Source organism: Artemia sp. Qi Xiang Cuo, chromosome 15, assembly GCF_049724085.1.
Source record: "Artemia sp. Qi Xiang Cuo chromosome 15, ASM4972408v1, whole genome shotgun sequence".
NCBI lineage: Eukaryota > Metazoa > Arthropoda > Branchiopoda > Anostraca > Artemiidae > Artemia > Artemia sp. Qi Xiang Cuo.
Genome location: NC_142808.1, coordinates 36,731,811 through 36,803,899, shown reverse-complemented (window position 1 = coordinate 36,803,899; position 72,089 = coordinate 36,731,811). Strand labels below are relative to the sequence as shown.

Genomic DNA, 72,089 nt, shown 5'->3' with positions numbered 1-72,089 from the left:
AAAAAAAAATCAAATGTCTTTGAAAAGACAGCAGTATGGAAAGACATCAAAAATACAGTTTTTAGTGGAAAAATTTATCCTGTTTTAATTTGTTTTAGTTACAAAAGGTTTTTAACCCAATTAATTTCATTTAAAATGAGCCATTGAACAACTTTCTACGATGTTCCAGTGCAAAGCTATCTCTGGATAACAAGTAAGAAAAAAATATCCCGTTTAGGCAGAATGTTTTAGTAGCTGCCACTTTTTTTTATTTTCAAGCCAATATATTTCCCTTGCTGTTCAAGCCAAGGAACAGAAAGTTTACTATACAGGGGTTTCGGACAAGGCGGTTCTACTGGTGTACTTATTGTTTTGATCTGACTCCTTTGTTAGGAACTATGGGTTTTTATATTCTTAACATTGGACGTGATCATCTCTTACTAGGTTGCTAGCTACCACTGCAACTCGGATATATCGAGATACTGTGAAATTACAAACAGAAAAAGCCTATGGCTTTTTTAATTGGAATAGTAAGAGACAATCTGGGTAATACCTATGATAATGACGTCATTAATCAATCTTGATCATGAAATTATATCTGATGAAACTTACATATTCTGCATTTACGATGAACCATATCGATCCTTTTATGTACTTGTAGCTACCCCTGGAGCCACCGTATATCAGTTACTATTGGCGAGAGATCGTTCTTTACTGTATAAAAAAAAATGCAGTTTCATAGGCAGCGCAATAGCGCTGCCTATGGGCTATGGGCTACTTTACTACTTACTAGTTATGGCTAGTATAGGCTACTTACTAGTTATGGGCTACTTTAGTTTTTACAATTGGGCGTGATCGTCTCTTACTAGGTTGCTAGCTACCGCTGCAACCCGGATTTAAAATAGTTTTATTTTTTGATTAGGTTTTTGTTTAATAACAAGCCGACATATTTTCTTTGTTGTTTAAGCAAAGAGACTCCGGGTTACAGCTGCCGCTGCAACTCGGATACCGCTGCAATCTAGATAGCTCGCAGCTACCCCTGGAACCACCATATATCCGTCACTATGGGCGAAAGATCGTTCTTTACTGTAAATTAGTAAAGGCAAGAGGTCGTTCTTTATTATAAATTACAAACAGGAAAACCCCTATGGCTTTTTCTTAATTGGAATAGTAAGAGACGACATGGCTACAAACTATGATTATGGCATCATTGATCAATCTTTAACATGAAATATTTTTTACTGTACTGGTTTGTTCTTTACTAGGTTTCAGCCATCTCTACAGCCATGATACTGATGGAAATTACATAATCCCTATTTATGTTTCAGTTAACATGAGCTAGGTGTCGTTCTTTATTGTAACTCAAACAATCAAGTAGCAAACTAAATCAAATGCATTTAATGGGTTTTTATTCCAATGATCGTCTTTTAATGGAAAATTTTAATATATTGACCTTAAATATAACTGTACTAGCCTATATTCTATAGTCAAGTGGCCTATACTATTTAGCATAGGCAAGATGTTCTTTATTATAACCTATAAAATTTAGTATAGGCAAGAGTTCGTTCCTTATTATAATGTGGAAAAGAAAAAAAAAGAAAAAAAGAAAAAAATATCCCGTTTGGGGAGAATAACGTGGTTAAAGTCAATTTTCTTGATTTTCAAGCCAATATATTTCCCTTGCTGTTCAAGCCAACGGACAGAAAGTTCCTATACAGGGGTTTCAGACAAGGCGGTTCTAATGGTGTACTTTTTGTTTTGATCTGACTCCTTTTTTAGGAACTATGGTTTTTTATATTTCTTAACATTGGACGTGATCGTCTCTTACTAGGTTGCTAGCTACCGCTGCAACCCGGATTTTATATTTCTTAACATTGGACGTGATCGTCTCTTACTAGGTTGCTAGCTACCGCTGCAACCCGGAAAACAGGAAAAAGCCTGCGGCTTTTTCTTCTTTTAAATAGTAAGAGACGAAACTCAAACAATCAAGTAGCTAACTAGCTACTAGGAGTTTTGGGGTTTTATATTTCTTAGCATGGGACTGATCGTCTCTTACTAGGTTGCTAGCTACTGCTGCAACCCAAATTATGAGAGGCAGCCTGGCCGAGTGGTCCAAGACACTGGTGTTAGCCACCAGTCTCTTCGGAGGTGTGGGTTCAAATCTTACCGCTGGTATACGATTATGTTTGAAAGACTGCAGTGTGAAAAGACATCAAAAATGCAGTTTTTGGTGGAAAAATTTATTCTCTTTTAGAAAAAATTTATTTTAGTTACTATAGATTTTTAACCCAATTAAATTCCTTTAAAATGAGCTATTGAACAACCCTCTACGATGTTCCAGTGCCAAGCTATCTGTGGAAAAGAAAAAAAGAAAAAAAGAAAAAAATATCCCGTTTAGGCAGAATGTTGTAGTAGCTGCCACCTTTCTTGATTTTCAAGCCAATATATTTCCCTTGCTGTTCAAGCCAAGGGACAGAAAGTTTCCTATACAGGGGTTTTGGACAAGGCGGTTCTAATGGTGTTCTTTTTGTTTCGATCTGACTCCTCTGTTAGGAACTATGGGTTTTTATATTTCTTAAGATTGGACGTGATCGTCTCTTACTAGGTTGCTAGCTACCGCTGCAACCCTTATTGTAAATCAAACTAAGTCTAATATGTCCCATGGCTTGTTCTTTATTAGGTTTATGATACCGATGAAAATTACATAATCCCCATTTATTTTCCAGTTAACATTGGCTAGATGTCGTTCTTTACTATAAATTTTAATTACTATTGAGACGGATCGCTCTTACTATACGGTTCGTTATTAGTATAGGCTAGAGCTCGTTCTTTATTACAACAGCCTGGCCGAGTGGTCCAAGACACTGGTGTTAGCCACCAGTCTCTTCGGAGGCGTGGGTTCAAATCTTACCGCTGGTATACGATTATGTTTGAAAGACTGCAGTGTGAAAAGACATCAAAAATGCAGTTTTTGGTGGAAAAATTTATTCTCTTTTAGAAATAATTTATTTTAGTTACTATAGATTTTTAACCAAATTAATTTCCTTTAAAATGAGCTATTGAACAACCTTCTACGATGTTCCAGTGCCAAGCTATCTGTGGAAAAGAAAAAAAAAGAAAAGAGAAAAAAATATCCCGTTTGGGGAGTATAACGTGGTTAAAGTCAATTTTCTTGATTTTCAAGCCAATATATTTCCCTTGCTGTTCAAGCCAAGGGACAGAAAGTTTCCTATACAGGGGTTTCGGACAAGGCGGTTCTAATGGTGTACTTTTTGTTTTGATCTGACTCCTTTGTTAGGAACTAAGGGTTTCTATATTTCTTAACATTGGACGTGATCGTCTCTTACTAGGTTGCTAGCTACCGCTGCAACCCGGATTCTTAAGTAGTAATTATGACGTCACGGTATAATGATTTTATTGACGTCATGGCGCAATGATATTATTTCATGACGTCTTCGGAAACAACAATATATTTTCGTGTTTTTCTATTCACGTCATAGCTCTAATATAAAACTATGATGACATTCATTATTTATATAGTAGGGTTTCAGACAAGGTAGTTCTAATGATATACTTTTGTTTTGATCTGACTCTATTTTTAGGAGTTTTGGGTTTTTATATTTCTTAGCATTGGACTGATCGTCTCTTACTAGGTTGCTAGCTACTGCTGCAACCAAAATTCACATATATATTTATTTATGAGAGGCAGCCTGGCCGAGTGGTCCAAGGCACTGGTGTTAGCCACCAGTCTTTTCGGAGGCGTGGGTTCAAATCTTATCGCTGGTATACGATTATGTTTGAAAGACTGCAGTGTGAAAAGACATCGAAAATGCAGTTTTTGGTGGAAAAATTTATTCTCTTTTAGAAATAATTCATTTTAGTTACTATAGATTTTTAACCCAATTAGTTTCCTTTGAAATGAGCTATTGAACAACCCTCTACGATGTTCCAGTGCCAAGCTATCTCTGGATACAAAAGAAAAGAGAAAAAAAATATCCCGTTTAGGCAGAATGTTGTAATAGCTGCCACTTTTCTTGATTTTCAAGCCAATATTTTCTCTTGCTGTTCAAGCCAAGGGACAGAAACTTTCCTATACAGGGGTTTCGGACAAGGCGGTTCTAATGGTGAACTTTTTGTTTTGATCTGACTCCTTTTTTAGGAACTATGGGTTTTTATATTTCTTACAGGAATATAACTGGAATATATATCTTACAGGAATATATTCTTACTTTTATATTTCAACAGGATCGAAATTCCTTATTTCACTCCAAGCTGTGATTTAAGGTAATTTAACATTGGACGTGATCGTCTCTTACTAGGTTGCTAGCTACCACTGCAACCCCGATAAAAAAAGATGCCATTTAGGCATAATACTGTGGTAGCTGCCAGTTTTCTTTATTTTCAAGACAATATATTTCCCTTACCGTTCAAGCCAAGAGAATTTTTCTTAACATTGTAGGTTTCTACCTACCGCTGTATCCCGGATTTGTTTGATATTCAGCCTTCAATAAATCCTATTTATAGTAACGATCCTTTATGTAACTAGCTACCGCTGCAACCCGGATGATGAAGATTTAACTGATGTGTCAAAAGTAAGGTTGCAAGTCGACGATTTTGTTTTGGCCTTATTATAATTGGTATGATAAAATAATAATATGCATATGGTTCTTAAATCATACTGTTTTATTTTACTATAATAACAATAGTTCGTCCTTTAATGTAATCTAATAAAAATTAATATAGGCAAGATGTTGTTCTTTATTATAATTTTTTTTCTGGGTTTAATTAAAAAATGAAAATTTCTGATGAGACACCATAATTATTTTTGCATTTTGCAGTTAGATAAAATTATTTAGTTTAAATTTTTCAGGAATTAATCTAGTTTTATTTGACAAAAAGATCTTTTACAAGGAATCAGGCAGCTAACAAAGTCCAACATATGCGATGGTAAGTTCTTTGAATGATCGTCTTTTCATGTAATTTTAAAAATAATTTATTTTATAATTAGAAAAGGTGTTTAACCCCATTAATTTTCTTTAAAATGAGCCATTAAACAACTCTCTACGATGTTCCATTGCCAAGCTATCTGTGGAATTACTAACCTATACTATAATTAAGTGGCGCATAAAATTTAGTATAGGCAAAAGGTGGTTCTTTATTATAGATCCTTTATGTAAGTTTCTAGCTACCGCTGCAACCCGGATAATAAACTGATTACAAACAGGAAAAAGCCTAAGGCTTTTTCTTCTTTGAAATAGTAAGAGACGAACCTCAAACAATCAAGTAGCTAACTAATTCCAATGTATGCAATTGTTTGTTATTCCAATGATCGTCTTTTAATGTAATTAGCCACCAGTCTCTTCGGAGGCGTGGGTTCAAATCTTACCGCTGGTATACGATTATGTTTGAAAGACTGCAGCGTGAAAAGACATCAAAAATGCAGTTTTTGGTGGAAAAATTTATTCTCTTTTAGAAATATTTTATTTTAGTTACTATAGATTTTTAACCCAATTAATTTCCTTTAAAATGAGCCATTGAACAACCCTCTACGATGTTCCAGTGCCAAGCTATCTGTGGAAAAGAAAAAGAAAAAGAAAAAAATATCCCGTTTGTGGAGAATAACGTGGTAAAAGTCTATTTTCTTGATTTTTAAGCCAATATATTTTCTTTGTTATTCAAGCCAAAGGGCGGTAAGTTTTCTTTATAGAGGATTCGGACAAGGTGGTTCTAATGGTGCACTTTTTGTTTTGATCTGACTCTTTTTTAGGAGTTGGGGGGTTTTATATTTCTTAACATTGGAGGTGATCGTCTCTTACTAGGTTGCTAGCTACCGCTGCAACCCGGATTCTTAAGTAGTAATTATGACGTCACGGCGTAATGGTTTTATTGACGTCATGGCGCAATGATATTATTTCATGACGTCTTCAGAAAAAACAATATATTTTCGTGTTTTTCTATTCACGTCATAGCTCTAATATAAAACAATGATGACATTCATTATTTATCTAGTAGGATTTCAGACAAGGTAATTCTAATGATATAGTTTTGTTTTGATCTGACTCTATTTTTAGGAGTTTTGGGTTTTTATATTTCTTAGCATTGGACTGATCGTCTCTTACTAGGTTGCTACCTACTGCTGCAACCCAAATTCACATATATATTTATTTATGAGAGGCAGCCTGGCCGAGTGGTCCAAGGCACTGGTGTTAGCCATCAGTCTCTTCGGAGGCGTGGGTTCAAATCTTACCGCTGGTATACGATTATGTTTGAAAGACTGCAGTGTGAAAAGACATCGAAAATGCAGTTTTTGGTGGAAAAATTTATTCTCTTTTAGAAATAAATTATTTTAGTTACTTTAGATTTTTAACCCAATTAATTTCCTTTAAAATGAGCTATTGAACAACCCTCTAAGATGTTCCAGTGCCAAGCTATCTCTGGATACAAAAGAAAAGAGAAAAAAATATCCCGTTTAGGCAGAATGTTGTAATAGCCGCCACTTTTCTTGATTTTCAAGCCAATATTTTTCCCTTGCTGTTCAAGCCAAGGGACAGAAAGTTTCCTATACAGGGGTTTCGGACAAGGCGGTTATAATGGTGTACTTTTTGTTTTGATCTGACTCCTTTTTTAGGAACTAGGGGTTTTTATATTTCTTAACATTGGACGTGATCGTCTCTTACTAGGTTGCTAGCTACCGCTGCAACCCAGATGATTTTATAATAATTAAGAAATCATCATAAGTAAAAATTTCCCATACAGAAATTGAACTCAAGACTACTGGGTGAGAGCTGTCCCAACCTCTACACCATATAAGATATATTAAAATATCCGATTTATAAAGTTTATGTTAAATCCAGGTTGCAGCGGTAGCTAGCAACCTAGTAAGAGACGATCACGTCCAATATTAAGAAATAAAAAAACCATAGCTCCTAAAAAAGGAGTCAGATCAAAACAAAAAGTACACCATTAGAACCGCCTTGTCCAAAACCCCTGTATAGGAAACTTTCTGTCATTTTTTGATAAAAAACGACTTCTTTCCTATGCTAAATTTTATACGCCACTTAATTATTACATTAAAAGACGATTATTGGAATAACGGACAATTGTATACATTGGAATTAGTTAGCTACTTGATTGTCTCAGGTTCGTCTCTTACTATTTCAAAGAAGAAAAAACCGTAGGCTTTTTACTGTTTGTAATCAGTTTTTATTCGGGTTGCAGCGGTAGCTAGCAACAACAACCGATATAGTTCGTCATGAATAGTTTTTGTCAATTAGGTTTTTCTATATATTCCCGGTTGCAGTGCTAGCTAGTAAATTAGTAAGAGACGATAACGCTCCGTAGTAATTTACATAAGGTACCGATATGTAAACTCCGGGTTGCAGCGATAGCTAGCAACCTAGTAAGAGACGCCCACGTCCAATGTTAAGAAATATAAAAACCCATAACTCCTAAAAAAAGATTCAGATCAAAACAAAAAGTACACCCTTAGAACCGCCATGTCTGAAACCCCTGTAAAGGATTTATTCCTTATGAGCTCTCCTGAAAAAAATTGGATGATGATGGATTCCAACCCATGCTTCAAAAAAAGTGGCAGCTATTACAGCATTCTGCCTAAACGGCATCTTTTTTTCTTTCTTTTCCACAGATAGCTTGGCGCTGGAATTTACAATAAAGAACGAACTCTTGCCTGTACTAACTTGTATAGGCAACCGGGTTGCTGAGGTAGCTACCAACCTAAAGTTAATCTTAATAATAGCTTTAATTAAGTAAATTATCCGGGTTGCAGCGGTAGCTAGCCACCTAGTAAGAGACGATCACGTCCAATGTTCAGAAATATATAGCTCCTAAATCCGGTTTGCAGCGGTAGTTTACAGTGAAAAACGACGATCTCTCGCCCGTAGTAACTGATATACGGTGGTTCCAGGGGTAATCCGGGTTGCAGCGGTAGCTATAAACCAAGTAAGAGACGATCACGTATAATGTTAAGAAATATTGTTTGACCATACGTATGAGTTGACCATACAATCCCTAGATAATGATTCACAACTATTTGAAAATGGAATAACCGATTCAATGTTTTCAAAAAATCATGGTGTAATTGTTTTGGACTTGTCTGACACCCAGGATATGATCATACCACGAACGGGGAAAATACGTTTAGAATGCATATTTGCCACTGACTGAGAGTGCCTTGACTGAGTGTATCACGCTAATATCGCTGAGTCAATTTGAAACTTATTGGGAAATCACACTCGACGGCAGGGTTCTACTAGACCTTGCACCATGAACGGAAACCAAATAATCAGCGTATTGAATATAGATCTATACATGTCTCATTACAAGTCCTGTCGCATACTATCGGACTTCATTGAAAAAATTCCAAGTGTTAGCAATACCCTTATCACTGTTAATAGCAGACCATCGACTTTGAAGACAGGCCATTGGCTCTGCATCTTTCAAACAGCAAAGAACAGCTGAATAAAAATAATTTTGCTTATAATTATAGTAGCCTTTGTCTTCACAACGATGACGTAGAAACCAAATTCTTTTGTTGTTCCAAGACTTGAATCATAGACCTTGCTCCTCCTCCCAAAACAATACGAAGCCACGATGATACCAATCTCTTAGCAATAAACTAAACTCACTTTTAGGATTCTTTCCAATGATGCCAGGATATGTATTCTCCCACTGATTATATTTATCATAGTGGCAATTAGAGCATAGGTGTCCTCCAGGATGAGAGTCACACACCCCTTCAAGACTGGATTACAACCTTTAATTTGTACGGCATATCCTCTATGTAATTTACACGGGTTCTATAATCTGCACTTTTCATCATACTCATCAATCATTGTACATATCTCACATGATGACCAGCTGCTCAGTGTATACATGCATAGTGGACATGTATGGAGCATTTTTTCATGTGTTGACACTCTCACCGCCAAAATGAAACTTTTCTGCGATCAAAAAATTGAGTGGGATAGAGAGAGAGGGGTAAATCCTCCTTGAACACTATCTTTCTTGTTAAACAATCCTAGTCTTAAATTTCTAAGCTAGTGTGTGTGTTTGAAAGAAAATCCACAATATCATTTTGCTCTATCGTGATAATATGAAATTGAGTAAATGCCGTTGGACCACGGCGTAAAAACTTCATACAATAGTCTAATGACGGAGAATCAGTTTTCATTATATCGACAAGCATTCCCTGAGAAAATATCTTCCTTTTAAGAGACAAATCCAGAAAATCATCATCTAGAATCAAACGTTTTCCCATAAACACAAGATTCCCTATGATTCTCTCCTTCTAAAATCTATCCATTTTTAGAGCCCTACCACTCTCACAACCAACTTCAGACTAGCCAGGATTCTGTTTTCTACTTTAAAAATATACGCTAACCTACTATAGAAAAAATATTTTCGATTTAGAGACAATTTTATTGAATATAATTACAGCAATAATAATCACTGATTCAATTTATTTTCCACGATATATTCCACTAGTGTATATAATGCAGCTTGAAGTCTATTCATATGCTCAATGTTCAGTTTCACTGCAAAGCATAATTGCTCCTCCAATTTATTGTCCCATTCAAGGCTTAGTCTACATTCTCTTGAAATTTCCAATGCCACATTTGGTACTCTCACCCTTGTATCATTGATGCTACCTGCTCCACCATCAAGCTCCAATAGTGTAAACGTACCACTCATTTTCTTTGCTAATATCGTCTCAAATAATAATAAATTGCTCTCTCTCTGAATTCAATTCTCTTACTAATATAAACTATAATGAAAATAACTCCTTTTATTTGGATCCATTTACTAATCAAGTTACCGTATATGGAGTACCCTGTGTATCTGCTCTCTCTGATTGGTCCAGAAAATAGGTGTTGACATAGAAACCTGTCTGGTCGCTTTATATGATCTCGTCCCTGAATATCTAGTTTCAAATATAACGTGTTTGGTCGCTTTATGGATCCATAATATAGAGGGATTGGATGCTTTATACGACCTGTCCTGAAACTGTATAATGCTTACTACTATGTCTCTCACTAGGTTGCTAGCTACCGCTGTAACCCACAGATAAAGAAAGGTTGTAAGTTACTCTGAGTCTAAGATCTTACCAAAGTCTTCCAAATTTTTGTACGCTACCAATAATCCTAACTTGAACAAAAAAGAATTTAGAATATTTTGGTCTGAACACAGAAAGGACCAAACTTTACACATTCGAACAAGACAATTAGAGCAGCGGTAAATTATTATTGTTAGTATTGATGCTCTGCTCAAACAGGAAGCAAAAAATTGAAAAATTAACGCTTGCAATAAATGAAATGTAAAAGAAAATAATAAGACGACCATCATTTCTTGGTGTTTCATTAAACTTTTGTTGATGTAGTGTGTATTCATGTATTGATTCAATTGCTTTTTCATATTTAGACTCCAAGTTTTGCTTCTCGAAGCGTTGGTCTCTACCAGAGATTTGGAATTCTTGAAGGAATTTCAAAGCGTTTTGTATGTCTTGTCGAACTCTTCGTACTTTGGAAAACATTTCAGGGTAATATGTGGTTAAAATATCTTTATCAAGTGAATCTCGAATTATTTCTAATTCTTTTATTTTCTTGTATATATTCAAGAATTCCTTGTTTTCTGTGGGTTTAACTTTCATACCTTTCGAAAGTGTAGGGGTAGCTGTAGTACCAGGTGTAGCAGTTGGTGCAGCAGTAGGTATGGGTGAAGTAGTGTTAGCTGAAGTGGTGGTAGCTGTAGTAGTAGGTGCACCAGTAATTGTTGTAGAAAGTGTAGTGGTAGCTTTAGTACCAGGTGTAGTAGTTGGTTTAGCAATGGGTGTGGGTGACGTAGTGTTAGCTGAAGTGGTGGTAGTGGTAGTATCATACAATAACGAGGCTGGAATATAGGTGTTGTTTTCTGTAGGGTCAATTTTCTTGTCTTTTGGATCCTGTGAGTGCACAAGAGCACGAACAGTAATGCTACATGGAGCAGTATCAGGAATAGGAGTAGCCGAAGCAGTAGCATTAAGAGTTTGGTTAGAAGTAGGAATAGGAGTAATAGGTATTGTTTTATTAGAAGTAGTAGTAGCAGTAGTAGTAGCAATTGTAAGAACAAAATTTGAAATGGGAATTTTAGTAGAAGGACTATAAGCAAAAGTGGAAGTTGTAGGGACAAGAGGAGGAAAAGCTATAGTTGCAGAACTACGGTTAGGGGTAGTTGTAAAAATAGAAGGAGTAGTTGTAAGACCAGCAGCCGCAGCAGTAGTGGTGGGAGTAGTAGTAATAGAAGTAGTAGGAAGAGGAGTAGTAGCACTATCAGTAGTAGAATGAAGAGTAGTAGTAGTACTTGGACTAGCAGCAGCAGCAGTAATAGTGGGAGTTGCAGTAGAATCAGTAGTAGTAGTAGTGGGAGTAGCAGTAGAAGCAGTAGTAGGAGCAGTTGTAATAATATGAGCAGTTGGAGCAGGAGGAGTAGGGACAGCTATAGAAATGGGAATAGTAGTAGGTGGACTATTAGTAAAAGAGGAGGTTATAGGAATAATAGAAGGAGAAGCTTTAGTCGGAGAAGTAAGTTTAAGGGTAGTTGTAGTTGCTGCTTCTCTCTTTCTTTCTATCTCTTTCTGTTTTTTTTTCTGCATCTCTCTGTCTCTGCTTCTCTATTAGTTTTTCTTTTGCATCTCTCTGTCTCTGCATCTCTTTCTGTTTTTCTTTGTAGTTATTTTCTTCATTAGACCAAGTGTTGCTACTAATTCCCATTTTGATTTCACAAACAAAATTATACTTTCTTTCATCATCATAGAATTTGTAAGTTTGTATACCGTCACACTGCCCAGTGAACCACTTAAATTGTCCTAAATCAAGTTTCTCAATTGTTGAACAATCTTGATGTTTCGTTAATTTGTTAGGATGAGCGCTGCTCCAGCGTGTATCTTTCTCGTAGACTTCGCTTCCGTCGAGCCATTTTAATGGTGCTTGTTTATAACAACACCCCAGACAGGAGAAGGTACATTCTGTGTGATGTCCTGCTTTTCCTCTTCTCATACCTATCCATGTTTTCTCTAAATTATTTTCTTTCAAAACGTTTACTAGGTTATTGTGACGTTCAACATCATGAATTATAGGGAGTGTAGAGGTGGAGAAAATTTTTTTACATTTTTCTTGTGCATGATCAAAAATTTGTTTATCATCTTTATATAGTTTGTAGCAGACACATTCCTCTTTTTTTGAATTACAGCTTACTTTGAGTTTATTTTCAAGACAAAAAGTAATCGCTCTTTGGTCCCAAGCAAACGCTATTTTGAAAAATAAAAGTATGTAGATCATAAAGATATAGTTCATTTTAAAGCTATTCATTCTTTTACTTTGTCTCATGAGACTATAATATCTCTTCAATTTAAAAGGTTCCACCCAAAATTTACACGTCAAGTACTTTAAATCCAACAAAAAAGAAACTAATTTTAAAATTTTTTAGGTATTTTCTAGCTAAAATTAAAAATTCCAAATTTTGCTAGAGCACCATAAATATTTTTGCAATTTACATAATAACTAGTGATTCTGAACTGAAAATGGAAATAAAATAAAATTCATTTCGTATTTTATTTATCGAAATATATCTACATGTTAAAGAATAGCTCACTTTAGAATGTCTTGAAAAGACATGCTCATAAGAAAAGAAATTCGGTAATGATGTTTTTCTAACAGCGAATTCTATTAAAGTCCTAACTTTTATTTTTGTTAAAGGTTTTCGATTCGTTGTAATCCCTTGTTAAAATATATACAGATATTTTTGCAATTACCAGTTTTCAACTTTTTCCACAACTTAATTTCTTTTCATACTGTGTCTTTTCAAATATATTTGATTATTGAGTCGTGTCCGATTTCAAACAACGATTTCTACTAAGCTTCAAACTTTTGGTTTTACTTTTTAAGGTTTTTAATTGTTGTAATCTCATGTCAAAATAGAGAATCATCATTTGTAATAATTACAAATTTTGTTTTTTGGGTCTCCCGACTGACATCATATAACAGGTTATGTTCCAAAAGTTTTTCTATTTTAATGTTTTTGAATCGTCGTAATCCCTTGTTAAAATATATACAAATGTTTTTGCGATTACCAGTTTTTTACTCTTTGCGTAATTTAATGTCTTTTCATACTTCTGTTTTTTTTAAAGATATTTGATTATTGAAGATAATCCAATTTCTAACAACGATATGTACTAAACTAGAAAATTTTTATTTTCTTTTGTGAGGTTTTTGAATTGTAGTAATCTCTTGTCAAACTAGAGAATCATCATATGTAATAATTGCAAATTTTCATTTTTTGGACCTTGCTATTGACATTATATAGCTGGTTGCGTTCAAACCTGTAAGTTTAATAACGTAGCAAGTTGATTTTATCTAACAAAAAACAAACTAATCTTAAAATTTTCAGGTATTTTTTTAGTTTATTGTAAAACATCAAACTAACTGCTCAGGCACCGTAAATATTTTGCAGTTTATGTTACAACTTCAGCGATTCTAAACTGAACTTAAAAAATGAACTTTTTTATGTCCTAAAAAGGCTTTGCTTATTTTAAAAGAAAAGAAATTCGGTAAAGATGTCTTTTCTAACAACAATTCCTACTAAGCTTCAAATTTTTGGTTTTCTTTTTAAAGGTTTTTGAAAAGTTATAATGTAGTTAAAATATATATAAATATTTTTGCGATTGCAAGTTTTTTGCTCTTTACGCAATTTAATGTCTTTTCAAAGTTTAAAGAAATTTGATTATTAAATCATATCCGATTTCAAACAACCATTTCTACTAAATTTCAGAAATTGGTTTTCTTTTTTAATGTTTTTAATTTGTTGTAATCCCTTCTCAAAATAAATACAAATATTTTTACAATTGTCAGTTTTTTGCTCTTTAAGCAATTTAATGTAAACTTTTCCATGCATGAAAATTTTCAATTTTTCAATATAAGTTTGACATGAGTAGTATAGCATCAGTAGACGCGAAAGATACATCGAAAGATGCATCGTATAAAGCAATCAGAACAAGTTATATTCGTACCAAATTGGTATACAATACAAAAGATACAACGCATAAAGCAATCACAGCCGGTTATATTTGGACCTAATTGGTATACAATACGAAAGATACATCGTATATAGCAATCAGAACCAGTTATATTCGGGCTAATAGTTGTAGGCAATACGGATGGCACTTCGTATAACGAAATCGCGACACGGTCCAGTTTTTATTCTAAATTTTAAACCTGTAATTGCTAAGCATTAAAGGCTCTTAACTCATGAGTTGAATATTCAGATAAAACCAGATGAATATAATAAGAATATTTTTTTATTTGGATTGAATGAAACAGGTACTGGGTTTAAATAGCTTACCAACTAAAGGTAAGCCTGAGGGAATGATGAATCCCACATCACATCATATAAATGTCAGAATAGGATTAGCTTATATTCATCCTTCGCCACAAGTCGATTGATTTGATTGACCTAGCTTCACTTCTTGGCTGTGATCGGTATAATACACAAGTACCAAGTGAAGAGTGCAGCCAATATAAAATATTACTGCGGTTGCTATAATACACAAGTACCAAGTAAGGAATGTAGCTAATATAAAATAGGGTTTAGTATTTTTCAGATATGATAATTCAATTAAAGTTTCCATTCAATTTTTATTTTCTAAATCCATTTTTTTTTTTCAATGCACGAGATAATTTTAACGGCCAATAATTAGGTTAGCCCATTGGTGGACTGTCTTAATGCATATAGTGTTCAACAAAATGGAATTTTTAACACCTATCAGTTAGACGCTCGTAAAATAGGGGTTACGAAAACATAAAGTAAAATTGAGGAGTATTTATGCCAATAACCTGTTTTTATCTAATTCAACAAACTAAAATTATCCTATGGTAGAGTTGCAATCCTCCCAACTTTCTAAATTCTTAGAGCCAGTCTAAAATATAGCCAGGCGATATTTGCAAGTGCATTATTTACCCATAAAATACACATAACCAGTTTTTCTTTTTTAACTGATTGCAAAGAGCAGCACTGAAACTTAAAACAAACAAAAAATATTCCGTATCTGAGGGAGATACTCTACCCTCTTTTTGGGTAAGAGAATCTCCCCTGGGGGAAGAGAATTATACATCGAATGCTACTGTGGAAAAATGAGCGTGGGAGGGGGCTCTGTTGCCTTCTATTTCATTGGTCATTTAAATAGGTTACTAGAACTTTTAACTTCCATTTGAATGAGCCCTCCCACGATATTCTAGGACCCCTGGGTCCGTACGATTAACCCTGAAAAAAAAAAACAAATAAACACGCATCCGTGATCTTTCTTCTGCCAAAAAGAAAATTCCACATTTTTGCAAACTGGAGCTTGAAACCTCTACAGTAGGGTTCCCTGATACGCTTAATATTAAGGTGTGATTTTCATTAAGGTTTTTATAACTTTTAGGGGGTGTTTCCCCCTTTTTTCGAAAATCAGGCAAATTTTCTCAGGCGCGTAACTTTTGATGGGTAAGACTAAACTTGATTAAACTCATACATTTGAAATCAGCTTTAAAATTTAATTCTTTTGATGTATCTATTGGTATTAAAATTCCGTTGTTTCAGTTTTGGTTACTATTGAGCCGGGTTAATCCTTGTTTACAGTTTGTTACCACAAAATGTTTGATAAAAACTAAAAAAAAATATTTTTTTCTTTTTTTACGGCAAGTCACTCATTTCGTCATATATGGTTATTCTTGTCGAAAGATAAACGTGTAATAGTAATCCATTCACTTATTACGTCATATATGGATATAATTAATACCTTTGTATCTTTTCAACACTTTGTAAACAGTAACCTTATCAATGCGATTATAATTACTTTATATTCGTTCTTTATTATAATCATCTTACTGTTTCATCTTACTATACACTTTGTTACCATAAACTGTTTGACTATCAATAGAACCATGATATCGATGTTACTTACAAAATTCCCATTCACAGTATCGATCCTTTATGTAATGTCTAGCTTGCTAAATTGTTGCTTCTCTATAAAGTTCGTCATGGTGATCTCTATCCGATGGATATTGAACTATGTCAAATTCTTTTTGAAATCCTTGAAAATAATATAGCATTAAAATTTGCAACTGACAAAGTGGCTAATTTCTACCTTGGTGGCTTGGATTATTGTAAAATCAATTACAGGGACACAAGAATGCATGTGCATTTGTTATACTGTAGCCCAAATGAGAGATGTCAGAGCTATTTGCGTTCTCTAAGGGCACTAGCTCCATATTTTCCTGTCTTGACCTGTTTCATTAATAGCGTATATAAGGCAGTATCAAAATCTAAGATTATACAACATATTAATCTACTAAAAGTCGAGGGTTCGTACAAGGAACTAAGTCATTATTTAGAAGAAGTGTCAAGTAGACTCTTTCGTAATAGTCAAGATGTCATCTACGGTGATAGCAATATTAGAGTTTCTGTAGATGAAAATACAATAATAAAATTATTTGGTGAGAGCCTTGATAAGAATGCTAACTTCAGGGAAGTATACCTCACAACGCATTGTGACAGTTGCGAGCAGATAAAGACAAAATACCATTTGAAGAGTCTAAGATCCCTTTCAAATAAGAAAGATTTTGATGTAATATTGGTCAGGATTTTAGAACACCTCCAACAGGACATACCCAAAGATGATAGAGGACAGCTGATTCATTGTAAAGGTTGGAAAGACGATATCATAGATTCATTCTCTGTCTGTGATTGCTGTCCTGGGAAAAAGTTGAAAAGTCAGGAGAATGTCCGATTAGTATTAAATAGCCTTCATATCGACTGTACATCGGAATGTATAAAGTGTCTAAATAAATTTGACACTAAATAATTTTGAAAATGGTAATGATTCGATTTGTAATGCCTTGTCTTACAATCGTCAGATTAGGGCAAGTAACTGCGTTGAAGAGACCTAGAACAGAACTTTTTGACGCTCTTAAGGGTAGAATACTATATCTACCTGTTGATGTGCAAGCAAATGCAGATATTCAGCCTGAAAAACTTCTTAACACTGATAGTTTTGTAGTCATTGTCAATGGTCAGCCTACTTATAACAAGAATGCTTGGACTGCACTAATAGATTTGAGAAAAGTCCATGAAGCACTGTTGTGGTTAAGAGAGAAAAAAAGTCTCTATAAAACAATGCATACACCCTAGATTTAAAAAAAAATAGTTAAGACGTGTCTTGCTGAAAAAGCGGTTGGTGTTGATAATTTACCTAAAATACCGGAAGTCGCAATCCTTCAGAAACTGACAGAAAGCGCAAAGCCTACATTGGTTTAACATTTTTCTGTCCAGCCGCTCAATTCAGCGGTTCCAAAAGACTTCATTGAAGATTTTAAGCAAATGAAAGATCTTGGTACTGACCAATTTCAAATTAAGAAACTAAAAGTTGAAAGCGAAGACTCATTTCAGGAAGAACTTGATCTAAAAGTGTTTCCAAATCTTTTCCCGAAAGGCAAATATGGCTTGCGTGACAAGGCAAGACCTTTTCGGATTAGGCATGCAGAATATTTTAAATCAAGGCTTCTTAGCAGACCTACTAATTTTTGTCTTGACAAACAATTTCCTTTTCACAGCTTCCAATTGCAAGAATTCTCTTACATGTGTAATAGCGTCGGTCATATGTTGCAAACTATGAAACCAAATCAAAATGCTCGTCAATTTATAGACAGGTTTCATTCCCGTGATTGAGAGATGGAAGCGACTTTGTTTTCTGTTCAGTCAAAAATCAGAGGATCTCACCAGTATTTTCAATCTCTTTCCTATAAAGTAAAGTCAATGATTGAGCTATTGGGTCCACCAACTTTGTTTCTGACAGTTTCATGTGCTGAGTGGTACTCTCCTTAATTTATTGACTATTTATGGACTGTCCAAAAAAACGTACCTCGTGTGCCAAAAATGACCCCAGCAGAGTTGACGTGTCTAAATCCAGCTGCAGTTTCCATGCATTTTGACAAAAAATGGACATCTACATTTAATGAGCTAACTTTTTCAAAGACATATCCTTTGTTTGGTAAAATTAAGGATCATTTCTGGCACAACGAGTATCAGAAACGAAGTGCGCCTAATGTACACTGTTTACTGAGGATTGAAAATGCTCCTATTATTGGGAAATCAATAGCATCTAAAGTAATTCAGTATATTGATAGTATTATAACTTGTGAAATACCAAACAGATTGACGGACAAATAGAAGTCCAACTGTTCACAAACTAGTCAAAGACCATCAAGTATACCACTGTTGTAAATACTGTCAAAGAAAATATAAGAGAAAAAGAGGAAGATGGGTTACGTATTGTAAGTTTGGCTTTCCTCATCCTACAAAGGAACGAACAGAATTATATGACATCTTTGACTGCTTGGCTCATGGTACAGACCGTAAAATGGAAAGAAAAAGAATATATCATCTGCTTCGAAGAGATGACGATCGTTATATAAATGACAATGCTCCTGCGTTACTAATTGACAATCAAGCAAACATTGATGTTCAATATATTGACCATTTGGGCTCTAAATTGCTGTATTACATTACCGACTACATGACTAAGGCAGAGAGCGTCGAAATAGAAGCAATGTGGGAGGAATTGAATAATGCATAAATTTTTTATATACAATATTGATCAATGACGTCATAGTCTTTGGATGTAGTCCGGGTTGCAGCGGTAGCTAGCAACCAAGTAAGAGACGATCACGTCCAATGTTAAGAAATATAAAAACCCATAGCTCCTAAAAAGGAGTCAAATCAAATCCGGGTTGCAGCGGTAGCTAGCAACCTAGTAAGAGACGATCACGTCCAATGTTAAGAAATATAAAAACCCATAGTTCCTAAAAAAGGAGTCAGATCAAATTCAAAAGTACACCATTAGAACCGCCTTGTCCGAAACCCCTGTATAGTAAACTTTCTGTCCCTTGGCTTGAACAGCAAGGGAAATATACTGGCTTGAAAATCAAGAAAAGTGGCAGCTACTACAACATTCTGCCTAAACGGGATATTTTTTTCTTTCTTTTTTTCTTTTGTATCCAGAGATAGCTTGGCACTGGAACATCATAGAGAGTTGTTCAATGGCTCATTTTAAAGGAAATTAATTGGTTTAAAAATCTATAGTAACTAAAATAAATTATTTCTAAAAGAAAATAAATTTTTCCACCAAAAACTGCATTTTTGATATCTTTTCACACTGCAGTCTTTCAAACATAATCGTATACCAGCGGTAATATTTGAACCCACGCCTCCGAAGAGACTGTTGGCTAACACCAGTGCCTTAGACCACTCGGCCAGGCTGCCTCTCATAATTTGGGTTGCAGCAGTAGCTAGCAACCTAGCAAGAGACGATCAGTCCAATGCTAAGAAATATAAAAACCCAAAACTCTTAAAAATACAGTCAGATCAAAACAAAAGTACATCATTAGAACTACCTTGTCTGAAACCCTACTAGATAAATTAGAGCTATGACGTGAATAGAAATACACGAATCCGGGTTGCAGCGGTAGCTAGCAACCTAGTAAGAGACGATCACGTCCAATGTTAAGAAATATAAAAACCCATAGTTCCTATAAAAAGAGTCAGATCAAAACAAAAAGTACACCATTAGAACCGCCTTGCCCGAAACCCCTGTATAGGAAACTTTCTGTCCCTTGGCTTGAACAGCAAGGGAAATATATTAGCTTGAAAATTAAGAAAAGTGGCAGCTACTACAACATTCTGCCTAAACGGGATATTTTTTTCTTTTTTTTTCTTTTTTTGTATCCAGAGATAGCTTGGCACTGGAACATCGTAGAGGGTTGTTCAATAGCTCATTTTAAAGGAAATTGATTGGGTTAAAAATCTATAGTAACTAAAATAAATTATTTCTAATAGAGAATAAATTTTTCCACCAAAAACTGCATTTTTGATGTCTTTTCACACTGCAGTCTTTCAAACATAATCGTATACCAGCGGTAAGATTTGAACCCACGCCTCCGAAGAGACTGGTGGCTAACACCAGTGCCTTGGACCACTCGGCCAGGCTGCCTCTTATAATTTGGGTTGCAGCAGTATTACAATAAAGAACGACACCTAGCCGATTAAAAATGAAACATAAATAGGAATTATGTGATTTCCATCAGTATCATGGCTGTAGAGACGGCTGATACCTAGTAAAGAACAAACCATTACAGCAAAGAATATTTCATGTTAAAGATTGATCAATGATGCCATAATCATAGTTTGTAGCCAGGTCGTCTCTTACTATTCCAATCAAGAAAAAGCCATAGGCTTTTTCCTGTTTGTAATTTCACATCATCCGGGTTGTAGTGGTACCTAGCAACCCTATTAAGAGACGATCACGTCCAATGTTAAGATATATAAAAACCCATAACTCCTAAGAAAAAAAGTCAGATCAAAACAAAAAGTACACTATTAGAACCACCATATCTGAGACCCCTGTATAGGAAACTTTCTTTCATATGGTTTGAACAGTAAGGTAAATATATTGGCTTGAAAATCAAGAAAATTGTTTTTAACCACGTTATTCTCCACAAACAGCATGTTTTTTTCTTTCTTCTTATTTTCCACAGATAGCTTGGTACTGGAACATCATAGATAGTTGTTCCATGGCTCATTTTAAAGGAAAATCTCTAGATCTAGTGCCATTTGTACTTATTATTTTTTAAATAAAATCAATTTTTTGCGAAAATTTACGAACTGTAAATGTTCTCATTCATAATTAGATAATGGTTAGATCAAAGCAAGCTATACGCAAGTTAAAAAAACAGTACTACACAAACAACAGAGATAGTATCTTAAAAAGAGAAAAGCAAAGATATTCAACCGACCACGCGTATCGAGATGCAAAAATTGATAAGTGACAAACAGCGTTATTATAATGATGTAGTTTATAGACATGCGAAAATTGAGACAGCCAAACAAAATTACAGTAAAGAACGATCTCTCTCCCATACTAACTGATATATGGTGGCTCCAGGTTTAGTTACATAATCCGGGTTGCAGCGGTAGCTAGCAACCTAGTAAGAGACGATCACCTCCAATGTCAAGAAATATAAAACCCCCCAACTCCTAAAAAAAGAGTCAGATCAAAACAAAAAGTACACCATTAGAACCGCCTTGTCCGAATCCTCTATAAAGGAAACTTACCTCCCTTTGGCTTGAATAACAAAGAAAATATATTGGCTTGAAAATCAAGAAAATTGACTTTTACCACGTTATTCTCCACAAACGGGATATTTTTTTCTTTCCGCTTTTTCTTTCTGCTCAGCTAGCTGGGCACTGGAAAATCATAGAGAGCTGTATAATAGCTCATTTTAAAGGAAATTGCAACATCTAGTCACTTTTGTATTTAAAAATAAAATACTTTTTAAAGTAGAATCAATTTTGTCAAAAAAATTGCATTTTTGATGTATTTTCATACTGCAGTCTTTTCAAAGATATTTGAATTTTGAAGCAATAAAACAGTCCATGTAATGAACTCTATAGTAATAATAGCTACTTGTCTCAATAGTAACCGAAACTCCTGGAACCAAAATTTTCTTTTTTGGCTTAATCGCTAAAATTATTATGTAAACTGCAAAAATATTTATGATGCCTAATCAGTAATAGTAATTTTTTAATTTAAACAACAAAAATACATGAAAATTCTAAAATTAGTTTTGCTTTTTGTCTCCTGGAAGAAATTTTTTTTCATCTCAGTTCAAATTTATTATTGTATCCTGTAACCCGTAAAGTACATATCTCCATATTATTGTCTCATAATTGCAATTATTTTAGTTTTCAGTCCAGAATCACTAAACTTATTATTTAAACTGCAAAAATATTTATGGTGTCTAACCAATAATACTAATTTTGTAATTCAAACAAGATAAATACCTGAAAATTTTAAAATTAGTTTTGTTTTATGCTAGGTTTTAGATACTCGACACGGGATTTTGTGTGCTTAATATTATTATAATCTCATCCATAGTAACTAATAAATGGTGGTTCCAGGGGTAGTACACTTGATTATAATAAAGAACGACCTCTTGCCTATACTTAGTTAGCTACTTGATTGTTTGAGTTTCGTCTCTTACTATTTAAAAGAAGAAAAAGCCGTAGGCTTTTTCCTGTTTGTATTTATAGTTAAAAAATGAACTCAAGTCCAAAGAAACTGAACACTGTGGTTCATTCATATTATCTTCATTACTTTAGCTAGAATACAGTAAAGAACGATCTATCGCCAATAGTAACTGATATAAGGTGGCTCCAGGGGTAGCTAAATCCGGGTTGCAGTGGTAGCTAGCTACCTAGCAAGAGTTAAAGTAAAGAACGATCTCTCGCCAATAGTAACTGATATACGGTGGCTCCAGGGGTAGCTTACAAGTACATAAAAGGATAGATATGGTTCATCGTAAATGCAGAATATGTAAGTTTCATCAGATCCGGGTTGCAGCGGTAGCTAGCAACCTAGTAAGAGACGATCACGTCCAATGTTAAGAAATATAAAAGCCCATAGTTCCTAACAAAGGAGTCAGATCAAAACAAAAAGTACACCATTAGAACCGCCTTGTCTGAAACCCCTGTATAGGAAACTTTCTGTCCCTTGGCTTGAACAGCAAGGGAAATATATTGTCTTGAAAATCAAGAAAATTGACTTGAACCACGTTATTCTCCACAAACGGGATATTTTTTTCTTTTTTTCTTTTTTTCTTTTTTTGTATTATAATAAAGAACGACCTCTTACCTATGCTAAATATTATACGCCACTTAATTATAGTATAGGTTATCTGGGTTGCTACAGTAAAGAACGATCTCTCATCCATAGTAACTAATAAATGGTGGTTCCAGGGGTAGTACACTTGATTATAATAAAGAACGACCTCTTGCCTATACTAAATTTTATAGGCCACTTAACTATAGTATAGGCTAGTGCAGTTATATTTAAGGTCAATATATTAAAATTTTCCACTTAAAGACGGTCATTGGAATAAAAACCCAATACATACATTTGATTTAGTTAGCTACTTCATTGTTTGAGACTAGTCTCTTACTATTTCAAAGAAGAAAAAGCCGTAGGCTTTTTCCTGTTTGTAATCAATTAGAAAGAGTTCTACCTTTAAAATGAGTTACGTAGTGCTTTGAGTCGCTTTAAAACTTTTAAGTGAGTTACATTAAAAGACGATCACTGAAATAACAAACCATTCCATACATTGGACTTAGTTAGCTACTTGATTGTTTGAGTTTCGTCTCTTACTATTTAAAAGAAGAAAAAGCCGTAGGCTTTTTCCTGTTTGTATTTATAGTTAAAAAATGAACTCAAGTCCAAAGAAACTGAACACTGTGGTTCATTCATATTATCTTCATTACTTTAGCTAGAATCCGGGTTGCAGCGGTAGCTAGCAACCTAGTAAGAGACGATCACCTCCAATGTCAAGAAATCCGGGTTGCAGCGGTAGCTAGCAATCCGGGTTGCAGCGGTAGCTAGCAACCTAGTAAGAGACGATCACGTCCAATGTTAAGAAATATAAAACCCCCTAACTCCTAAAAAAAGAGTCAGATCAAAACAAAAAGTACACCATTAGAACCGCCTTGTCCGAAACCTTTATAAAGAAAACTTACTGCCCTTTGGCTTGAATAAAAAAGAAAATATATTGGCTTGAAAATCAAGAAAATTGACTTTAACCACGTTATTCTCCACAAACGGGATATTTTTTTCTTTCCGCTTTTTCTTTCTCCTCAGCTAGCTGGGCACTGGAAAATCATAGAGAGCTGTATAATAGCTCATTTTAAAGAAAATTGCTACATCTAGTGCCTTTTGTAATTAAAAATAAAATACTTTTTAAAATAGAATCAATTTTGTCAAAAAATTCCATTTTTGATGTATTTCATACTGCAGTCTTTTCAAAGATATTTGAATTTTGAAGCAATCAAACAGTTCATGGTAATGAACTCTATAGTAATAATATCTACTTGTTTCAATAGCAACCGAAACTCCTGGAACCAAAATTTTCTTTTTTTGGCTTAATCGCTAAAGTTATTATGTAAACTGTAAAAATATTCATGATGCCTAATAAGTAATAGTAATTTCTTAATTTAAACTACAAAAATACATGAAAATTTTAAAATTAGTTTCGCTTTTTGTCTCCTGGAACCAAAATTTTTTTCATCTCAGTTCAAAGCTATTATTGTATCCTGGAACCAAACTTTTTTTGGTTTGTAACCCATAAAGTACGTATCGCCATATTGTAGTCTTATAATTCCAATTATTTTAGTTTTCAGTTCAGAATCGCTAAACTTATTATGTAAACTGCAAAAATATTTATGGTAGTCTAACCAATAATACTAATTTTTTAATTAAAACAAGATAAATACCTAAAAATTTTAAAATTAGTTTTGTTTTATGCTAGGTTTTAGCTACTCGACACGGGGTATTGTGTACTTAATAATTTTAAACCTTGAAAAAATATGGTCTCGCTTGAAAGGAAAAAAAGAAAGAATAACCAAACAAATAGAGCAATCCAAATTTCTACTAATAGAAAATTTTACTACACAAAAAATAAAGCTAACATCCTGAAATATAAGAAAAGTTTAGTTAAAAGAGATAAAAATGCCACCGAACGCAATAAAGCTCGAGCACGCGTAAGGATTGCTACTAAGATGTCTTGTAATCCAGGATTTAAGAAAATGAAATATGACAGAGCAAAACAGAGGTATCTTACGGATCAGGGGAATCGAGAAGGGAAAATTGAGACAGCCAAACAAAAGAGCAAGGAACTGTATGATAATAATAAAGATTATCGAAACGAACATAAGAAAAAAATTGCTACTAGAATAATGGGTAGATACAGGGGTGACAAAAGCTATAATGAAAATGAAATTATCTGCGAGGTCGTACCAAAGAACGCATAAGGAAAAAGGGAGAAATTACATTCAGAAATACAAGAAGATGGCAAAAATGCAGGCTGATCTTTGTAAATTGAGAAATTACATTAAAAGACGATCATAGGAATAACATACCACTGCATACATTGGACTTACTTACTCTTCTTTTGGACTTAGTACGTCTCTTACTATTTCAAAGATTATAATAAAGAACGACCTCTTGCCTATACTAAATTTTATACGCCACTTAATTATAGTATAGGTTAGTAATTCCACAGATAGCTTGGCACTGGAACATCGTAGAGAGTTGTTTAATGGCTCATTTTAAAGCAAATTAATGGGGTTAAAAACTTTTTGTAGTTATAAAACAAATTATTTTTAAATAGAATCATTTTTCGTACGAAATTTTTATATTATTATAATAAAGAATGACCTCTTGCCTATACTAAATTTTATACGCCACTTAATTATAGTATAGGTTAGTAATTCAACAGATAGCATGGCACTGGAACATCGTAGAGAGTTGTTCAACGGCTCATTTTAAAGGAAATTAATTGGGTTAAAAATCTATTGTAACTAAAATAAATTATTTCTAAAAGAGAATAAATTTTAACACTAAATTATAATAAAGAAAGAACATTTTATAATATTATAGTAAAGAACGATCTCTCGTTCATAGTAAATGATGTATGGTGGTTCCAGAGGTAGTTACTTGAGGCTCTTCTCTTACTATTTCAAAGAAGAAAAATCCGTAGGCTTTTTCCTGTTTGTAGTGATATAGCATAAAATTAAATACAGGACCGATATAGTTCTTCATAATCCGTGTTGTACAGTAAAGAACGATCTCTCTCCCATAGTAACTGATATGTTACATTAAAAGACGATCATTGGAATAAAAATTATCCGGGTTGCAGCGGTAGCTAGCAACCTAGTAAGAGACGATCACGTCTAATTTTAAGAAATATAAAAATCCATAGTTCCTAAAAAAAGGAGTCAGAACAAAACAAAAAGTACACCATTAGAACTGCCTTGTCCGAAACCCCTGTATAGGAAACTTTCTGTCACTTGGTTTGAACAGCAAGGGAAATATATTGGCTTGAAAATCAAGAAAAGTGCCAGCTAATACAACATTCTGCTTAAACAGGATATTTTTTTTCTTTCTTGCTTTCCACAGATAGCTTGGCACCGGAACATCGTAGAGAGTTGTTCAATTGCTCATTTTAAAGGAAATTAATTGGGTTAAAAACTTTTGTAACTAAAGTTTATAATAAAGAACGAACATTTTACCGATTATCTACTAATAACCATATATGACGTAAAAAGTGACATGACGTAATATCTAAAACCTATTGTGTACTAATAACCATATATGAATTAATTACCGACGTGACGTAAAAATTGAAAAATTTTATTTTATTTTCGTTTTTAGTTCAGAATCGCTAAAGTTATAATTTTTTTTCTCTTTTTTTTGTATCCAGAGATAGCTTGGCACTGGAACATCGTAGAGGGTTGTTCAATAGCTCATTTTAAAGGAAATGAATTGGGTTAAAAATCTTTTGTAACTAAAATAAATTATTTCTAAAAGAGAATAAATTTTTCCACCAAAAACTGCATTTTCGTTGTCTTTTCACACTGCAGTCTTTCAAACATAATCGTATACCAGCGGTAAGATTTGAACCCACGCCTCCGAAGAGACTGGTGGCTAACACCAGTGCCTTGGACCACTCGGCCAGGCTGCCTCTCATAAATAAATATATATGTGAATTTGGGTTGCAGCAGTAGCTAGCAACCTAGTAAGAGACGATCAGTCCAATGCTAAGAAATATAACAATACTCCTAAAAATAGAGTCAGATCAAAACATTATAATAAAGAACGACCACTTGCCTCTACTAAATTTTATAGGCCACTCAACTATAGTGTAGGCTAGTACAGTTATATTTAAGGCCAATATATTAAAATTTTCCATTAAAAGACGACCATTGGAATAAAAACCCATTACATACATTTGATTTAGTTAGCTATTTGATTGCTTAAGGCTAGACTCTTACTATTTCAAAGAAGAAAAAGCCGTAGGCTTTTTCTTGTTTGTAATCAATTGGAAAAATTTATAATAAAGAACAGACTCTAGCCAATAGTAACTTAAATATTTTATATAAAGATTTTTAGTAAAGAATGGGCTCAAGTCCAAAGGAACTGAACCCTGTGGTTCATTCATATAATCTCCATTATTTTAGCGAGGGGGTAACTAAACAAGTTTCTTTTCAAATTTAAAATTTAAAAGACATTGCTTTAAATTCAATAATTTAAAAGTTCTCCCCGACGGGGAATCGAACCCCGTTCTCCCGCCTAATAAGTGTGTATGCTTACACTGTACCATCAGAGACTTGTAAAATACAAGTTACATGTAAAACATGATAATAAATTCGTTAATAAACTAAAAAAATTAAATTAGAAATCGGTTTGGTTAATTATAAATGGCGACTACGTAGGTTTCATCGGTATCATAGCTGTAGAAATGGCTGAAACCTAGTATAGAACAAATCATGGCACATATTGGGCTTAGTTTGATAGTTCATTCTCTGGAGATCGTCTCTTACTATTTCTAACAAGAAAAAGCCATAGGTTTTTTCCTCTTTGTAATCTGGTACATAAATTTATACTAAAGGACAAACTAAAGCTTTGCGGCCTTGCTGCAACCTATTAAAAGGCGAACTGCAACCCATAGTAATCAAAAGTTGGAAAATATGTTTCGAATTCTATAAGATAAAATTGCCATCTGACAGTGATTCAAGATATATTTAAGAACGAACTTCTGCCTAAAGTAAATGATAAGTTTTCTAGTGAAGATCCAAGTTGCAGTGGTAGTTTATAGTAAGGATTATAGTAAACAACAAATTATATTAAAGCATGAATTACAATTGAAAATTACCTCCACTGAGAATTGAATTCCGGAACCCTGGATTACAAGATCAGTGCTCTTTCACTGAGCTATAGAGGCTTAAAAATAAGTTATAATAAACCAGTTTTAGATAGTTAAAACTGAAAAAAATCCCAACTGTACCGTTCGCCTCTGGCCAAGGAAATTGCATTAAGGAATTAACTGTAGCCCATAATAACTGAAGTTATAAAAGGAATTAAATAAAGGATCGATACTGTAAATGGGAATTTTTTAAGTATTATCACTTATTGCGCTAATTGCAAGCATCCAGTTATTGCTACATGCAAGCATCCAAAAGCAGTGTTCAAAGTTTTTGGAGCATCTACCAAAAACAGATTATGTCCCTGACGTTGAAGAATTCATTAAAATAAAGTTACATTAAAATCCGGGTTGCAGCGGTAGCTAGCAACCTAGTAAGAGACGATCACGTCCAATGTTAAGAAATATAAAAACCCATAGTTCCTAACAAAGGAGTCAGATCAAAATAAAAAGTACACCATTAGAACCGCCTTGTCCGAAACCCCTGTATAGGAAACTTTCTGTCCCTTGGCTTGAACAGCAAGGGAAATATATTGGCTTGAAAATCAAGAAAATTGACTTTAACCACGTTATTCTCCCCAAACGGGATATTTTTTTCTTTTTTCTTTTTTTTTCTTTTCCACAGATAGCTTGGCACTGGAACATCGTAGAGGGTTGTTCAATAGCTCATTTTAAAGTAAATTAATTGGGTTAAAAACCTTTTGTAACTAAAATAAATTATATATAAAAGAGAATAAATTTTTCCACCAAAAACTGCATTTTCGATGTCTTTTCACACTCCAGTCTTTCAAACATAATCGTATACCAGCGGTAAGATTTGAACCCACGCCTCCGAAGAGACTGGTGGCTAACACCAGTGCCTTGGACCACTCGGCCAGGCTGCCTCTCATAAATAAATATATATGTGAATTTGGGTTGCAGCAGTAGCTAGCAACCTAGTAAGAGATGATCAGTCCAATGCTAAGAAATATAACAAAACTCCTAAAAATAGAGTCAGATCAAAACAAAAGTACATCATTAGAATTACCTTGTCTTAAACCCTACTAGATAAATAATGAATGTCATCATAGTTTTATATTAGAGCTATGACGTGAATAGAAAAACATGAAATTATATTGTTGTTTCTGAAGACGTCATGAAATAATATCATTGCTCTATGACGTCAACAAAATCATTACGCTGTGACGTCATAATTACTACTTAAGAACTACAAAGATGAAAATGTTCTCATTCATAATTACATAATGGTTTCAATCAAGCAAGTCGCACGCAAGTTGAAAAAACAGTACTACACAAACAACAGAGATAGTATCTTGAAAAGAGAAAATCAAAAATATTCAACCGACCAGGCGCATCGAGAAGTAAAAATTGAGAGAGAAAAACAAAGGTATTCAACCGACCAGGCGTATCGAGAAGTAATAATTGAGAGAGCAAAACAAAGGTATTCAACCGACCAGGCGTATCGAGAAGTAACAATTGAGAGAGCAAAACAAAACAGCAAGATGTGTTATCACAATGATGAAGATTATAGACATGCAAAAATTGAGACAGCCAAACAAAAGATCAAGGAGAGTTATCACAATGATGAAGATTACCGCATCAAATATAAGAAAAACCAAAAGCAAAGGTATTCAACCGTCCAGGTGTATCGAGAAGCAAAAATTGAGACAGCCAAACAAAAGATCAAGGAGCGTTACTGGGGTGACAAAATCTATAATGAAAAAATTAAATTCTCTGCGAGGTTGTACCGAAGAACGCATAAGGACAGAGGGAAAAATTTCATAATAAAGAACGACCTCTTGCCTATACTAAATTTTATATGCCACCTAATTATAGTATAGGTTATTAATTCAACAGACAGCTTGGCACTAGAACATCGTAGAGAGTTGTTCAATGGTTAATTTTAAAGGAAATTAATGGGGTTAAAAACCTTTTGTAATTAAAACAAATTATTTTTATTACATTAAGAAACGAACTGTAGCCCATAGTATATGAAGTAATAAAAGAAATTTATATAGATGATTATTTTAATTATATTCCTTAAGAAATCATCATAAGTAAATTACAATAAAGAACGACACCTAGCCCATGTTAACTGAAAGCTTTTTCTTTCTCCTCAGCTAGCTGGGCATTTACAGTAATAAAGAACGATCTCTCTCCCATACTAACTGATATATGGTGGTTCCAGGTGTAGTTACATTACATAAAGGATCGATGTGGTTCATTATATCCGGGTTGCAGCGGTAGCTAGCAACCTAGTAAGAGACGATCACGTCCAATGTTAAGAAATATAAAAACCCATAGCTCCTAAAAAAGGAGTCAGATCAAAACAAAAAGTACACCAATAGAACCGCCTTGTCCGAAACCCCTGTATAGAATACTTTCTGTCCCTTGGCTTGAACAGCAATGGAAATATATTGGCTTGAAAATCAAGAAAATTGACTTTAACCACGTTATTCTCCCCAAACGGGATATTTTTTTCTTTTTTTATCTTTTTTTTTCTTTTGTATCAAGAGATAGCTTGGCACTGGAACATCGTAGAGGGTTGTTCAATAGCTCATTTTAAAGGAAATTAATTGGGTTAAAAATCTATAGTAACTAAAATAAATTATTTCTAAAAGAGAATAAATTTTTCCAATAAAAACTGTATTTTTGATGCAGTGACGTCATATTACATTAAAGGACGATCATTTGAATAACAGACCATTGCATACATTAGACTTTGTTTACATTAAAGAACAAACTTCCAGCCCATTGTAGCTAAAATAAGATTATAATTAATGTTAAAGATTAATCATTGTTACAGTAAAGAACGATCTCTGGCCCATAGTAACTGATATAAGGTGGTTTACATTATTTCCGGGTTGCAGTGGTAGCTAGCAACCTAGTAAGAGACGATCACGTCCAATAATAAGAAATATAAAAACCCATAGTTCCTAAAAAAGGAGTCAGATCAAAACAATTATAATAAAGAACGACCTCTTGCCTATACTAAATTTTACACGCCACTTAATTGTAGTATAGGTTAGTAATTCAACAGATAGCATGGTACTGGAAGATCGTGGAGAGTTGTTCAATGGCTCATTTTAAAGGAAATTAATGGGGTTAAAAATCTTTTGTAATTAAGATTAATCAAATTATTTTTATTATATTAAGAAATTTTAATTATGTTCCTTAAGAAATCATCATAAGTAAAAATTTTATAATAAAGAACGAACTCTGGCTAATAGTAACTCAAATCTTTAATATATTCCGGGTTGCAATGGTAGTTACATTAAAAGACAATCGTTGGAATACCAAACCATTGCATACATTGGACTTAGTTAGCTGCCTGATTCTTTGAGAGTTGTCTCTTACTGCTCCAGAGAAGAAAAAGCCGTAGGCATTTTCCTGTTTGTAATCAGCGTTTACATAATCCGATTTGTCAATCCGGGTTGCAGCGGTAGCTAGCAACCTAGTAAGATTGCATTAAAGAACGAACTTTAGTCCATAGTTACAGCAAGGAACGAGCTTCAGCCCATAGTAACTAAGATTATAACTTAAGACTCAAACAAGTAATTTGTTTGCTTTGGTCACAGTAAAGAACGATCTCTCGCCCATAGTAACTGATATATGTTTACAGTATAGAACGATCTCTCGCCCATAGTAACTGATATACGGTGGTTCCAGGGGTAGCTACAAGCTATCCAGAATCTAGCAGTATCCGGGTTGCAGCAGCAGCTGTCACCCAGAATCTCTTTGCTTAACAACAAAGAAATCATGTCGGCTTTTTATTAAACCAGAACCTAACAAAAAATAAAACTAACAAGTGACAATCTTTTCTCACTTGGCAGTTGTTTTTTTAATTATTCTTCAATTTTTAGTTACTATGGACCGGGGCATGTCCTTTTCTAAGCAGAAAGTACGGCTGCGACCACGGTTTCTATTTCAGTTTGTTATATCCGCATAGTCTTAGTTTTTAGAAATCTAGTTTCCGAGTGTTTAAAAAAAGAGCAAAAATATTCATTTGATTATATCAGAGTTATGGAAAGAGATTTAACCTGTAATATTTTTAAGAAATTCGTCAAGGTTAAGTTAAAAGTACGGATCATTTTATTCTAATTGCAGCTCTGTCTTGTTAACTAGATAATATTACCTATTGAATAATATTTTACTATGTACGAATGCTCTGTTTGTAAGAAAATGCTAACAAGGCCAGGGGGTCTTGTTGATCACTTTAGACTTCATACTAACGAAAAGCCGTTTAAGTGTGTACATTGTTCTGTCTATTTTCGAACAAAGCATGCAATACGTCGGCATGAACTTTCCCATTTAAAAGATGAGGATAGGTACCGACTTTGTGAATTATGCGGAAAAACATTCAGCAGAGAATACCTGAGCACACATATAAAGGATCACACTGGTCACAATTGCACTATATGTGGATGTCACTTTAGTAGTATAGGCATACTGAAAAAACATCGAAAAGAGCACTTAAAATCAAAAGAGAATGCAAAAACAGATATTACGGTGCCTTCTCAGAAATTACAATAAAGAACGAACTCTTGCCTATACTAGCTTACATAGGCAACTTAACTATATTATAGGCTGGTAAAGTTTTATTTAACGTTAACAAGTGGAGTGATTGTAGTATCATGGTTGCAGCTCTAGCTGTAATCTAATTTATAAATCTAATCCGGGTTGCATTTGTAGCTAGCAACCTAGTGAGAAACGATCAGTCCAATGTTAAGAAATATAAAAACCCATAACTCCTAAGAAAAGAGTAAAATCAAAACAAAAAGTACACCATTAGAACCGCTTTTTTCAAAATACCTGTATAGGAAACTTTCTGCCCCTTGGCTTAAACATCAAGGGAAATATATTGCCTTGAAAATCAAGAAAAGTGGCAGCTACTACAGCATTCTGTCTAAACGGCATCTTTTTTTCTTTTTTTTCTTTTCCACAGATAACTTGGCACTGGAACATAGTTGAGAGTTGTTCAATGGCTCATTTTAAAGGAAATAATGGGGTTAAAAACCTTTTGTAACTTAAACAAATTATTTTTAAAACAATCCGGGTTGCAGCGGTAGCTAGCAACCTAGTAAGAGACGATCACCTCCAATGTTTACAGTAAAGAATGATCTCTCCCATACTAACTGATATATGGTGGTTACAGGTGTAGTTATCCGGGTTGCAGCGGTAGCTAGCAACCTAGTAAGAGACGATCACGTCTAATGTTAAGAAATATAAAAACCCATAGTTCCTAACAAAGGAGTCAGATCAAAACAAAAAGTACACCATTAGAACCGCCTTGTCCGAAACCCCTGTATAGGAAACTTTGTGTCCCTTGGCTTGAACAGCAAGGGAAATATCTTGGCTTGAAAATCAAGAAAATTGACTTCAACCACGTTATTCTCCCCAAACGGGATATTTTTTTCTCTTTTCTTTTTTTTGTATCCAGAGATAGCTTGGCACTGGAACATCGTAGAGGGTTGTTCAATAGCTCAATTTAAAGGAAATTAATTGGGTTAAATTACATTAAGGAATACATAAAAGATCGATGTCAGTCAAGAGGATCTAATGTAGTTTAACAGGGTTGCAGCGGAAGCTAGCCACCTAGTTAGAAACAATCAGGTCCTATGTCCGGGTTGCAGCGGTAGCTAGCAACCTAGTAAGAGACGATCACGTCCAATGTTAATTAAAATAAAGAACGACACCTAGCTCATGTTAACTGAAACATAAATAGAGATTACATAATTTCCATCAATATCATGGCTGTAGAGATGGCTGAAGCCTAGTAAAGAACAATACATAAAAGTTCGACGTCAGTCAAGAGGATCTAATGTAGTTTAACCGGGTTGTAGCGGTTGCTAGTAGCCTAGTAAGAGACTATCACGTCCTATGTCCAGGTTGCAGCGGTAGCTAGCAATCTAGTAAGAGAAGATCACGGCCAGTGTTAAGAAATATAAAACCCATAACTCCTAAAAAAAAGTCAGATCAAAACAAAAAGTACACCATTCGAACCGCCTTGTCCCAAACCCCTGTATAGTAAACTTTCTGTTATTTGGCTAGAACAGCAAGGGGAATATATTGGCTTGAAAATCAAGAAAAGTGGCGGTTACTACAACATTCTGCCTAAACGGCATATTTTATTTCTTTCTTTCTCTTCCACAGATAGCTTGGCACTGGAACATCGTAGAGAGTTGTTGAATGGCTCATTTTAAAGGAAATCGCTAGATCTAGTGCCACTCTTACTTGATTTTTTTTAAATTAATCATTTTTTACGAAAACTTAATTTTTTATATGCAATATTAATCAATGACGTCATAGTCGTTGGATGTAGTTAGTACATAAAGGCTCGATCATCGAATTTAAGCTGAAACTAAGTAAAGGAAAATTATGCCTCCATATATTCACAGTGATGTATAAGATTTCCCATTACATCTGTAAACTCTTCCACAGTTATCCGGGTTGCAGCGGTACCTAGCAACCTAGTAAGAGACGATCACGTCCAATATTACGAAATTTAAAAACCCATAGCTCCTAAAAATTACAGTAAAGAATCCGGGTTGCAGCGGTAGCTAGCAACCTAGTAAGAGACGATCACCTCCAATGTCAAGAAATATAAAACCCCGTAACTCCTAAAAAAAAGAGTCAGATCAAAACAAAAAGTACACCATTAGAACCGCCTTGTACAAATCCTCCATAAAGGAAACTTACCGCCCTTTGGCTTGAATAACAAAGAAAATATATTGGCTTGAAAATCAAGAAAATAGACTTTTACCACGTTATTCTCCCCAAACGGGGTATTTTTTTCTTTTTTTCTTTTTTTTTTCTTTTGTATCCAGAGATAGCTTGGCACTGGAACATCGTAGAGGGTTGTTCAATAGCTCATTTTAAAGGAAATTAATTGGGTTAAAAATCTATAGTAACTAAAATAAATTATTTTTAAAAGAGAATAAATTTTTTCAATAAAAACTGTATTTTTGATGCAGTGACGTCATAATTACTATATAAGAAACGTCAAAACTGCAAAAGGTCTCATTCATGAATACATAATGGTTAGATCAAAGCAAGCTGCACGCAAGTTAAAAAATCAGTACTAAAAAATCAAGAAAAGTGGCAGCTACTGCAACATTCTGCCTAAACGGGATATTTTTTTTCTCTTTCTTTGTTTCCAGTATAATTATAATAAAGAACGAATAATTTTCCGATTATCCACTAATAACCATATAGAACGAATATTTTACCGATTATCCACTAATAACCATATATGACGTAATAAGTGACATGACGTAATATCTAGAACCTATTGTGTACTAATAATAGTACACAATAGGGTTATGACTTAATGAGCAACGTGACGTAAAAATTGAAAAAATTAATTTTTATTTTATTTTCGTTTTTAGTTCAGAATCGCTAAAGTTATAAACTGCAAAAATGTTTATGGTGTCTGAACAATAGTTTTAATCTTTTAATTTAGACTAGAAAAATACCTGAAAATTTAAAAATTAGTTTAATTTTTGTTAGGTTCTTGATGCTTGATACGGGATATAAATCCGGGTTGCAGCGGTATCCGGGTTGCAGCGGTAGCTAGCAACCTAGTAAGAGACGATCACCTCCAATGTCAAGAAATATAAAACCCCCCAACTCCTAAAAAAAGAGTCAGATCAAAACAAAAAGTACACCATTAGAACCGCCTTGTCCGAATCCTCTATAAAGGAAACTTACCGCCCTTTGGCTTGAATAACAAAGAAAATATATTGGCTTGAAAATCAAGAAAATTGACTTTTACTACGTTATTCTCCACAAACGAGATATTTTTTTCTTTCCGCTTTTTTTTTCTGCTCAGCTAGCTGGGCACTGGAAAATCATAGAGAGCTGTATAATAGCTCATTTTAAAGGAAATTGCAACATCTAGTCACTTTTGTATTTAAAAATAAAATACTTTTTAAAGTAGAATCAATTTTGTCAAAAAAATTGCATTTTTGATGTATTTTCATACTGCAGTCTTTTCAAAGATATTTGAATTTTGAAGCTATAAAACAGTCCATGTAATTAACTATATAGTAATAATAGCTAATTTTCTCAATAGTAACAGAAACTCATGGAACCAAAATATTCTTTTTTGGCTTAATCGCTAAAATTATTATATAAACTGCAAAAATATTTATGATACCTAATCAGTAATAGTAATTTTTTAATTTAAACAACAAAAATACATGAAAATTCTAAAATTAGTTTTGCTTTTTGTCTCCTGGAAGAAATTTTTTTTTCATCTCAGTTCAAATTTATTATTGTATCCTGGAACCAAGCTTTTTTTGGTTTGTAACCCGTAAAGTACATATCTCCATATTATTGTCTCATAATTGCAATTATTTTAGTTTTCAGTCCAGAATCACTAAACTTATTATGTAAACTGCAAAAATATTTATGGTGTCTAACCAATAATACTAATTTTGTAATTCAAACAAGATAAATACCTGAAAATTTTAAAATTAGTTTTGTTTTATGCTAGGTTTTAGATACTCGACACGGGATTTTGTGTGCTTAATAATTTTAAACCTTGAAAAAATATGATCTCACGCGAGTGGAAAAAAAGAAAGAATAACCAAAAACAATATCAAAATAGAACAATCCAAATTTCTACTAATAGAAAACTTTACTACACAAAAAATAAAGCTAACATCCTGAAATATCAGAAAAGTTTATTTAAAAGTTACAGTAAAGAACGATCTCTCATCCATAGTAATCATTACGCCGTGACGTCATAATTACTATATAAGAAACGTCAAAACTGTAAATGGTCTCATTCATGAATACATAATGGCTAGATCAAAGCAAGCTACACGCAAGTTAAAAAAACAGTACTACAAAAAAAATAATAATAAAGAACGACCTCTTGCCTATACTAAATTTATACAAACAGCTTGGCACTAGAACATCGTAGAGAGTTGTTCAATGGTTCATTTTAAAGGAAATTAATGGGGCTAAAAACCTTTTGTAATTAAAACAAATTATTTTTATTACATTAAGAAACGAACTGTAGCCCATAGTATATGAAGTAATAAAAGAAATTTATATAGATGATTATTTTAATTATATTCCTTAAGAAATCATCATAAGTAAAAATTTTCCATACGGAAATTGCACTCAAGCCAACTGGGTGAGAGTCATCCCAACCTCTAGACCATATAGGATATGTTAAAACATCTGATTAATGAAGTTTTATAATAAAGAACGAACTCTTGCCTATAATAGATTAGATACTCAACTTAATTATAGTTAATGATATAGTAATGATAGGGTTTTATTGATAGCTGAACTACAAATTAAAAGAAAAAGACACCAGCTGGATTTGTTACATTAAAAGACGATCACTGAAATAACAAACCATTCCATACATTGGATCCGGGTTGCAGCGGTAGCTAGCAACCTAGTAAGAGACGATCACCTCCAATGTCAAGAAATATAAAACCCCCCAACTCCTAAAAACAGAGTCAGATCAAAACAAAAAGTACACCATTAGAACCGCCTTGTCCGAAACCCCTATAAAGGAAACTTACCGCCCTCTTTGGCTTGAATAACAAGGAAAATATATTGGCTTGAAAATCAAGAAAATTGACTTTTACCACGTTATTCTCCACAAACAGGATATTTTTTTCTTTCCGCTTTTTTTTCTCCTCAGCTAGCTGGGCACTGGAAAATCATAGAGAGCTGTATAATAGCTCATTTTAAAGGAAATTGCAACATCTAGTCACTTTTGTATTTAAAAATAAAATACTTTTTAAAGTAGAATCAATTTTGTCAAAAAAATTGCATTTTTGATGTATTTTCATACTGCAGTCTTTTCAAAGATATTTGAATTTTGAAGCAATAAAACAGTCCATGTAATGAACTCTATAGTAATAATAGCTACTTGTCTCAATAGTAACCGAAACTCCTGGAACCAAAATTTTCTTTTTTGGCTTAATCGCTAAAATTATTATGTAAACTGCAAAAATATTTATGATGCCTAATCAGTAATAGTAATTTTTTAATTTAAACAACAAAAATACATGAAAATTCTAAAATTAGTTTTGCTTTTTGTCTCCTGGAAGAAATTTTTTTTTCATCTCAGTTCAAATTTATTATTGTATCCTGGAAACAAACTTTTTTTGGTTTGTAACCCGTAAAGTACATTCCATATTATTGTCTCATAATTGCAATTATTTTAGTTTTCAGTCCAGAATCACTAAACTTATTATGTAAACTGCAAAAATATTTATGGTGTCTAACCAATAATACTAATTTTGTAATTCAAACAAGATAAATACCTGAAAATTTTAAAATTAGTTTTGTTTTATGCTAGGTTTTAGATACTCGACACGGGATTTTGTGTGCTTAATAATTTTAAACCTTGAAAAAATATGGTCTCACGCGAGTGGAAAAAAAGAAAGAATAACCAAAAACAATATCAAAATAGAACAATCCAAATTTCTACTAATAGAAAACTTTACTACACAAAAAATAAAGCTAACATCCTGAAATATCAGAAAAGTTTATTTAAAAGAGATAAAAATGCCACCGAACGCAATAAAGCTCGAGCACGCGTAAGGATTGCTACTAAGATGTCTTGTGATCCAGGATTTAAGAAAATGAAATATGACAGAGCAAAACAGAGGTATCTTACGGATCAGGGGTATCGAGAAGGGAAAATTGAGACAGCGAAACAAAAGAGCAAGGAACGGTATGATAACGATATAGATTACCGAAACAAACATAAGAAAAAAGTTGCTACCAGAATAATGGGTAGATACTGGGGTGAAAAAAGCTATAATGAAAAAATTAAATTCTCTGCGAGGTTGTACCGAAGAACTCATAAGGACAAAGTGAAAAATGACATTCAGAAATACAAGAAGATTTCAAAAATGCAGGCTGATCTTTGTAAATTGAGAAACATTTTACGCATTTTTTATCGGGATCACGAAAAGTATTCGAAATTACAGATTAAAATTCTCTTTGAAAGAGCGGATGCTGTTGAAAAGTCGGCTAGAAATGCTTTGGCAAAGCTTCATAGCAATATCCAAAAGAAATGTTGTCAGTTTAACGAAAAGCTTCCAAGGTGTGGATTGGCAACTGTGGAACAGTTTATAGATGCAATGGAAAATGTTCGACAACACAGTGAATATACGGAGGCGTACTTCTTAGAAAATTCGTATATTAATTTTGGAAGGAGCAATTGCAGTTTATGTAGCAGCAATAAAAATATATATACAAGCATACCTATCAACAGCGAAGGAAAAGCAATGTTTTTCAATTATGGCGAAAACGAGCCTGTTAGGGTTATTAGTAAATGTGTTTGTAAGACTAATGATTTAGAACAAATTCCTGGAACACCGACTCAAGAAAAAAGCATTTCTAACTGTGTTTTAAACAGTTCGTTTAGTTCTACTGAATATTTGGCAAAAAATTCTCTGTGTAGTAGAACAAACTGTCCTGAAAAGTACGAGACAACTATTGAAAAATGCTCTAAAACTAGATCTGACAAGGAAATTATGATGGCTGAAGTCACCTATAACAATCTGAGTAAACATTCAAAACCAAAAATTGGGCAGCAGGTTACTTGGCAATGTCACCCTGATATCTGCAAGCTCTATCCGACGGATATTGAATTATGTCAAATTCTTTTTGATATCCTTGAAAACAATATAGCATTAAAATTTTCAACTGACAAAGTGGTTAATTTCTACCTTGGCGGCTTGGATTATTGTGAAATTACATTAAAAGACGATCACTGAAATAACAAACCTTTCCATACATTGGACTTAGTTAGCTACTTAATTGTTTGAGTTTGTTTGAATTGTTTGAGTTACTACAACATTCTGCCTAAACGGGATATTTTTTTCTTTTTTTCTTTTTTACAGTAAAGAACGATCTCTTTCCCATACTAACTGATTATATGGTGGTTCCAGGTGTAGTTACATCCGGGTTGCAGCGGTAGCTAGCAACCTAGTAAGAGACGATCACGTCCAATGTTAAGAAATATAAAAACCCATAGTTCTTAAAAAAAGAGTCAGATCAAAACAAAAAGTACACCATTAGAACCGCCTTGTCCGAAACCCGTGCATAGTAAAATTTCTGTCCCTTGGCTTGAACAGCAAGGGAAATATATTGGCTTGAAAATCAAGAAAAGTGGCAGCTACTACAACATTCTGCCTAAACGGGATATTTTTTTCTTTTTTTCTTTTTTTTTCTTTTTTTGTATCCAGAGATAGCTTGGCACTGGAACATCGTAGAGGGTTGTTCAATAGCTCATTTTAAAGGAAATTAATTGGGTTAAAAATCTATAGTGACTAAAATCAATTATTTCTAAAAGAGAATAAATTTTTCCACCAAAAACTGCATTTTGATGTCTTTTCACACTGCAGTCGTTCAAACATAATCGTATACCAGCGGTAAGAATTGAACCCACGCCTCTGAAGAGACTGGTGGCTAACACCAGTTCCTTGTACCACTCGGCCAGGCTGCCTCTCATAAATAAATATATATGTGAATTTGGGTTGCAGCAGTAGCTAGCAACCTAGTAATAGACGATCAGTCCAATGCTAAGAAATATAAAAACCCAAAACTCCTAAAAATAGAGTCAGATCAAAACAAAAGTACATCATTAGAAATACCTTGTCTGAAACCCTACTAGATAAATAATGAACGTCATCATAGTTTTATACTAGAGCTATGACGTGAATAGAGTGACGTCATAATTAGTATATAAGGAAAGTCAAAACTGAAAATTCTTTCATTCTTGATTAGAATAATGGTTAGATCAAAGCAGGCTATACGCAAGTTGAAGAAAGAGTACTACACAAACAACAGAGATAGTAACTTGAAAAGAATTATAATAAAGAACGAATGCTTGCTCATAGTAACTGAAATATTAATTAAAAGTAGTAGTTCTAGCTTTAGTGGCAGTATTATCATCGGTAAAATTTTCTAGAGTATGGTGCAATAATTGACTTACTTACATGCTTTATTTTCTGAAATTCGTCTCTTACTACTCAAACTAAGAAAAAGCCGTAGGCTTTTTCCTGTTTGTAATTTCAACAAAAAATTAAACTAATTTAATATTTTTCGGGTAGTTTTCCAGTTTAAATTGGAAGGTTAAAGTTATTGCTCAGATACCATAAATGTTTTGCAGTTTATAACTTTGTCGATTCTGAACTAAAACTAAAATAAAATAAAATTTGATTTTTTGAATATTTACGTAACGTCACTTAATACGTCATATATGGTTATTAGTACACAATCGGTGTTATATTTTACGTCACGTCACTTGTTACTTCATATATGGTTGTGATTGCTTCAAAAATCAATTTTAATAGAAAAGAGGAACTCTCACTTATATCCGGGTTGCAGTTGTAGCTAGCAACCTAGTAAGAGACGATCACGTCCAATGTTAAGAAATATAAAAACCCATAGCTCCTAAAAATCCGGAATGCAGCGGTAGCTAGCAACCTAGTAAGAGACGATCACGTCCAATGTTAAGAAATATATAAACCTATAGCTCCTAAAAAGGGAGTCAGATCAAAACAAAATTACTATATAAGAAGCGTCAGAACTGTAAATGTTCTCATTCATAATTAGATAATGGTTAGATCAAAGCAAGCTATACGCAAGTTAAAAAAACAGTACTACACAAACAACAGAGATAGTATCTCGAAAAGAAAAAAGCAAAGGTATTCAACCGACCAGGCGTATCGTAAAGTAATAATTGAGAGAGCAAAACAAAACAGCAAGATGTGTTATCACAATGATGAAGATTATAGACATGCAAAAATTGAGACAGTCAAACAAAAGATCAAGGAACGGTATGGTAACGATGAAGATTACCGAATCAAATATAAGAAAAAAGAAAAGCAAAGGTTTCAACCGTCCAGGTGTATCGAGAAGTAAAAATTGAGACAGCCGAACAAAAGATCAAGGAGCGTTATCAAAATGATAAACTTTATAGAGAAGCAACAATTGAGCAGGTTAGACAAAAGATCAAGGAGCGTTATCACAATGATGAAGATTACCGAAAAATATATGAGAAAAAAGTTGCTACCAGAATAATGGGTAGATACTGGGGTGACAAAAGCTATAATGAAAAAATGAAATTCTCTGCGAGGTTGTACCAAAGAACACATAAGGACAAAGCGAAAAATTAAATTAATAAATACAAGAAGATGGCAAAAATGCAGGCTGATTTTCGTAAGTTTAGAAACATTTTACGTATGTTAACCAGGATCACGAAAAGTATTCAAAATTACAGATTAAAATTCTCTTTGAAAGAGCGGATGCTGTTGAAAAGTCGGCTAGAAATGCTTTGGCAAAGCTTCATAGTAATATCCAAAAGAAATGTTGTCTACTAACCTAGTAAGAGACGATCACTTCCATGTACATAAAGGATCGAAATAGTTCATTATAAATGGGGACTAAGTAAGTTTCATCGGATATAGCTTAAATCCGGGTTGCAGCGGTAGCTAGCAACCTAGTAAGAGACGATCACGTCCAATGTTAAGAAATATAAAAACCCATAGCTCCTAAAAAAGGAGTCAGATCCAAACAAAAAGTCCACCATTAGAACCGCCTTATCCGAAACCCCTGTATAGTTATAATAAAGAACGACTTCTTCCCTATGCTAAATTTTATACGCCACTTAATTATTACATTAAAAGACGATTATTGGAATAACGAACAATTGTATGCATTGGAATTAGTTAGCTACTTGATTGTTTGAGGTTCGTCTCTTACTATTTCAAAGAAGAAAAAGCCGTAGGCTTTTTCCTGTTTGTAATCAGTTTTTTATATTTTATAGGCCACTGAACTATAGTATAGGCTAGTTAAGTTATATTTAAGGTCAATATATTCAAATTTTCCATTAAAAGACGATCATCCGGGTTGCAGCGGTAGCTAGCAACCTAGTAAGAGACGATCACGTCCTTGGAATAAAAACCCATTGCATACATTTAATTTAGTTAGTGACTTGATTGTTTGAGGCTAGTCTCTTACTATTTCAAGGAAATAAAAGCCGTAGGTTTTTTCCTGTTTGTAATTAATTAGAAAGAGTTTTATAGTAAAGAGCGATAACTAGTCTTTGGTTACGTAAAGGAATCTAAATGGGGACAGCAGAGTTATGGATATCCGGGTTGCAGCGGTAGCTAGCAACCTAGTAAGAGACGATAATGTCTAATGTTAAGAAATATAAAAACACCTAACTCCTAAAAAAAGAGTAAGATAAAAACAAAAAGTAAACCATTAGAACCGCCTTGTCCGAAAACCCTATAAAGGAAACTTACCGCCCTTTGGCTTGAATAACAAAGAAAATATATTGGCATGAAAATCAAGAAAATTGACTTTAACAACTTTATTCTCCACAAACGGGATATTTTTTTCTTTCTTCTTTTCCACAGATAGCTTGGCACTGGAACATCGTAAAGAGTTGTTCAATAGCTCATTTTAAAGGAAATTTTATAATCAAGAACCACCTCTTGCCTATACTAAATTTTAGACGCCACTTAATTGTAGTATAGGTTAGTAATTCAACAGATAGCATGGTACTGGAACATCGTAGAGAGTTGTTCAATGGTTCCTTTTAAAGGAAATTAATGGGGTTAAAAACCTTTTGTAATTAAAACAAATTATTTTTATTATATTAAGTATTTTTAATTATGTTCCTTAAGAAATCATCATAAGTAAAAATTTTTTATAATAAAGAACGAACTCTCGCTAATACTAAATCAAATCTTTAATATATTACGGGTTGCAATGGTAGTTACATCAAAGGACATCCGGGTTGCAGCGGTAGCTAGCAACCTAGTAAGAGACGATCACGTCCAATGTTAAGAAATATAAAAACCCATAGTTCTTAAAAAAAGAGTCAGATCAAAACAAAAAGTACACCATTAGAACCGCCTTGTCCGAAACCCCTGCATAGTAAAATTTCTGTCCCTTGGCTTGAACAACAAGGGAAATATATTGGCTTGAAAATCAAGAAAAGTGGCAGCTACTACAACATTCTGCCTAAACGGGATATTTTTTTCTTTTTTTCTTTTTTTTTCTTTTTTTGTATCCAGAGATAGCTTGGCACTGGAACATCGTAGAGGGTTGTTCAATAGCTCATTTTAAAGGAAATTAATTGGGTTAAAAATCTATAGTAACTAAAATAAATTATTTCTAAAAGAGAATAAATTTTTCCACCAAAAACTGCATTTTGATGTCTTTTCACACTGCAGTCTTTCAAACATAATCGTATACCAGCGGTAAGAATTGAACCCACGCCTCTGAAGAGACTGGTGGCTAACACCAGTGCCTTGGACCACTCGGCCAGGCTGCCTCTCATAAATAAATATATATGTGAATTTGGGTTGCAGCAGTAGCTAGCAACCTAGTAATAGACGATCAGTCCAATGCTAAGAAATATAAAAACCCAAAACTCCTAAAAATAGAGTCAGATCAAAACAAAAGTACATCATTAGAAATACCTTGTCTGAAACCCTACTAGATAAATAATGAACGTCATCATAGTTTTATATTAGAGCTATGACGTGAATAGAGTGACGTCATAATTAGTATATAAGGAAATTTAATAAAGAACGAATATTTTACCGATTATCTACTAATAACCATATATGACGTAATAAGTGACATGACGTAATATCTAAAACCTATTGTGTACTAATAATAGTACACAATAGGTTTATGACTTAATGAGCGACTTGACGTAAAAATTGAAAAAATTAATTTTTATTTTATTTTCGTTTTTATTTTAGAATCGCTAAAGTTATAAACTGCAAAAATATTTATGGTGTCTGAACAATAGTTTTAATCTTTTAATTTAGACTAGAAAAATACCTGAAAATTTAAAAATTAGTTTAATTTTTTATTAGGTTCTTGATACTTGATACGGGATATAAAAATTTACTTCTTTTAGGGGCGATTTAATCATGGCACAGCAAGTTCAACAACCACAATTCCAATTTCCTAAGCTTTCTAAAGAAGATCAGAAAATTTATTCAGAATGTAGATCGGAAAGTTTCTACTACAGATGTGTTCCTTTTGCATTTGGCTTTAGTGCCGCCACGTTGTATGCTATAAGGAGCGGTTTTTTACAAGCTAGCCTTCGTTTTGGTGTTGTACCAAAAGTACTTGCTGCATCTTGTCTAGGCTATATTGCTGGAAAAGCATCCTACTCCAAAGCATGTGCAGATAAATTTATTCGATCTCCTACGAGTGAGCTGGGTGATCAGTTGCGTCGTCAAAAAGGTTTAAAGACAGCCGAATCTGACATAGATACTCCTGTGGATTTTGGAGTCCGTGTTGTCGCACCTCAGAAAACCCCTGATTATGAGAGCTATGGTGATCGTCCTTTATCAGGATTTCCAGACACATACACTCCATCATTGGATTTGGACTCGCGGTTCCTTGACAAAGGGGTAAATAACCCAGAGCCAGAAAAGACTGTTAACTACGACGAGCTGCGTCGCCGAAACAGAGAGGAATACGAAGAGCGTTTGAAGAGACCTATTATGCAAGAAAGGGACGTCCCTGCTATGCGTCCGCCTCCCGGAGTCTTTGAACCTCGGCAACCAAAAAACAAATATGGTGATAATTGGGATAATCCATTCTGACTTTGGGACTTATAATTACTAGTCTTGTGATTAATAGAGTTACTCGGAAGCAGGAGAACTGGACGTTATATTTTGTTTTTTCAATAAATAGAAACTTGATGATGAGCAGGTTTTTCTCTTCTTTTTTTTTAAAAAAAAGCTTAAAATATTGAATAGCTTGTTATTACCTGTTAGCAGATTTTGTTGAAAAAATTATTGTTGTTTCCTCATAAATGTTTTAGCTTATGTTCTAGGCGGTAATATAAACAACACTCACAATTCCAGTATATTTCTGTTTGACATTTTCCCATTATCCCACAGCTTAAAATCCTATATAGCTTTGATGATAATTTCAGCAGCAATGAAAAAAACGGTCTCCTAAGCACCGAAATCGTTTTCTGACCTGCAAAAACTTTGCTGTTGACCTTTTTCCAGTAGAGAAAAGTTTGGTACTTATTTAGAATCCGGTAAACACGCGAGAAAACCGCATCGAAATATCGAAGATGCTATATGAAAAATAGGTTTTCGCTGCCTAGTGAGGTATTGCTCACTCCGTGATAAAGATTTAAACTTCGGTTTTTTGGGGTTAAAGGGGCAAAAAAGGTACCTAGGTTAGGTTACGTATTTAATATATGCTATGCTTTGCCACACCCCCTAATGTGCAAATATATAGCCCAAATTTGTTTCTGAACTATTATATTTTTATCATACTTTGTTTTATTTAATTAGCATTAACCAAACTTCATTTCTCGTGTGTTTACCAGATTCTAAATAAGTACCAAAAGTTTAGCTGGTCATCTGTCTTTCCTGTGTCCATAGTCAATTTCGGTAATTCCAAAATATTCAAGTTTCAAAAATTTTCCATTACCCTGATTGTTAAGATCTTAGCCAAATGTGAAATAAATTCTTAAGTTCATAACGTTTGTAGTAACAACTTCTCAAAAACTCTTAAGGAAGCAAAACCCATCTGACAATAATCTGAACAAAAGATTTCCTAAATCTGTCTTAATTCATTGTTTTTAATTAATCACGTAATCAAAAAGTATCTTTGAACAGCACATATTATAGCATATGGCCATTATTTTCTTCACATGATTGCTAAGGTCTCACTTTCCTGATCTCAGGCCTTTCATCTCTGATTTGATTTTTTTGCGCTGAGTAAGGAGTGACCCACAACCCTTAGTAATTGCAAGTATGAAAACAAGTTTTAAAAAAAACTGTTTAGTGAGAATTGGTTCAACACATAAAGGAGAGATTTCTCACATAAAAAAGGCAGCGTACAATCAGTGGCATCAATTGAGGGGGTATTTTCACCCCTCTGAAATTTTCAAAATACCTTTTTTGAGGGTGTTTTCATTTAAAAATTAAAAAAAACGACAAATTGACCCCCTCTCCATATTTTGAAATATCAATTTGGAACCCCAACACCACCCGAATTTTCTTAAACTGATGCCACTGTGTACAATCCAAATAAACATTACTTTACCAACCTGTTTTCAGCCAATGAGCCAAATTTCCAATTACCTTCGGGTGGCATATTTAAGCTAGAATTTAAAAGGGAAACGATGAAAATCTTAACTTGTACCCTGTACGAAAGGGAATTTTTAGTGGATGGCTTAAAAGTACTTCGCTTGTAAAAACATACATGAAATCGTTATAATTCATAATCTGGTTCATATTAGGGACAATCTTTATGTGTAGCCACTCGCACAAAAACTCCTATGAAGCTTAGAAAAAAGTTTAAGTAATTGAACATACATTGTTAAAAGCTATTCTTCCCTTTTCTTTGCTGGAGTTAACCTAACTTTCCCATACTCCGGGAATTGGGCTGTTTTGTGTAATTCCCCGCGAATGATTTTGTAAGTTCTGTTGGGCATGTCCGTCAATGCTTCCACTCTCCCTGAAACATCTGAGGATCCTCGAAAAACGTTGGGGATTCCCCGTGTGTCTCAAAAACAGACAGGGCTTTCTGGAGCCCCCCCCCCCCCCGAAAGTTATTGCTGATAAAAATGAGTGATTTTGATTTCCAATTAACATTTGCGCTTTTTACGTACGTAGATTTCGTAGAATATAATAAAGAACGACCTCTTGCCTATACTAAATTATATAGGCCACTTAACTATAGTATAGGTTAGTAAATCACTGAAATAACAAACCATTCCATACATTGGACTTAGTTAGCTACTTGATTGTTTGAGTTTCGTCTCTTACTATTTAAAAGAAGAAAAAGCCCTAGGCTTTTTCCTGTTTGTATTTATAGTTAAAAAACGAACTCAAGTCCAAAGATATAAATAAAGAACGACCTTTTGCCTATACTAAATTTTATGCGCCACTTAATTATAGTTAAGGTTAGTAATTCCACAGAATCGATACTTTTTATAATAAAGAACGAACTCGAGCCTATACTAATTGAAATTTTTAACATAAAGAGCAACTTCAGAGATTGATAAATTATATTAAACCTACATAAAGGATCGAAATAGTTCACTATAAACACGGATTATGTAAGTTTCATCTGCATCTTTGTCGTAGATCCGGGTTGCAGCGGTAGCTAGCAACCTAGTAAGAGACGATATTGTCCTTTAATAAAAACTACAATAACCCATAACTCCTAAAAATAGAGTCAGATCATAACAAGAAGTATACTATTATAACCGCCTTGTCCAAAAGCCCTATATAGGAAACTTACAGTCTTTTGCCTTGAACAACAAGGAAAATATATTGGCTTGAAAATCAAGAAAAGGGGCTGAAACCACGATATTCTGCATATACGACATCTTTTTTCTTTTTTTCCCCCTCAGAAAGCTGTGTAAGAAAAGTGGCTGAAACCACGACATCCTGCATATATATATTTTTTTTCCTCAGATCGTTTGACACTGGAACATCGTAGAGAGCTGTTTAAAGGCTCATTTTAAAGAAAATTGATGGAGTTAAAAACCTTTTGTAATTAAAAAAAAATTAGTTTTAAAATATAATCAATTTTTACGAAAAAATACATTTTTCATGTGCATGTACGTAGGTTGTAGCCAGGTTATTACTAGCTCATAGCAACTGAATAATATAAGAAACACAAAATGGATCGATATTGTTCATTATGGAAGTGTCATCAGATATAGCTGAATTCAAAAATTTTATTTAAAGGATCGGTAAAGTCAATTATAAATAGGGTTTTGAAAAAAAAATCTGATTTTTCAATTGAAACTAGAATAATTCCTGAAAAATTTAACGGAATCGCTAAAGTTATTACGTAAACTGCAAAATTATCTATGGAATTTGAGAAATAATTTTAATTTCAGCTAAAAAAATACCTTAAGGGGCGAAAGCAGTCCAAGTCGCTTGGCTATCTCTTCAATGTTAAGGAAATTTTGTTTGTTTAAAGAAACAGATATTTTAGAGAACTTAAATTATGGTTCACCTGATTTGGGAGACTAATGGCTATCATTTGGTCAGGTTCACTTTTTTTTTCTTATGCTCCCTCTATTTTTTAAATGCATTTTTATACAAGAATTCTTTTGGCTTTGTTCAAGAAAACGATATTAACAACTTTAATAAATTTCATACTAGCTTGTAAATATTTTTAACGCAAACTATTTATTCAGACAGTTTATGTTGATTTTACTCAATTAAAGGCTTTTTTTATCCTTTGTTTTTTTTTCGGTGCAATCGATTTGGAGTTACGGAACCCTCAAGTTGAACAAGGGTTTTTTAATTTTTGGGAAAGTGTTCCAATTAACAGGCACCGTGTCCTCTGCATGATACCACTAAACTTGGATAAACATGCCATATCCTCTGTATGCCGTTGTTCAAAACCAATCGAAATATATCAAGGATTGAGCAAGTTCTATTCCAGAGATTGAAAATTTTTTTGAGTTATGGGAAAAAAGCGCATTAAAAGAGGACTTAATTTAACTAACGTTCAAAAGGGCAGGGAAAAGTTAAAAAAAAAAATATGCGTGAAACGTGGAAGACCAAGACTTCCAAAGTATTTGCTTGACTCGGAGGAAGTATTTCTGCAAGAGGAAACCATTATAGAACCACCGAGACTAAAAACAATAACAGGTGGCCGCAATTTAACTTCTGAAATCTTGAAGACTGCTCGTTGGATAGTCAATGTGCCTTATTTTCTAAAAAGCTACGAAGATCTTGTAACCAAACATATGTAAATACAAACTTATAATTTTATAGAAAAATAATATGGTTTTTCAGCCTGACCCCAAAGATGATTACATTAACCCCCCCCCCCCCAAAAAAAACAACAAAGAACTGTAGAGGTTCAGAATAAATTAACGGTACTTATTTAGAAAGCGGTAAGCACAAGAGAATTGTATTGCGAGAACAGACAGGCATTTTATAGAATAATGCTTGGAGGCTGTATAAACATAGGTTACGTATTGAATATATTCTATGCTTTACCACCCCTATCCCCTAATGTGCAAATATATAGCCCAAGTTTGTTTCTGAACTATTATATTTTCATCTTATTTTGTTTTATTTCATTAGGATTAACGAAACTTCCCTTCTCTTGTACTTACCGCTTTCTTAACAAGTACCAATTTAATGCTTGTGCTGGAGTGTCATTTTATCGGTATTTTCCGTACTAGATTTGAAACTACTGTTTTTAGTATTTTTACTGAGAAAAAAAGAAAAAAATTCGGTACTTGTACGATATCACCCTGACAGTGGCGGATCCAGGGGGGAGGGTGTGTGTGCCACCCCTAGCGTAGTCTAATGTATTGTAATTTAATTAATTAACTCAAGTTTGATTTAATTAAACTTTCTCATAACGCAATTTTTTCGTATAAACAACTTTTGCACCCCCCCCCCCCTAAAATATTTTTATCGCATCAACCTATTTTGCGCCCCCTAAAAAAATCCTGCATTCACCCCTGAACCCTGACCTAATATTCCTCATCTAAGTAGAACCTGTTTCTCTGACGCTCAATCCAAATGAAATATACCTAAGTATGATAAAAATATAATACTTTAGAAACGAATTTGGGCTATATATTTGCTTATTAGGGGGTGGGGGGGGGTAAAGCATAACGGGTCGGCAAGCATAATTTGTTAGGTACAATTATTTTACATATTATTAATTAAGAATTGTTTTATAAATTAACAATGTCCAAATACTTTACCAACACCCCTTCCCCCTTAGGTGCAAATATATTGCCAAAATTATATATTTCCCATCTTGTCTCACGCTAAGCTGAAAGAAACGAGCGAAAAAAAAACCGGTTCTACAATGTGTCAATGGATGAACACTTGAGTGGTCACGGCTATACCATACAAGTATCCTACCTAAAATTCTCTTAAATCTTGAAAAAAATGTATTCGAATATCTTATTTTCTTATTAAAAAAGGAGTTCTCACCCTTTCCGATGTTTTCGAAAATTGGTGCCCCTGCACTTGCGTGCAATTTACTTTTATTTATTTATTCATTGCTGGATTTAAGTTTGACGTGTGTCAGAGTAAAATACATAAATCAAGACTTGGACTCACGGATGCCTTGAATTGCAGCAATAAATTTGCTTGATTTTTAGGTGGAATCCCAGCCTGTGACATGCTTTAGAGACATGCTTTAGAGGCTACCATTTGAGATATTCGCATGCTTCAACTAAGGGTAGTAGAAAGGGGTCAGGAGGTCCCACGATGACCACGTGGTTAATGGTTTTCTCACTGAGAATGAAAAAACAGAATTTTTCTCACTTGAAAAAACAAGAATTTTCTCACTTTTATGGATGTTTCTTGGACGACTGTTATTTGTGTTGGTCAATTTATTTGTTGTTTTTCATGGATGTCAACAGTAATTCATGTCTGTTTTATGGTTTTTGTCAGTGAGATTATAATAAAGAACGACCTCTTGCCTATACTAAATTTTATACGCCCCTTAATTATAGTATAGGTTAGTATTTCCAAAAATAGCTTGACACTGGGATATCGTAGAGACTTGTTCAATGGCTCATTTTAAAGAAAATTAATTATAACTAATTTATATTAAAGTTTTGGTTAGGAGGTAGCTAAACTGAGTATCTTTTTAATTTTCAATTTAAGAAATATTTCTTTAAACTTAATATATTAAAAATTCTCTCCGACGGGGAATCGAACCCCGGTATTCCGCGTGACAGGCAGGGATACTTACCACTGTACTATCGAAGACTCATAATATATAAGTTACATATAAGTCATGATATTTAATTCCTTAATACATCTTTTTACATGTTAATCTGGGTTACAGCGGTAGCTAGCATCCTCCTAGTAAGAGACGATCACGTCCAATGTTAAGAAATAAAAAAATTAAATTAAGAGACGATCATGGGAATAACAAACCATTGCATACAATGAAATTAGTTAGCTACTTTATTGTTTGAGGTTTTTACCCGGGTTGCAGCGGTAGCTAGCAGCCTAGTAAGAGACGATCACGTCCAATTCAAAGAAGTATAATAACGCATAACTCCTCAAAAAAGAGTAAGATCAAAACAAAAAGTACAACATTAGAACCGTCGTGTCGGAAACCCCTATATAGGAAACTTTCTGTCATTTGGCTTTTATTGCAAGGGAAATGTATTGGCTTGAAAATCAAGAAAAGCGGCAGTTACTACATCATTCTGCCCATTAAATTAAAAGACGATCCCTTAAATAACAAACCATTCCATACGTTAGACTTAGTTTCCTACTTGATTGTTTAAGTTTCGTCTCTTACTATTTAAAAGAAGAAAAAGCCGTAGGCTTTTTCCTGTTTGTACTTATAGTTAAAAAACGAACTCAAGCCCAAAGAAACTGAACCATATGGTTCATTCATATTATCTCCATTATTTTAGCTAGGATCTAAATAAACAAGTTTCTTTTTTAAATTTTAAATTTAAAAGATAGTGCTTTTAATCCGGGTTGCAGCGGTAGCTAGCAACCTAGTAAGAGACGATCACATCCAATGTTAAGAAATATAAGAACCCCTAACTCCTAAAAAAGGAGTCAGATCAGAACAAAAAGTACACCATTAGAACCGCCTTATCCGGGTTGCAGCGGTAGCTAGCAACCTAGTAAGAGACGTCACGTCCAATGTTAAGAAATATAAAAACCCATAGTTCCTAAAAAAGGAGTCAGATCAAATTCAAAAGTACACCATTAGAACCGCCTTGTCCGAAACCCCTGTATATTAAACTTTCTGTCCCTTAGCTTGAACAGCAAGGGAAATATATTGGCTTGAAAATCAAGAAAAGTGGCAGCTACTACAACATTCTGCCTAAACGTGATATTTTTTTCTTTTTTTTTTTCTTTTTTATTTTCCACAGATAGCTTGGCACTGGAACATCGTAAAGGGTTGTTCAACTAGCGCATTTTAAAGGAAATTAATTGGGTTAAAAATCTATAGTAACTAAAATAAATTATTTCTAAAAGAGAATAAATTTTTCCACCAAAAACTGCATTTTTGATGTCTTTTCACACTGCAGTCTTTCAAACATAATCGTATACCAGCGGTAAGAATTGAACCCACGCCTCTGAAGAGACTGGTGGCTAACACCAGTGCCTTGGACCACTCGGCCAGGCTGCCTCTCATAAATAAATATATATGTGAATTTGGGTTGCAGCAGTAGCTAGCAACCTAGTAATAGACGATCAGTCCAATGCTAAGAAATATAAAAACCCAAAACTCCTAAAAATAGAGTCAGATCAAAACAAAAGTACATCATTAGAAATACCTTGTCTGAAACCCTACTAGATAAATAATGAACGTCATCATAGTTTTATATTAGAGCTATGACGTGAATAGAGTGACGTCATAATTAGTATATAAGGAATTATTATAATAAAGAACGACCTCTTGCCTATACTAAATTATATAGTTTATAATAAAGAACGACCTCTTTCCTATACTAAATTTTATAGGCCACTTAACTATAGTATAGGCTAGTACAGTTATTATATTTAAGGTCAATATATTAAAATTTTCCGCTAAAAGACGGTCATTGGAATATTACAATAAGGAACGAACTGAACCCATAGTAACTTAAGTATTAAATCAAACAGTTCGTGGTCATAATTAAGAGCTGTGTAATGGCTCATTTTAAAGAAAACTGCTGCATATAGAAACCTTTTGTAATTAACAAACTTAATTATTATTATAAAGCAAATTGTTACGACATGGTAAAGAACTAACTCATGGCGATAGTAACTAATTTAATTTTGAAAAGAAAGAATTACAGCTGGAAACCTAAATAGTAGCATAAGTAAGCTACATTTCTTAAGAACTACCCACCGGAATTTGAACTTAGATCGCCGTTATAATAAAGAACGACCTCTTGCCTATACTAAATTTTATACGCCACTTAATTATAGTATAGGTTAGTAATTCCACAGATAGCTTGGCACTGGAACATCGTAGAGTTGTTTAATTGCTCATTTTAAAGGAAATTAATTGAGTTAAAAACTTTTTGCAGTTATAAAACAAATTATTTTTAAATTATAATAAAGAACGAACTCTTGCCTATAATAACTTATATAAGTATCCGGGTTGCAGCGTTAGCTAGCAACCTAGTAAGAGACGATCACGTCTAATGTTAAGAAATATAAAAACCCAAAGGCTTGAAAATCAAGAAAAGTGGCGGCTACTACAACATTCTGCCTAAACGGCATAAATTTTTTTTCTTTCTTCTTTCTTTTTCCACAGATAGCTTGGCACTGGAACATCGTAGAGAGTTTTTCAATGGCTCATTTTAAAGGAGATTAATTGGGTTAAAAATCTTTTAATAAAAAAAAATTGGTTCCTGGAGACAAAAAGCAAAACTTTTCATAAAATTTAATGTATTTTTGTAGTTTAAATTAAGAAATCAGTATTTTTGGTTAGACATCATAAATATTTTTGCAGTTTACATTATAACTTTAGCGATTAATCCAAAAAATAAAATTTTGGTTCCAGGAGACAAAAAACAAAACTAATTCAAAAATTCTCTGGTATTGTTCTAGTTTGAATTAAAAAATTAGTATTATTGGTTAGACATAATAAATATTTTTACAGTTTACATAATAACCTTAGCGATTGTGAACTGAAAACTAAAAAAAAAAAAAATTGACGATTTCTCATTGGAGATATAGGGCAACCTTATAAAGATACGTACTTTAAGGGTTAAGCCAAAAAAGTTGGAACTAAGATATAAAAAGATATAAAATTAATAGCATAAAAAATGGCGTAGCGACTCAATTGAAGCAAAAGGAAAACCAAACTAATTTTAAAATTTTCAGGTTTTTTTCTGGTTTGAATTAAAAAATGGAAATTATTGTTCAGACACCATAAATATTTTTGCACTTTGCAGCTAAATAAAATTATTTTATTTAAAATTTTCAGGAATTATTCTAGTTTCAGTTGACAAATAAGATTTTTTTTTTCAAGGAATCGAGCAGCTAACTAAGTCCATATGCAATGGTATGTTCTTCGAATGATCGTCTTTTAATTAGGTTGCTAGCTACCACTGCGACACGGAACTTTTAAAAAAATATTTTATCTTTAATTAACACTACCACCACTCACAACTCACCGCAGCACCAAGCCGCCTAAGGCCAACAAAGCTACGCACGCTCCTCCTCCAACCCAATCTATTCAAAGCCTCCTTTTTTACCCACGCCCATGAAGTTTCCATTTCCTTTAAATCTTTCTTTGTAACGTCCTCCCACCCCAGACGAGGACGACCTGCTTTCCCTTTAGCCCTAGACGGTTGGCTAAAAAAAAACAATCTTTGGCAATCTGTCATCGTTTATCCGCACGACATGCCCTAGCCACCTCAACCTTTCTTTCATTAGAGCCCTAGAGAGTGGTATTGAACCACATTTTTCGTATAGCCTATTGTTTGAAATACGGTCAGTCAGCCGGGTACCCAGAACAATCCTTAAGCAATTTCTCTTGAAAATATCTAGCAAATCTTCATCCGCTTTTCGGAGCACCCATGCTTCAAAGCCATATTTGACCTTTGTCATCACTGTAGCTTCTAATACTCTAATCTTTGTTTACAGACTTATCTACCTATTTTTCCAAACTTTTTTAACTGGGAAAAAACACCCTGAGCCTTGGCTATTCTACTTTTGACATCTTCACTGCTCCATACATCTTTACTAATAATACTACCAAGGTAAATGAGGCTTTCATTACCCATTACCCAATCCTTTCATTACCCAACTTCACCTTTTAAGTGACTTAGTTACCCAACATTACCCAACTAGCCTTCGTGACTTAGTCTTTTTAACATTAATTTTCAAACCTATTCTAGCACTCTGAAGTCGCAAAACCTCTAAAACTTCATTCATTTCACTCACACTTTCATCTAGGATGCTTAAATCATCAGCGTAATCTAATTCCAGAACACTTTTTCCTCCCCATTTGATCCCGTGGTCTCCCATTACCTTTCTTGTGCTCCAAAAGACAAAGTCCATCAAAATAATCCATATAAAGGGGGATAGAACACAACCCTGCTTAACTCCTGATTCAACACAAAACCAGCTGCTTACCTCATTTCCTACCTTAACTGCAACAATATTATTCTCGTACATAGCTCTAATCACTTTAATATATTGGTCTGGTATGCCATACAAGGATAAAACCTTTACTAAAGCTCTTCTATCAACAGAATCCAACGCTTACTCATAATCTATAAAACTGAGGACCAAAGGTGTTTGAAAAATCAGGCACTTCTCAATTATTAACCTAAGAGGGAAAATTAGGTCGAAACATCCTCGACCTTTTCTAAAACCGCACTGTTCTTCTCTTAAAACTTTGTCTACGGGATCTTTCAGTCTAAAAAGTATCATATTACTAAGTAATTTACTACCTACAGAGACCAGACTAATCCCTCGATAATAACCACACTCACTTTTATCACCTTTCTTATAAAGTGGCTTAATTAAGGTTTTCCTAAAATCGTTAGGTACTTCCCCTTTTTCAAAAATCATATTCATAATCTTCAGTAACTTATTTATAACCTCAGAGCCACCATATTTAAGAAACTCAAATACCACCTTATCAGCATCTGGAGCCTTATTATTTTTTAGTTCTTTTAGTGCTGTTGCTAAATCCTCCTCACAAAACAAATCTTCCTTCATATCCAAACTATCACAAACTTTTTCATTTTCCTCCACATCTCTTCCTTCAACTCTATCTCCGTTAAGCAAATTCTCAAAATGTTCGGCCCATCTCTCTTTAGTTTTTTCCTTATTGCTAATTGCGGCTCCATTCCTATCTTTAACTGGGCCAAGTCCGCATTGACTACTCCCTCTCAATTTTTTAACATGCCAGTGCAATATTTTATAATTGTGCCGTCTAGCTGCATCTTCCAGATCCTCGGTAATATTATCCATGGCCTCTACTTCACACCTCCTTGGTTCATATTTTAATGCTTTCTCCACTTTCTTTACATTCCTTTTGTTATCATATGATCCATCACTAAAGTAATTCTTGTACAAGTCCTTTCTCCTTTCTATAAAACATAAAGCTTTTTTACTAATATTCTTAGTAAAGTTAGTTTTTACTAATATCTGCAGTTCTAGCTTTCTTCCCTAAGACACCTTCAGCCACTTCACAAATTATTTCTCTAAAATTGTTCCAACCATCTTCCACATTATCAAATTTTAAACTCTCAAGTTTAGCATTCAACTGTTCCTGGAAAGATTCTCTCAAATTCTTATCCTGGAGTCTACCAATATCATAACTTCCCGGGAAATAGTTACCCTTCCAATATTTCAGCTTTAAATGAACCAATTTTCCAGTGCCCAGCTAGCTGAGGATAAAAAAAGCGGAAAGAAAAAAAAATGCCGTTTGTGGAGAATATCCTGGTTAAAGTCAATTTTCTTGATTTTCAAGCCAATATATTTTCTTTGTTATTCTAGCCAAAGGATGGCAAGTTTGCTATATAGAAGTTTTGGACAAGGCGGTTAAAATGGATACTTTATTTTTTACTATGGGGTGTGATCGTCTCTTACTAGATGGCTAGCTACCGCTACAACCTGGATTGTTCTTTGCTGCAATTTATCAAGATTGGCCATAAAAATGCAGTTTTTAGTGGAAAAGTTGATTTGATTTAAGATAAAAAAAAAAGAATTTTATTACAAATGGCGTTAGATCTAGTAATGTCCATTAACATGAGCCACTGAATAATTTTCTATGATTTTCCAGTGCCAAGCTATCTGTGGAAAAGAAAAAAGAGGACAAAAAATGCCGTTTGGGCAGAAAGCTGTAGTACCTGCCAGTTTTCTTAATTTTAAAGCCAATATATTTCCCTTGCTGATCAAGCCAACGAAAAGCAATTTTCATATATAGGGGTTTTGAACAAGGTGGATTCTAATGGTGTACAATTTGTTTGGATGTGACTCTTTTGTTAGGAGTTATGGGTATATATATTTCTTAACATTCGACGTGATCGTTTCTTACTAGGTTACTAGCTACCGCTGTAACCCGGATTACCACTGGTAATATTTTATACCAAAGCAAACGAAGTACTTGTTTAAGTCTTAAATTATAATCTTATTTTAGTTACTATGGGCTGGAAGTTTGTTCTTTACTGTAATCGAAAGTACCAACTGATCCGATTCTCTTTTTTACTTCTAATCGTGTTAGAGGTATATAAGGAGGATTACCACGTACTAGTCTTAAGTGAAGAAAATCTCCCAAAAATACGCAGTTAGGATTACCCATTGGCAAATCAACTGCCATTATTTCTGATAGTCTTAAGTGAATGTAGGTTAAAAAAAGAGACAAAACCATAGTCATTTCATCAATAATAAAAAGTCGTGTCTCCTTAAGTGTCTTTCTCAAAGTAAGAAGTTTTTCAGTGGAGAGAGATGTGTATTTTGTCGTGTTTTCCGGACCAATAGCTAAACTTAAACAACTATGTTTTGTTAAACCATTTATACTATTTGCAGCAATACCAGGAGGTGACATAACTACAACGGGACAATCTTCATTCTTGAACTTGTTGCAAAGTAGTCTTCTCACGACACTGATAACCCTAGATTTTCCTGTACTCCCCACATCCAGATACAATCAACTTCAAAGATGTTGCACCATTGCGCTTGGTAACTGAGTCTAGAATTTTGTCAAACACTCTCTTTTGATCAATATTGAGCGACTCATAATCATTTTTTAACCTGTCTTCGGTGTCACCATTTTATGTCTTTCAAACATAATCGTATACCAGCGGTAATATTTGAACCCACGCCTCCGAAGAGACTGTTTTCTAACACCAGTGCCTTGTCTAACACATTTTTGATGTCTTTTCACACTGCAGTCTTTCAAACATAATCGTATACCAGCGGTAAGATTTGAACCCACGCCTCCAAAGAGACTGGTGGCTAACACCAGTGCCTTGGACCACTCGGCCAGGCTGCCTCTTATAATTTGAGTTGCAGCAGTATCCGGTTTGCAGCGGTAGCTAGCAACCTAGTAAGAGACGATCACGTCCAATGTTAAAATATATAAAACCCCCCAACTCCTAAAAAAAAAGTCAGATCAAAACAAAATGTACACCATTAGAACCGACTTGTCCGAATCCTCTATAAAGGAAACTTACCGCCCTTTGGCTTGAATAACAAAGAAAATATATTGGCTTGAAAATCAAGAAAATTGACTTTTACCATGTTATTCTCCACAAACGGGATATTTTTTTCTTTCCGCTTGATTTTTCTCCTCAGCTAGCTGGGCACTGGAAATACATAGAGAGCTGTATAATAGCTCATTTTAAAGGAAATTGCAACATCTAGTGCCTTTTGTAATTAAAAATAAAAAACCTTTTCCCCTAAAGAAATCTGATCAAAATTTTGAGATAGCCATTTTGTCAACATAGTTGAAAGGTCCAATAATTATTCCCTTGGGAATGACAAGGCCCACTGGAAAAGAGCCGTAATCCGGGTTGCAGCGGTAGCTAGCAACCTAGTAAGAAAAGATCACGTCCAATGTTAAGAAATATAAAAACCCCATACTCCTCAAAAAAAGTCAGATCAAAACAAAAGTACACCATTAGAACCGCCTTGTCCGAAACCCTTATAAAGGAAACTTACCGCCCTTTGGCTTGAATAACAAAGAAAATATATTGGATTGAAAATCAAGAAAATTGACTTCAACCACGTTATTCTCCACAAACGGGATATTTTTTTCTTTCTTTCTTCTTTTCCACAGATAGCTTGGCACTGGAACATCGTAGAGAGTTACTCATAGTGATGTATAAGATTTCCCATTACATCTGTAAACTGTTCCACAGTTGTCGGTCCATACCTTGGAAGTTATCCGGGTTGCAGCGGTAGCTAGCAACCTAGTAAGAGACGATCACGTCCAATGTTAAGAAATATAAAAACCCATAGTTCCTAACAGAGGAGTCAGATCAAAAAAAAAGTACACCATTAGAACCTTCTTGTCCAAAACCCCTGTATAGGAAACTTTCTGTCCCTTGGCTTGAACAGCAAGGGAAATATATTGGCTTGAAAATCAAGAAAAGTGGCAGCTACTACAACATTCTGCCTAAACGGGATATTTTTTTCTTTTTTTTTCTTTTTTCTTCTTTTCAAGACATAGCTTGGCACTGGAACATCGTAGAGAGTTGTTCAATACCTCATTTTAAAGGAAAATAATTAAGTTAAAAATCTAAAGTAACTAAAATAAATTATTTCTAAAAGAGAATAAATTTTTCCACCAAAAACTGCATTTTTGATGTCTTTTCACACTGCAGTATTTCAAACATTATACCAGCGGTAAGATTTGAACCCACGCCTCCGAAGATAAAAATAAAGAACAACCTCTTGTCTATACTAAATTTTATAGGCCACTTAATTATAGTATAGGTTTGTAATGTATATCCGTGTTGCAGCGGTAGCTAGCAATCCGGGTTGTAGCGGTAGCTAGCAACCTAGTAAGAGACGATCACGTCCAATGTTAAGAAATATAAAAGCCCCTAACTCCTGAGAAAAGAGTCAGATCAAAACAAAAATTACACCATTAGAACCTCCTTGTCCAAAACCCCTATTAAGGAAACTTATCACTCTTTGGCTTGAATAACAAAGAAAATATATTGGCTTGAAAATCAAGAAAATTGACTTTAACCAAGTTATTCTCCACAAACGGGGTATTTTTTTCTTTCTGCTTGATTTTCCTCCTCAACTAGCTGGGCACTGGAAAATCATAGAGAGATGTATAATAGATCATTTTAAAGGAAATTGCAACATCTAGTCACTTTTGTATTTAAAAATAAAATACTTTTTAAAGTATAATCAATTTTGTCAAAAAAATTTAATTTTTGATTTATTTTCATACTGAAGTCTTTTAAAAGATATTTGAATTTTGAAGCAATCAAACAGTTCATGGTAATGAACTCTATAGTAATAATAGCTACTTGTCTCAATAGTAACCGAAACTCCTGGAACCAAAATTTTCTTTTTTGGCTTAATCGCTAAAATTATTATGTAAACTGCAAAAATATTTATGATGCCTAATCAGTAATAGTAAGTTCTTAATTTAAACAACAAAAATACATGAAAATTTTATAATTAGTTTTACTTTTTGTCTCCTGGAAGAAAAATTTTTTTTCATCTCAGTTCAAAGTTATTATTGTATCCTGGAACCAAACTTTTTTTGGTTTGTAACCCGTAAAGTACGTATCTCCATATTATAGTCTTATAATTGCAATTATTTTAGTTTTCAGTCCAGAATCGCTAAACTTATTATGTAAACTGCAAAAATATTTATGGTGTCTAACCAATAATACTAATTTTGTAATTCAAACAAGATAAATACCTGAAAATTTTAAAATTAGTTTTGTTTTATGCTAGGTTTTAGATACTCGACACCGGGTATTGCGTACTTAATAATTTTAAACGTTCAAAAATTATGGTCTCACTTGAAAGGAAAAAAAGAAAGAATAACCAAAAAAAATATCAAAATAGAGCAATCCAAATTTCTACTAATAGAAAACTTTACTACACAAAAAATAAAGCAAACATCCTGAAATATCAGAAAAGTTTATTTAAAAGAGATAAAAATGCCACCGAACGCAATAAAGCTTGAGAACGCGTAAGGATTGCTACTAAGATGTCTTGTGATCCAGGATTTAAGAAAATGAAATATGACAGAGGAAAACGGAGGTATCTTACGGATCAGGGGTATCGAGAAGTGAAAATTGAGACAGCCAAACAAAAGAGCAAGGAACGGTATGATAACGATATAGATTACCGAGACAAACATAAGAAAAAAGTTGCTACCAGAATAATGGGTAGATACTGGGGTGACAAAAGCTATAATGAAAAAATTAAATTCTCTGCGAGTTTGCACCGAAGAACGCACAAGGACAAAGGGAAAAATTGCATTCAGAAATACAAGAAAATGGCAAAAATGCAGGCTGATCTTTGTAAATTGAGAAACATTTTACGCATGTTTTATCGGGATCACGAAAAGTATTCAAAATTACAGATTAAAATTTTCTTTGAAAGAGTGGATGCTGTTGAAAAGTCGGCTAGAAATGCTTTGGCAAAGCTTCATAGCAATATCCAAAAGAAATGTTGTCAGTTTAACGAAAAGCTTCCAAGGTATGGATTGGCAACTGCGGAACAGTTTATAGATGCAATGGAAAATGTTTTACAGTAAAGAACGATATCTCATCAATAGTAACTGATATATGGTGGTTCCATTATTATAAAGAACGAACTATTTCCTCTATAAATTTATCCCGGTTGCAGCGGTAGCTAGCAAAATAGTAAGAGACGATCACGTCCAATGTTAAGAAATATTAAAACCCATAGCTCCTAAAAAAGGAGCTAGATCAAAACAAAAAGTACACCATTAGAACCGCCTTATCCGAAACCTCTGTATAGTAAACTTTCTGTCCCTTGGCTTGAACAGCAAGGAAAATATATTGGCTTGAAAATCAAGAAAAGTGCCAGCTACTACAACATTCTGCCTAAACGCGATATTTTTTTTCTTTTTTCTTTCGTTTCCAGATATAGCTTGGCACTGGAACATCGTAGAGAGTTGTTTAATAGCTCATTTTAAAGGAAATTAATTGGGTTACAAATCCATAGTAACTAAAATAAATATAAGGGAATAAAAGGGAATAAGTATAAAAGGGAATAAGTTTTTCCACCAAAAACTGCATTTTTGATGTCTTTTCAGACTGGTCTTTCAAACAGAATCGTATACCAGCGGAAAGATTTGAACCCACGCCTCCGAAGAGACTGGTCTTTTCACACTGCAGTCTTTCAAACATAATCGTATACCAGCGGTAAGATTTGAACCCACGCCTCCGAAGAGACTGGTGACTAACACCATCCGGGTTGCAGCGGTAGCTAGCAACCTAGTAAGAGACGATCACGTCCAATGTTAAAAAATATAAAAACCCATAGTTCCTAAGAAAGGAGTCAGATCAAATTCAAAAGTAAACCATTAGAACCGGTTTGTCCGAAACCCCTGTATAGTAAATTTTCTGTCCCTTGGCTTGAACAGCAAGGGAAATATATTGGCTTGAAAATCAAGAAAAGTGGCAGCTACTACAACATTCTACCTAAACGGGATATTTTTTTTTCTTTTTTCTTTTGTATCCAGATATAGCTTGGCACTGGAACATCGTAGAGAGTTGTTCAATAGCTCATTTTAAAGAAAATTAATTGGATTAAAAATCTATAGTAGCTAAAATAAATTATTTCTAAAAGAGAATAAATTTTTCCACCAAAAACTGCATTTTTGATGTCTTTTCACACTGCAGTCTTTCAAACAGGATCGTATAGCAGCGGAAAGATTTGAACCCACGCCTCCGAAGAGACTGGTGGCTAACACCAGTGCCTTAGACCACACTGCCAGGCTGCCTCTCATAATTTGGGTTGCAGCAGTAGCTAGCAACCTAGCAAGAGACGATCAGTCAAATGCTAAGAAATAGAAAAATCCAAAACTCCTAAAAATGCAGTCAGATCAAAACAAAAGTACATCATTAGAACTACCTTGTCTGAAACCCTAATAGATAAATTAGAGCTATGACGTGAATAGAAATACACGAAATTATATTGTTATTTCTGAAGACGTCATGAAATAATACCATTGCGCCATGACGTCATGAAATAAAATCATTACGCCGTGACGTCATAATTACTATATAAGAATCGTCAAAACTGTAAATGTTCTCATTCATAATTAGATAATGGTTAGATCAAAGAAAGCTAACGCAAGTTAAAAAAACAGTACTACACAAACAACAGAGATAGTATCTCGAAAAGAAAAAATCAAAGGTATTCAACCGACCAGACGTATCGAGAAGTAATAATTCACAGAGCAAAACAAAACAGCAAGATGTGTTATCACAATGATGAAGATTATAGACATGCAAAAATTGAGACAGCCAAACAAAAGATCAAGGAACGGTATGGTAATGATGAAGATTACAGAGAAGCAACAATTGAGCAGGCTAGACAAAAGAGCAAGGAGCGTTATCACAATGATGAAGATTACATCCGGGTTGCAGCGGTAGCTAGCAACCTAGTAAGAGACGATCACGTCCAATGTTAAGAAATATAAGAACCCTTTAGTTCCTAGCAGAGGAGTCAGATCAAAACAAAAAGTACACCATTAGAACTGCCTTGTCCGAAATCTCTATAAAGGAAACTTACCGCCCTTTGGCTTGAATAACAAAGAAAATATATTGGCTTGAAAATCAAGCAAATTGACTTTTACCACGTTATTCTCCAAAAACGGGATATTTTTTTCTCTTTTCTTTTGTATCCAGAGATAGCTTGGCACTGGAACATCGTAGAGGGTTGTTCAATAGCTCATTTTAAAGTAAATTAATTGGGTTAAAAACCTTTTGTAATTAAAATAAATTATTTCTAAAAGAGAATAAATTTTTCCACCAAAAACTGCATTTTCGATATCTTTTCACACTGCAGTCTTTCAAACATAATCGTATACCAGCGGTAAGATTTGAACCCACGCCTCCGAAGAGACTGGTGGCTAACACCAGTGCCTTGGACCACTCGGTCAGGTTGCCTCTCATAAATAAATATATAATTGAATCTGGGTTGCGGCAGTAGCTAGCAATCTAGTAAGAGACGATCAGTCCAATGCTAAGAAATATGAAAAAACTCCTAAAAATAGAGTCAAATCAAAACAAAAGTACATCATTAGAATTACCTTGTCTGAAACCCTACTAGATAAATATTGAATCCGGTTTGCAGCGGTAGCTAGCAACCTAGTAAGAGACGATCACGTCCAATGTTAAGAAATATAAAAACCCATAGTTCCTAAAAAAGGAGTCAGATCAAATTCAAAAGTACACCATTAGAACCGCCTTGTCCGAAACCACTGTATAGTAAAATTTATGTCCCTTGGCTTGAACAGCAAGGGACATATATTGGCTTAAAAATCAAGAAAAGTGGCAGCTACTACAATATTCTGCCTAAATGGGATTTTTTTTCTTTTTTTCTTTTCCACAGATAGCTTGGCACTGGAACATCGTAGAGAGTTGTTCAATGGCTCATTTTATAGTAAATTATCGGGGTTAAAAACCTTTTGTAAATTAAACATGTTATTTTTAAAACAGAATACATTTTTCCACTAAAAACTGCATTTTTGATGTCTTTTCATGCTGCAGTTTTTCAAAGATATTTGAATTTTTTTATAGTAAAGAATGACATCTAGCCAATGTTAACTGGAAAATAATTATAATTATAATAAATTTATAGTAAAGAACGACCTCTTGCCTATACTAAGTTTGATACTTCACTTAATTATAGTATAAGTTAGTAATTCCATCCGGCTTGCAGCGGTAGCTAGCAACCTAGTAAGAGACGATCACGTCCAATGTTAAGAAATACAAGAACCCATAGTTCCTAACAGAGGAGTCAGATCAAAACAAAAAGTACACCATTAGAACCGCCTTGTCCAAAACCCCTGTATAGGAAACTTTCTGTCCCTTGGCTTGAACAGCAAGGGAAATATATTGGCTTGAAAATCAAGAAAAGGGGCAGCAACTACAACATTCTGCCTAAACGGGATATTTTTTTCTTTTTTTCTTTTTTTCTTTTCCACAGATAGCTTGGCACTGGAACATCATAGAGGGTTGTTCAATAGCTCATTTTAAAGGAAATTAATTGGGTTACAAATCTATAGTAATTAAAATAAATTGTTTCTAAAAGAGAATAAATTTTTCCACCAAAAACTGCATTTTTGATGTCTTTTCACACTGCAGTCTTTCAAACATAATCGTATACCAGCGGTAAGATTTGAACCCACGCCTCCGAAGAGACTGGTGGCTAACACCAGTGCCTTGGAATACTCAGCCAGGCTGCCTCTCATAATTTGGATTGCAGCGGTAGCTAGCAACCTAGTAAGAGGCGATCAGTCCAATACTAAGAAATATAAAAACCCAAAACTCCTAAAAATAGAGTAAGATCAAAACAAAAGTACATCATTAGAACTACCTTGTCTGAAACCCTACTAGATAAATAATGAATGTCGTCATAGTTTTATATTAGAGCTATGACGTGAATAGAAAAACACGAAATTATGTTGTGGTTTCTGAAGACGTCATGAAATAATATCATTGCGCCATGACGTCATCATGAAATAAAATCATTACGCCGTGACGTCATAATCCGGGTTGCAGCGGTAGCTAGCAACCTAGTAAGAGACGATCACGTCCAATGTTAAGAAATATAAAAACCCATAGTTCCTAAAAAAGGAGTCAGATCAAATTCAAAAGTACACCATTAGAACCGCCTTGTCCGAAACCCCTGTATAGGAAACTGTCAGTCCCTTGGCTTGAACAGCAAGGGAAATATATTGGCTTGAATTACATTAAAGAACGATCTATAGTCCATAGTAACTGAAGTGTTATAAGGAATATATATATAGTATATATAAGGAATATAAGGAATATATATAAGGAATATAAGGATTATATATAAGGAATATATAGTATATATAAGGAATATATATATAGTATAAAAAGAGAGTTATATAATAAAGATCAAACTCTTCTCTATACTAACTTGCATACGCAACTTCACTATAGTTAAGATTACAGTATTTATATTTTTACATTAAAAGTTCTCCACAACGGCATCTTTTTTTCTTTACAATTTTTTTTCTCCTCAGCTAGCTGGACACTGGAAAATCAGAGAGAGCTATATAATAGCTCATTTTAAAGGAAATTACTACATCTAGTTACTTTTGTAATTAAAAATTAAATAATTTTTCAGTAGAATCAATTTTTTCAAAAAAAACTAAATTTTTTATGTATTTTCATTCTGCAATCTTTTCAAAGATATTTGAATTTTGAAGCAATCTAACAGTTCATGGTAATCAACTCTATAGTAATAATAGCTACTTGTCTCAATAGTAACCGAAACTCGAAAGAACGAAATTTTGATTCCAATAGATTCATCAAAGCAAACAGTTCGTGATAACGAACTGTATGTTGTATAGTAAGAGCGACTCGTCTCATTAGTAACTGACTGCATCTAGTTCAACCTGTAATTAAAGATAATATAATAAAGAACGAATATTTTACCGATTATCTACTAATAACCATATATGACGTAATAAGTGATATGACGTAATATCTAAAACCTATTGTGTACTAATAACCATATATGACTTAATGAGCGACGTGACGTAAAATCCGGGTTGCAGCGGTAGCTAGCAACCTAGTAAGAGACGATCACGTCCAATGTTAAGAAATATAAAAACCCATAGTTCCTAACAGAGGATTCAGATCAAAACAAAAAGTACACCATTAGAACTGCCTTGTCCGAAACCCCTGTATAGGAAACTCTGTCCCTTGGCTTGAACAGCAAGGGAAATATATTGGCTTGAAAATCAAGAAAAGTGGCAGCTACTACAACATTCTGCCTAAACGGGATTTTTTTTCTTTTTTTTCTTTTTTCTTTCTTTTCCACAGATAGCTTGGCACTGGAACATCGTAGAGAGTTGTTCAATAGCTCATTTTAAAGGAAATTAATTGGGTTAGAAATCTATAGTAACTAAAATAAATTATTTCTAAAAGAGAATAAATTTTTCCACCAAAAACTGCATTTTTGATGTTATAATAAGGAACGACTTCTTCCCTATGCTAAATTTTATACGCCACTTAATTATTACATTAAAAGACGATTTTTAGAATAACGAACAATTGTATACATTGGAATTAGCTAGCTACTTGATTGTTTGAGGTTCGTCTCTTACTATTTCAAAGAAGAAAAAGCCGTAGGCTTTTTCCTGTTTGTAATCAGTTTTTTATCCGGGTTGCAGCGGTAGCTAGCAACAAAAACCGATATAGTTCATCATAAATATTCATCACCAATAGATTCATCAAAGCAAACAGTTCGTGATAACGAACTGTATGTTGTATAGTAAGAGCGACTCGTCTCATCCGGGTTGCAGCGGTAGCTAGCAGCCTAGTAAGAGACGATCACGTCCAATGTTAAGAAATATAAAAACCCCTAACTCCTAAAAAAGGAGTCAGATCAAAACAAAAAGTACACCATTAGAACCGCCTTGTCCGAAACCCCTGTATAGTAAAATTTCTGTCCCTTAGCTTGAACAGCAAGGGAAATATATTGGCTTGAAAATCAAGAAAAGTTATAATAAAGATCGAACTCTTCCCTATACTAACTTGCATACGCAACTTCACTATAGTTAAGATTACAGTTTTTATATTATACATCATTATAAATTATAAAAGGTTCAAATGTTGGAAGATTATAGAGTTAAAAATTTTCCCAAACTGGGAATCGAACCCGAGCCTGTTAAGTGAAAGTTAACTATCCTAGCCACTAGACCATATGGAACCATAAAGAAGTATGATTTATGAGCCATATGCATATTATTATTTCACCATACCAATTATAATAAGGCCAAAACAAAATCGTCGACTTTCAACCTTACTTTTGACACATTAGTTAAATCTTCATCAGGCTTAAAAAATGTTTTGCTAGTTTTACATGAAAGAACGAACCTTAGCCCATAGTAGCAGAAATAAGAATATCTAGGTTGCAGTGGTAGCTAGCAACCTATTACAAAATCCGGGTTTAAGTGGTACATTAAGGGACGATCATTGTTATAATAAAGATCGAACTCTTCCCTATACTAACTTGCATAGGCAACTTCACTATAGTTAAGATTACAGTATTTATATTATACATCATTATAAATTATAAAAGGTTCAAATGTTCGAAGATTATAGAGTTAAATATTTTCCCACACCGGGAATCGAACCCGGGCCTGTTAATTGAAAGTTAACTATCCTAGCCAGTAAACCATATGGGACCATAAAGAAGTATGATTTAAGAGCCATATGGATATTATTATTTCACCATACCAATTATAATAAGGCCAAAACAAAATCGTCGACTTGCTACCTTACTTTTGACACATTAGATAAATCTTCATCAGACTTAAAAATTGTTTTGCTAGTTTTACACGAAAGATCGAACCTTAGCCCATAGTAGCAGAAATAAGAATATCTAGGCTGCAGCGGTAGCTAGCAACCTATTACATAATACGGGATTAAGTGGTAGCTAGCAACCTAGTAAGAAACGCTAAATTAAAAGATGATCATTAGAAGAACAAACAATTGCTTATATTGGACTTAGTTAGCTGCCTGATTCTTTGAGGTTTTATATAATAAAGAACGACCTCTTGCCTCTACTAAATTTTATAGGCCACTTAACTATAGTGTAGGCTAGTACAGTTATATTTAAGGCCAATATATTAAAATTTTCCATTAAAAGACGACCATTGGAATAAAAACCCATTACATACATTTGATTTAGTTAGCTATTTGATTGTTTAAGGCTAGTCTCTTACTATTTCAAAGTTACATTAAAAGAAGATCATTGGAATTACATGTAAAAGCATACATTGGAATTAGTTAGCCAATTGATTGTTTGAGGTTAGTCTCTTACTATTTCGAAGATATAGTTTATAGAAATAGTTTTATAGAAATAGTCCTGTTTGTTATCATTACAATGCGGGTTATAGCGGTAGCTAGCAACCTAGTAAGAGATGATCACGTCCAATAGTAAAAAATAAAGTAACCCATAACTCCTGAAAATAGATTCAGATCAAAACAAGAAATACACTATTAGAACTGCCTTATCCAAAACCTATATATACCAAAATTATGGCCCCTTGGCGTGAATGACACGGAAAATATATTGGCATGAAAATCAAGAAAATTGGCTGTAACTACGATATTCTCCACATACGGCACATTTTTTTCATTCCGTTTGATTTTCCTCCAAAGCTAGCTGGCCACTGGAAAATCATAGACAGCTGTATAATGGCTCAATTTAAAGGAAATCGCTACATCTACTGCCTTTTGTAATTAAAGATAAAAAAAATTTTAATAGAATAAAATTTGACAAAAAAAAAAATGCATTTTCATGTACAAGCTTGATGAATGACATTATAATCGTATATATAGGTTATAACCATATATGACGTAATACGTGAATGCAAAATTTATACACGCTCATCTCTCGAGAAGATGATTTTATTTTATTTTAGTTCTAAGTTCAGGATCGCTAAAGTTATTATGTAAACTGCAAAAAAATTTATGGTATCCGAGCAATAATTTTAATCTCTTAATTTAAACTAGATTTTTAAAGATTGATCAATGATGCAGTTGAAAAAACAGTACTACACAAATAACAGAGATAGTAACTTGAAAAGAAAAAAGCAAATGTATTCAACCGACCAGGCGTATCGAGAAGTAATAATTGAGAGAGCAAAACAAAGGTATTCAAACGACCAGGCGTATCAAGAAGAATAATTGAGAGAGCAAAACAAAGGTATTCAACCAACCAGGCGTATCGAGAAGTAATAATTGAGAGAGCAAAACAAAACAGCAAGATGTGTTATCACAATGATGTAGTTTATAGACATGCAAAAATTGAGACAGCCAAACAAAAGATCAAGGAACGATATGGTAATGATGAAGATTACAGAGAAGCAACAATTGAGCAGGCTAGACAAAAGAGCAAGGAACGGTATGATAATGATAAAGATTACCGAAACAAACATAAGAAAAAAGTTACTACCAGAATAATGGGTAGATACTGGGGTGACAAAAGCTATAATGAAAAAATTAAATTCTCTGCGAGGTTGTACCGAAGAACGCATAAGGACAAAGGGAAAATTACATTCAGAAATACAAGAAGATGGAAAAAATGCAGGCTGATCTTTGTAAATTGAGAAACATTTTACGCATGTTTTATCGGGATTACAGTAAAGAACAAACTTCCAGCCCATAGTAACTAAAATAAGATTATAATTAATGTTAAAGATTGATCAATGATGCCATAATCGTAGGTTGTAGCCAGGTCGTCTCTTACTATTCAAATTAAGAAAAAGCCATAGGCTTTTTCCTGTTTTAATAGAGTAATCCAGGTTGTAGCGGTAGCTAGCAACCTAGTAAGAAACGATCACCTCCAATATTAAGAAATATAAAAACCCATAACTCCCCCAAAAAATTCAGATCAAAATAAGAAGTACACTATTAGAACCGCCTTGCCCTAAATCCGGGTTGCAGCGGTAGCTAGCAATCCGGTTTGCAGTGGTAGCTAGCAACCTAGTAAGAGACGATCACGTCGAATTTTAAGAAATATAAAAACCCATATTTCCTAACAAAAGAGTCAGATCAAAACAAAAAGTACACCATTAGAACCGCCTTGTTCGAAACCCCTGTATAGGAAACTTTTTGTCCCTTGGCTTGAACAGCTAGGGAAATATATTGGCTTGAAAATCAAGAAAAGTGGCAGCTACTACAACATTCTGCCTAAACGGGATATTTTTTTTTCTTTTTTTCTTTTCCACAGATAGCTTGGCACTGGAACATCGTAGAGGGTTGTTCAATAGCTCATTTTAAAGGAATCCGGGTTGCAGTGGTAGCTAGCAACCTAGTAAGAGACGATCACGTCCAATGTTAAGAAATATAAAAACCCATAGTTCCTAAAAAAGAAGTCATATCAAAACAAAAAGTACACCATTAGAACTGCCTTGTCCGAAACCCCTGTATAGGAAACTTTCTGTCCCTTGGCTTGAACAGCAAGGGAAATATATTGGCTTGAAAATCAAGAAAAGTGGCAACTACTACAACATTCTGCCTAAACGGGATATTTTTTTTCTTTCTTCTTTTCCACAGATAGCTTGGGACTGCAACATCGTAGAGAGTTGTTCAATGGTTCATTTTAAAGGAAATCTCTAGATCTAGCAACTTTTGCACTTAATTTTTTTTTTCAATTAATTATTTTTTACGAAAAACTTAATTTTTTATATACAATATTGACCAATGACGTCATAGTCTTTGGATGTAGTTAGTATTACATAATTTTATAATAAAGAACGAATATTTTACCGATTATCTACTAATAACCATATATGACGTAATAAGTGACATGACGTAATATCTAAAACCTATTGTGTACTAATAACCATAAATGACTTAATGAGCGACATGACGTAAAAATTGAAAAAATTAATTTTTATTTTATTTTCGTTTTTAGTTCAGAATCGCTAAAGTTATAAACTGCAAAAATATTTATGGTGTCTGAACAATAGTTTTAATCTTTTAATTTAGACTAGAAAAATACCTGAAAATTTAAAAAC

At 33.9% G+C, this 72,089-nt stretch overlaps 2 protein-coding genes across 2 annotated transcripts; both read left to right on the top strand.

The window, feature by feature from the left end:
• The first annotated feature begins 32,024 nt into the window (after positions 1–32,024).
• LOC148943622 (zinc finger and BTB domain-containing protein 41-like) lies at positions 32,025–32,402 on the top strand. Its single transcript, XM_089101184.1, has one exon. It carries the CDS (start codon positions 32,025–32,027, stop codon positions 32,400–32,402), a length of 378 nt encoding a protein of 125 aa, XP_088957310.1.
• Positions 32,403–44,804: 12,402 nt separating this feature from the next.
• LOC148943621 (OCIA domain-containing protein 1-like) lies at positions 44,805–45,496 on the top strand. The gene has a single exon (XM_089101182.1). It carries the CDS (start codon positions 44,813–44,815, stop codon positions 45,494–45,496), a length of 684 nt encoding a protein of 227 aa, XP_088957308.1. The 5' UTR covers positions 44,805–44,812.
• Positions 45,497–72,089: the final 26,593 nt, after the last annotated feature.

Excerpts from the sequence above, each read along its gene's own strand:
- LOC148943622 (XM_089101184.1), top strand. The coding sequence starts at position 32,025 with ATGTACGAATGCTCTGTTTGTAAGAAAATGCTAACAAGGCCAGGGGGT.
- LOC148943621 (XM_089101182.1), top strand. The coding sequence starts at position 44,813 with ATGGCACAGCAAGTTCAACAACCACAATTCCAATTTCCTAAGCTTTCT.